Here is a 54,627-nt window from a genome sequence, read left to right on the forward strand (position 1 = left end):
CAAACCTCATGCGGGGCCCGTGCTGTGCAGGGGTCGCAGTGAGGAGATGTGAGGCTCGTCAGGCTGTTTCTAGCTTTTTGACATTTCATCTCCCTCTTCCTTTGTGTGAATGTCTCACACCGAGTGAGCTGAGATCTCTCTCTCCCTCTCTCTCTCTCTGACGATCAGACATTGGAATGGGAAAGCAGGGCTGCGGCCTTGCGCGACGGGGGCTCCCCCCTCCCCCCCCCCCCTCTTGTCTCCCTTCTGGTCTGACGATAAAAGAGCCGTATGAAAGACCTTCCTTTGGGTCCGGTGGTGGGAACCTGGAGATAAGTCGGGCGGTGGGGCATCTGCTGGGCCTTCTCCAGGGAACAGGGAGTTCTCAGACTCCTCTGATACTGCTGTACCAAGGGGAGGAAGGTTGCAGGGTGCGCGCATGCGCGTGCGCTGTTATGTGAGGCATTGTGCTCGTCTTCGTTTCTCCAACCCTGAATCAAGGCAAGTTTTTTCTCAGACAGCGCTATCCAACTTTGCTCAAGTTGTCCTCAAACAAATGCATGCTCCCAAAATATGTACCGTCAGCCGGAAAATGTCTGCCACATCCTTGAGAATCTCGCGGCGTCATAACAACAGCGAATGCCTGATGAAGGTTAGTGGAGAACACGGAACGTGCTGACCCAGCGCGGACCAGCTCGCCTCAGCCTTGACTCGCCGGCTCTCTTTCTGGGAACGGATCCGAAAAGTATAGTTGAAGAGAAATAATGTTCAGGTTAATTTCTTTCAAGTAGTATCATCAGTCGATCAAGAAAGGAAAAAACCTTGCCCTTGAATGAGATGGAAGCCGTCAGAAGCCATTAAAGACTTTTATTAACAGAAATCCACAATCTTTCGGGAGGCTACTCATTAATCCTTTCTGTTGTCTTTAAAAGATGAAAGAATGTAGATTTGGCTTCACTGTGAGAAATGAAAGATTTTTCCGGAGCTTGATTCCGCTCTGAGTTTAGTTCTCAACCTCTATTTTTCCAAGGTTGTTGTCTGTGTTAAGGGGAGGTTAATGAGCTGTCAATCAAATGACCAGGGTTTCAGTCGTGGGTAGCTTGAGGCAAGCAAAGCGTTACTGCTCCGGCGAAACATGAGCAGCGATGACAGCTGGAGCTGCCAGAAAACCACCAACAAACACGCACATTTGCCCCGCTGTAGTTCCCTTTTTCTTTTTCCTTTTTGTTCGGAGCTGCCACCGCCTGTTTAGTTTGATAGAAAATTGTATTCTCCAGCGCGTGGTTTTACGGCGGGAGGGAGCAGACGCGATGTGCATGCGCGTGTGGTTAGGTACAGCAGCTTGAGGAGGGGGTCTGTGGTCCTCTTTGTTCACCTCCTCTCTGCTGAAAACACCTTGTGTGTCCCTGACACTTTCTCTCATTATTAGATACACGGCTCCCTGCTGGGGAGGCCAGGTGTTGCTAGGGCTGTCAAACAGACACACCCAATAAAGATGCCTCACACACACACACACACACACACACACAGTGTATATACACCCACACACAGGGAGAGGACAGATGTGATTTATTTATCAGCCCATCACTGCCACACAAATGAGGTGTTAGATTGTGGTTTGGAGATGTGTTGCCTAAACTTCAGGACCCACTTTTTAGCTGATGGCTGTCGAGTCTGTGAAATATCGAGATGAGGGCACTGTAATGAATTCAATTCAATTCATTTTATTTTGTATAGCCCAAAATCGCAAATTACAAATTTGCCTCAGAGGGCTTTACAGTCTGTACACATGCAACATCCTCTGTCCCGAAACCCTCACATCGGCACAGGAAAAACTCCCCAAAATATGAAAAAAACCCTTCAATGGGGAAAAAAGGGAAGAAACCTTAGGGAGAACGTCAGAGGAGGGATCCCTCTCCCGGGATGGACAGACTGCAATGGATGTCATGTGTACAGAATCAACAATGTAAAAGATGTACAATACATTCAATTTCTCTAACTGAAATGATACAAGTAATTGCAAGTAGCAGAAGAGGTGTACGGCAGGACCACTGCAGGGACAACCTCCATCAGATCGAACCACCATCCACAGAGGCTTCTGTGGGGAGGGAGAGCAGAAAGATGTTGGTTTTTGATGACAGTAATATGAATCATATTTAAAGTAATGATGATGGCAGTAGCAGGTGTCAGCAGAGCCATGAGCCAGGAGTCAGAACCGGGGTCCGCACGAAACTATGATCCACGGAGACCTGCTAGGCGAGAAAGCACAAAAAACTCCCGGAAAGAAGCTTAATTAGTGATGTACATTAATAAAGCATGGATGATTGTGGGAGGAGAGAGTGAGAGTGAGAGAGGGGCTCGGTGTGTCCTAAGAAGTCCCCCGGCAGTCTAAGCCTAGAGCAGCTTAACTAAGGGCTGGTCCAGGCTAACCTGAGCCAGCCCTAACTATAAGCAATATCAAAGAGGAACGTTTTAAGCTTTATCTTAAATGAACTGACCGAGTCTGCCCCCCGGACTGAAAGTGGAAGCTGGTTCCACAAAAGAGGAGCTTGATAACTGAAGGCTCTGGCCCCCATCCTACTTTTTAAAACTCTAGGAACCACAAGTAGCCCAGCATCTATGGAGCGTAGATGCCTTGTAGGACAATACGGTGTAACAAGCTCTTTAAGATAAGACGGTGCCTCACCAGCAAGTGCCTTGTAGGTGAGGAGAAGTACCTTAAATTCTATTCTTGATTTAACAGGAAGCCAGTGCAGAGAAGTTAATACAGGAGTTATATGATCCCATTTCTTAGTTCTTGTTAATACACGTGCTGCAGCATTCTGAATCAGCTGGAGAGGTTTAAGCGATTTACAAGAGCAGCCTGATAACAAAGAATTACAGTAATCCAGTCTAGAAGTAACAAATGCATGAACTAGTTTTTCTGCATCACTTTGAGACAGGAAGTTCCTGATTTTTGATATATTCCGTAGATGAAAAAAGGCAGTCCTTGAAGTCTTCTTTATATGAGAGTTGAAGGACATATCCTGGTCGAAGAGAACTCCAAGATTTCTGACGGTGCTGTTGGATACCAGAGCAATTCCATCCATAGAGACTGTATCACGTGACAGCTGACTTCGAAGGCGCTCTGGGCCTATCATGATAACTTCCGTTTTTTCCGAGTTTAACATCAGGAAGTTGCAGGTCATCCAGGTTTTGATGTCTCCAAGACAGTCCTGAAGTCTAACAAGTTGGTTGGTGTCTTCTGGCTTGATCGATAGATACAGTTGAGTATCGTCTGCATAACAATGGAAGTTTATGCGGTGTTTTCTGATAACGTCGCCCAAAGGAAGCATGTACAGGGTAAATAGAATCGGTCCAAGCACAGAACCTTGTGGGACTCCGTGACCAACATTCGTGGTCCTCGATGATTCACCGTTCACAAACACAAACTGGGATCGATCCGATAAATAAGATTTAAACCAGCTGAGTGCAGTTCCTTTGATGCCAATCAAGTGTTCCAGTCTCTGCAGCAGGATACGGTGATCGATGGTGTCAAATGCAGCACTGAGGTCCAGCAATACAAGAAAAGATACAAGTCCTTGGTCCGATGCAAGTAGAAGATCATTTGTAATTTTCACCAGTGCCGTTTCTGTGCTGTGATGCATTCGAAATCCTGACTGGAAATCCTCGAACAAAGCATTGTTTTGTAGAAAGTCACATAATTGATTCGCGACAGATTTCTCCAGGATCTTAGCGAGGAAGGGAAGATTAGAGATGGGTCTGTAGTTAGCCAACACCTCTGGAGCTAGGGTAGGTTTCTTCAGAAGAGGTTTAATTACAGCTACCTTGAAGGACTGTGGTACATGTCCTGTCAACAAAGACAGATTCATAATATCCAGTAGGGATGTGCTAATTAACGGAAAAACTTCCTTAAGCAGCTTAGTTGGAATCGGATCCAGGAGACAAGTGGAAGAGTTGGATTTCAAAATTGTAGAAGTCAGTTGATCAAGGTTGATGGAAGAGAAACCATCCAAGTAGGTATCAGGGCCCACGGCTGCGTCCAAGGATCCTACATCCGCGGACGGGTTGGCTCCGGTTGGGGGTAGTAGACCATCAATTTTCTCTTTGATAGTCAGAATCTTATTATTGAAGAAGTTCATAAAGTCGTTACTACTGAGGTCCACAGGAATACACGGCTCGACAGCGCTGTGACTCTCTGTCAGTCTGGCTACAGTGCTGAAGAGAAACCTGGAGTTGTTTTTATTTTTCTCGATTAATGATGAGTAATAAGATGCTCTTGCGTTACGGAGAGCCTTCTTATATGTTTTAACGCTGTCTTGCCAAGTTAGCCTAGATCCTTCTGATTTGGTGGAACGCCATAACCGCTCAAGTTTCCGCACAGTTTGCTTTAGGTTCCGGGTTTGAGAGTTATACCAAGGCGCGAACTTCCTTCTTGTTGCCATTCTTCTTTTGAGGGGAGCAATACCGTCCAGCGCCATTCTCAAAGAGCCTGTGGCAGTATCGACAAGATGGTCGATTTGTGACGGACTGAAGTTTTCACAGGAGTCTTCTGATATCTTGAGACAGGACACTGAACTTAGAGCAGAGGGAATGGTTTCTTTAAATGAGGCTACAGCGGTGTCCGATAAACATCGACTGTAGAAACCCTTGGCAGGAGGAGGAGATTCTGGCAGTAGAAATTCAAAGGTTATCAGACAATGGTCGGACAGGAGAGGGTTCTGTGGAAAGATTGTTAAGTGTTCTATCACAATACCATACACAAGAACCAAGTCGAGGGTGTGGTTAAAACAATGAGTTGGTTTGTTTACAGTCTGACAGAAACCAATTGATTCCAGCAAAGAGAGATGAGGGCTGTATTACAGGAGAAAAAACTCTTGTTAATGCGTTTGATTGAAAATAAAACATGTTAAGCTAAACTGCCTCAAAACACTGTACAACGTTAATTACACAAGAATATAAAAGTAATATTTCATAACAGTGTTGCATTTCATCACTGTAATGCATGAATCAGCTCCAAGCTGAGTTATAAAAGTCCCTCTTTGTTAATAAAATGCATTCCACATAAACAGCTGTTCGGGGAGCCTCTCCCTATATGATTGACATGAGGCATTTGGATGAATGACAGATCTTCTGTGGATAATTGTTACAGGCAAATGCAGAAGCACGTCACATACTTGACATCTTCCTGTGAGATAAGGTGTTCAGTCCTATCTCCACAAAGTAACTGTAACAACAGTATGAAATGGTTAGAGCTTAGAGATGATCTTCTTGGAAGTGCAATGTAATTCTTAGCATAGTAGGATAGTAAGAAGAAACAAAAAGTATTATTATTATCCTTCACAAGACTGGTCCCAGGCTAAAGGAATATATACAATAATTCAGTCAGGTGTAATTCTACTGCAAAAATCGTTGTTTTTAAGACTTTAGACTTGTGGCAAGCAAACAGTGTGAACAATTTCATAAAAAGTTTAATACCAATAAAAAATTGTCTTCATGTGAGTAATTACCTGGGGAAATGTTATGCAGCTATTTATCCGCTCAGGCTTATCACAGCCGATACAGTTATTGCTGATGTTTACCCAAATCTTTCCCACAGCCGCTGCTTCACACTCAAAGCGTCCAGGTGGTGAAGAATGAGGTGGCGCTTGTGAAGCAGCCACATGGAAGGCCTTTACCACTGCGGTTACCAGTACCCTCAATCCTCAATCACAATCTGTCAGCGGGAAGCTCGATTCTTATTTCATTATTTTGGGAGTAGTGGAATAAAAAGCAGCAGCAATGAGGAGGAGCATTCCCAGCTACGCAACACATTCTACATGAACCCAGTTTTGTGTGGAAAACTACTGCATTCGATCAGATCATTGTTATTAGTGACTGACTGCTTTAAACGATGTGAGTTTGCCGGGCTGCTCCGTAACCAGAAACACCAGTCGGCCTTATGTTGTATTTCTGGCCGACTTATCTTCAAAGCCAGTGTTCACCATAATATTAAACCGCACTTGCTGTTACCACGGTAACCAGAGGGGCTGCCAAAATCAACCAGGAAGGAAATATTGAATATTAAAACAGGATCTTAAATTGAAGACAAACATGTACATTTAGGGTATGCAGATACAGTTTCAACAGAATAGAAAAAGGAGTTTTTGGAGTCCCTCGTGAAGTTATAGTTCAGTTATATTCAAGAGGAATGTGCTGCATTACCCTGACCCTGCCGGGTGCTTTTTACTGTGAAACATTGTGGATGAATTTCTAGGATATATCAATTGTGTAACAGCATTGGGAAGATTCTTTCTGTCATAATAACCAGCCTGCAGATGTGAAGGTATCTTTACTCTTGCTATTTCATCTCAGCCTTTCACAGGAAGATGAGTTCAAACGTCCACCCGGGTCCCGTGGAGAGTAAACAGCTGCACTTCCTTTACGTTGAAGTATGTCCCTCATCATCCGTATTTCAATTCAAATGTGGTTATTCACATCTTTAGCACCAATACTGAAAATATCCCTTGCTCTTTCTTAATTAAATTTAAAGACATCTCCCATCAAGGTTAGGCTCGATGGGAAAATCTTAATGTATTTAATGAATTCAAAACATGGGGAAAATCCTGGGTTTGTAATTTTAGAGATATAGTCATTATCTCTCGAATAGTGCAGCTTCATCGTGCCAAAAATACTTTTCACTTTTTACTGTTTGAACATTCACTTCACAACCTTCCTTTTTTTAAAAAGGCATAAAAAGTTTTTGAAACATGAGGTAGTCTTTGAAGGTAACATTCAAGCAGTTTCATGTCATTTACATGATAGAATAATCAATAGAATGCACATGTGGGATTGGCCATATTGTATTTGTAAAAACAAAATAAATAAGAATTAAAAGCGAACCAGATAATTCATTAAACCAGACCTGTGTGCCAGACAACTTTAATGAGTTCAGTCTTTACGCAAGATCTCGGACTCCGACGTGTTTCCCATCAGAGAGCTTTGCCTATAAATAATCCTTGCACTCATTTGCCTGCTGCCTCGCAAGCTGAAAAACCCACAGCTGCGAGGAGAAACAGTTTTTTCCCTCCCCTTTTCCGTCTTTGTTTCTTTTTAATTGACTTTTTAACAAGGCTGTGTTCAAGTTGACCAGCTACACCCCTTCATTACCGGCCACCACTCACACACGTACACACGTCTTCTGCTATTGGCTGCGACGGGAAACTCATTAAAATTGTGTGTGCGTGTAAAATGCTCCCAATTTCTGAATCAATGAGCGATGTGCAGAGGGGCATAAGTGAACAACACGTTTGTATGCATGATAATGCCGACCCCTGGGCTTCTTTCCGAGGAGGTCAAACTGCATAATGTGGTCTGACTGAGAAGAAAACACTCCTTTGGGTGGATTTGGGGCAAATTATTTTAAGCCATTGTAATAAAGTGAGGACCTGCACAAGGAACACAATTCGCAGGAATAATCTCCCAAACACTGGCTGGTTAGAAATGACGGAGTGTGGAAAGCGATAGAAAATACTCATATAAACATTGACAATTCCCATGTGAGTACCTCACAGCTTCAGTATAAAGTTGGTGATTTATCTGAATATTCAGCCTGGTTTTCTAACCAAGCACAACGCAAATGACCCACATTGAGGTTTGCACTTTATGTGTCTCGAGTCCTGGAGTTTTATAACATAAGACAAACTGGTCAAATCCACCCTCTTGGGCATATTAACTTCAACTTGTGACGTGTGAAAGTAATTGTGGATCATTAAACAGTAATTTGACAGAAAAAGTGTCCCAAAATATAGATGGACAATGAAGACTTCTCCGAGGAACGTCTTGAGATCAACCCCTTTCCGCCTGAAATTGAGCTCTAAAACAGTAATTGAATTAAAGCACTCAAAAGGTTGGCTAATGCACTTTTTATTTTCAACATTTTTATACTTATCTTTAGTTACGTCGAAAATAGATGATGCACTTGTCTTTTCGTTAGCTGTTTTGTCATAAGATTCTTGACTATATAGTTGTTTTGAAATGGACTTTATTCAATTACTGTTTTAGAGCTCAATTACAGGTGGAAAGAGGTTGGTCCATCTATCCGCCTGACTGGCCCCTGACACTTTATAAATGACACCAAAGGGGCCGGGAGCCATGAGGTCCAACGGTGGTGAGTGTGAACAACCCACAGAGCACAGACGATGGGATCTTCCCCTCTTTGTACCATCACTTTAGGACAAAGTCTTGTTTTAGGGCAGTACGTATACAGCGATGTACTAAACTCAGATATTTAGCTACACAACATTCTTTATTCACATTTTCTTTTAAAAATGGACGCCTTTTTTCGCTGTAAACACACACAGCTCAACAAGTCCCAATTATTCAAATCTCACATTTTCAATGTCTAAATCACTGTGTTTGGGAATAGTTTTCAAGAAGGGATGCGGTGAAAGGTTGTTTAGTTCCCCTTTCTCCTCTCACACTCGGTTTGGCTTATTTACCTGTTCCAGGCGCCACAAGGCGCGCGGATTAGAAACCACCCCCCGAGGGCTAAGTTGTTCACTTTACGGAGGACTTTGGGGTGACTGAGCCGATGTTATCGTCTCCCTGTGAAGTCTGTGCTTTGAACACGCTTTATCTGCACATCTCTGTACTCGCCTGCAAATGGAGCAGCACACAGGGGCTGCTTTGAAATGAATTAGCAATGGGAAGGTGCCCGAGTCGCTTGTGAAGCACACTTCATTTGTGCAACGTAAATTAATGTTCTAAAAATAAGAACCTCATCCATCCTTTGAGCTCACGGAGTGCGCTTGAAACAATGGAGTCCAGGCAGTGACGGGGGGGACGACGTTGAAAAATGAGCAGTCAAAATGTCACCTTCCCCCTCTGACGTGTCGCAGCCATGAAAACCGACGAAAGAACGTAGAAAAAGGTGCAAAGCATCGAGCGTCTGCTGGGTGTCCCGGATGAGGGCATGGAGGGTGCCAGAGCTCAGAGAGACCGTCTTACTTTTGTCCCTCTTGGCCCCTCTCTGCAATGGCTGGAAATAGCAAATGTGTGACACTTGGCTCCTGGAGGCCCAGTGCCGCTACAAGCCGGCAATGAAATGAGATGCTTTCTGCCATGTGCACTCTGACTATTGTTGTTGTCTGGCTGTAGAGGGATCGGAGCGGGGCACTCTGGGCTCCGCTGTACACCCAAAGGAGAGAAGGATTCATATTCATATCATGTGAGATGCCTTCTGGCACTGTTCCACCAGCCCTTGATTTAAACAGGGAAGAGCTGCTGGGGAGGATTAAGGCGTAAAAGAGGCTGAGGGACAGAAGTGACAGGAGCCTCAGGAGCGGACACGTAAGTCTAAACGCTGTATGAGCAAAATAAACGGGTGCTGAGTGTCTTTCTACAATGGCTTTAAAATGTGCTCATAATAACACCCTCAATGTTACTTTTATTGGAAGCTGTCCTGGATAATGTTACGACATGTAAAATATTGCCACTATGCGCTGTTGCTAGTCAGAGGTCCATATCAGAACAAATACAAACTAGACTTTTTGTCATAGCTGTGAACGAATCAAAGATGTCTTAGCTGTTTTTAGTTCTCTCAACACAGTGATGGTGTGCTTCCACGTACCATTAGTGTCGCATGCAGAATTTTGGTGATTGGATGTCTGGAGACACAGTTAACATCATGCCCACAGGCTATTACCTTCATTTTATAATAAAGAAACATATGTTTTCCAACACACCTTTTGCGCTAATGGGGATATACAGTATATATATACAGTATATATATATATTACATACATAGTCTCTATATGAGAAAATAGTCTGCATCTCTCTTGATTTATTACCACAGCAAACCTATTGGACGGGAGTCTTATTATTATTATTAAGTCTTCACTCCAGTTGTGGTCACTTTTGGCTTTTGGGGTGTGGCTACCCTGTGATTGACAGGTCGGCTCCGATGGCAGCGCTTCGGCCTGGGACTCGTCCGTTGTGGTTAGGCTCAGGGGGAGGGGAGGCGGGAGGGGTTGTTTCAGGGAAAGGGGCTATATTGACCTCAGTTGACAGAAACCTGGTGATGGTGTCCTCCTCCCTACACAACCATTATTAGGGCCACAGGCGGTGGAGAGCGAGGAGAGCAAGGATGTTCCAGATTGTTCCAGACGGCCTTCGTGCACATTCCAGTAGAAGGAACAATAAAAGACCTTTTGGAAAGGCTACCTGTGTGTACGGCCATTACTGTGACCACCGGTAACCTAAGCGTGTTGCATCCGTGTTTTCACATTACAACTTTGACCCTCTCACAGTGTGTTTACAGTTCCTGCAAGCTAATTGTATCATTGTGGTCATCGAAAAAAAATGTATTTGGTGTTCTATTTATTTGGTCTCCCCCAACTTTTGTGTGCAAAAAGAGAAGATGGTGACTTTCACAAACCATGATGTCATGGGGACTTACTCATTTTTTTATGGGGTTAATGGATCATTAATATAATTCTAGAGATGTCTTGTTACCGTTACTACGGTGTTAAGTACCGCAGGAGCTATGTGGGTCTCACAATAACAAGCTGTGGCCGTGCTAGTTTCAGCCTTATACCGTGCAGACTATTGCCCCAAAGACGGTCAAAATCTGTATCATCATGTATAAATCATGTGTATTTAGTCTGTCATCCTGACTCGTAACAAATCTCAAATAACGTGGTCCAATGTTGATTTTCTTGTTTCAAGGATTACAAAGCTCATGCTATGACATTCATAGGCAGCTCTGAAACGCTGCCTCAGCGGCTCTCTATTAACATTCTGTCTCCTGCAGAACAGCAAGAGGAGAGCTAGCATGTGGAAGATGTGCTTCCTCTCGCCGTCACTCACACACACAAACAGCTTTTACACCGAGCTCTGGATTCCAAGCCCTGATCACACCTTAGTTTTTTTTTTCTTTCATTTTTTTCTTTCTCCATTCCCTCAAAGGATCAATCAGAGGCTTTTAAAATGCAGCCGCGAATAAGAAGATGTGCCTCTATCTCCTCCCTTTGACCTGAATGCAGCAGCAGAAGCCCTCCTTCCCCTTTTGTAAGGATTGCTGTGAAAGCACATCAAACATATAACCTCTGCACCCAAAGCAATGAAAAATAAATCAACAAACAAATGAATAAGTAATCACAAAGGGAAAAAAAGAGAAACACACAACATTTAAAATACGTGTGAAAACACATTTATCGGTTTCTGAGCCTTTTGTGTTTGTGATAATCCAATGTGTATTTCGGGAAACACGGCTTCCGAGTCCCTGATCTCATTAGATTTATGTTCATTGTTCTTTTTCTGATCAAGCCAGATGTAAAAAGGCTTCAGTGGGTTGGTTTATTGTACAATATTTTTGGCTATATTGTATGCATCACTCCCCACAGGCTTCTTGCATTTGAGCTACAACCACTACGATGCTGCTGGGGGCTGTAAGCATTGAATTAAAGCTTTGTTCTTTTTATTCTGCTAAGGAGCCACCTTCTTAAGAAATAGCTTCATAGTGATGATGCCTTATCACCTGTTTACACAAGTCTGTGGAAAGGCTGTCATTCAATGGAGAACACAAAGATATTGATTATCAATTATCCTTTCAAATCTTGGCCACGGACTAAGTCATTTTTTTTAATTGTAAAGCGTTAAAAAAAATACTGAAAAAATAAGAAGACGCTAACTAATGTTATTGAAACACTGCCCTAATCACTGACCCATGATGTTTAATATTTTTGCTGAGCCATGTCAGTCAACTCCTAGTTCTGCTTCCAATTTAGACATCGAGGTCGTTAATTCACATCAAGGACACCGCCCTAATAGTCTCGTATCGTGGAAATACAGTGGCTACAGCAGTTTGCAAACAGCTTAGCAAGCAGCAAGCGTTCCTTGCGCTTTGATTCAATGCTAAGTGCTTCATCAATCACAATCCCAGACAGATCATTAGAGGAGTCTAGGATGACAAGAGCAGCCAAACATCTACAGCAGATTGCCCCAGACCACCCGTAAAAACCTTTAATTACGCCCGAGGTTGGCAGTTATCAAAGGCGTGCACTGATAAGTGACTCGCTGTAGCCGTCATTTAAAGCAACGTGTTAGTGTTGAGGGTTCAAAATGACGTGCCTTGCTTTGTAGTATGTCAGAACCAAAGCAACATGTGAGAAAAAAGAAGAGAAAAAAAGCTTGTGCTCAAAATACCACAGGTATTGAGCAAACCTTGCTGCACAACACATTGCAGTTTTTAACAAGAGAGCTCTGTTTTGGGCCTAGGGCACCAAGAGGATTCTGGTTTCCCCTCCACCCAATGGGCTTCCTGTGTCTGCGTGCGTTCTCTCCGGACGCTCCGGCTCCCTCCCACAGTCCGAAGACGTGCTCTCTGGATTGGGTTGATGTGTCTCTCTCAATGGCCCGTGTGTGTGTGAATGGTTGTTTGTCTCTGTGTGACAAATCCAAGGTGTGCCCCGTCCCTCGCCCACTGTTAGCTGGGATTGATTCCAGCCCCCGCCGCGACCATGTATGAAGGATAAGTGGCTTTGAGGATGGATGGATGTTTTGGGCCTCAGACTTGTGGCAGACTGCATAACCACATGGTTACTGCATTGAATGCACTTAAAGGGCCGGTGAGTATAATTTGGGGCAGAGAATCTATTAGCAGAAATTAAATATGATTTTCTGAATGTGCTCTCAATATTGTGTGTATTGTTATAGTTTCGTTAGCTTAGAAGAGGTTCCATATATATACATAGAGAACGAAAAATCAAACTCTGGCCCCATGGGGCCTCCTTTTTTTTGCCTTACCTGATGGCCACTCTATCTCCGACATGTGAACAGCAGAGAGTAGAACCGTGGTAACACCAGCAGCCTTCTGACCTCTGGAGCTCCTGAAGTATTAGTGTTAGTATAGTAGTGTTATTAGTGTAGTGTTACATTACTGTGACTACTTTTCACAGCCTATTCCTCAACATAGACTTGGAACGTAGGAGTTAGTATTTTAGTAGCTTTGGCAATAAACTGACTTTTCATCTAGTTTCCCCATGGAGTTGACATTTACGGTTTTGAGAGAAATTTCTCAACTCAACGCTCCATTAGATTTGGTGCTAAGTTTAATACTTGATGATAACTGCCAAACAAATGGCATTTCCATTAGTTTCGAATGCATGAAATGAAAGTTGGTAACAGTGTAGAAAGCTAAACATATCAGCATGTCAGCCTCGGTAGCACGTTGAAGTTAGCATGCAGCTCCGGCAGCACCTCTGTGGTTAAAAGGCAGCAGTACTCTCATGTTCAAGGATAATACAGACCAGAATATCCATTGTGGTGTTGATAAAGAAACAATAAAATCAAAATAATAAAATCAACTTCATTTCTGTGGTAGTATTATTTTAGCACTTTAATGTCAGCAACAAATACCATTATCCATCTTGGCTTGCGCTACATGGACAGTTTGAATACTATATATATAATACGAATGCCATACTATTGTTGCATTTGTTGCAATGATATGTCCTGTTTAATTTAGTTTAACAGGATTTGCTGTTTAAAAACCAAATCCTTAAATAACCCATTGCTGAGTGCAGTATTAGAGATCCTCAGATGCACCATGTGGTGTGATCTACCTCTGTGTCTGCAAAACAGTAAACATACTCGATCAACTTGAACACAAATGGGTAAAGGGAATTTGTTCGATGTGTACTCCGATATTGTAACCAAAACGTGCCCTTCTGTCTTTTCTGCCCACTTGATTAATGGGAACACTGTTCTGCAACAATGTAACACCATGGGAATGAATGGTAATGTTTGTGTGCGTGTATATATATATGCATATGTGTGCATATGTGTGTGTGTTATGGCAGGTGGAGCGGTTCCGCTTGTGCCGCTCTCTTCCAGATGAGTGGCCGGGTGACACATGCTGGAGCAGACAGGCATCCAAAAGGATCGGGAAGTAACTGTCCAAGGTCCCTCACCTGTGTGTGCACCGACAACAGGGGACCCTAGAAAGAACACGTCCAGACAGGCTTCCTCACACTGCTCCCTAAAGAGCTACCCTTGAGTCCAAGTGTCCCCTGGTAAGCAGAAGCAAGAAAAGGTGTCTGAGCATGATCAGCTACAAGGGATTTAACACTGCTTTTGTCATCACAAAGAACTTCAGTACGCACACATATTTTACTCTATTTATATTTTTCGAACCCCAAGTTGATAACGTATTACACTATTCATATAAATATTCAACACATTTCCATATAGACTTCGGGCTATATGCCCCCTCCCCTGTTTTGTTCTGGATATAGATCCAGCGTAGCGACTGCTGGCCCCAGGAGAGGTATAGTGCTTATTCCAGCAGACGGAGTGGGAAGATCACATGAAAAGCACATCCCAGTGGAGCTGTAGCTTTGGCTGCTGTCTAGTGCCTAATCAATGAAAGAAACATGACCTGACTCTATCTGTTGCGTACGGGATGACAAGATGTTTCTGGGAAAACTGTGTGCAAAATACGATTCAGGAAAGAGATTATACCAGGGTAAGAAGCACATTTGCACAGAAGCTGTATGATTTGTAAATGTTTTGCAGCATATGATTTAATGACTACATTTAACACCTGAGTAAATTGTGGAACAGGGCAAAATGTATAAGCAGCTGCCTGGATCTCAGTTTGCTGACTATGGAGATTTGACTGATTCAGCTGCAGGCGCAAGGCTACCTTCAATGTCCAAAGCCATTAGTGATTCCTTTTTTACTAAAGCGCCGCTCCAGGCTACCCATTTCCTTGCATTAATGTCTGCCTTCTGCCACAGCAAATCAAAGACGTATTCTAATGCCACTGCCCATCTTAGTATACTCTCTAAATAACACAGGTAAAGGGCTCCGGGGCTTTTTATTTCCAGAATGAAACGGAGAGGCCACTTTTCTGGTACATTTGATAGCAGAACGATTTATTATCAAGAACAAGAATATCAAACAAGAGAGAGCAAGAAGGAAAAAAGTTCCATAAATGTGTTTTCACAGCAATTTTGATCACTTAAACGCTTCCAGCACAGACAGAATGACTTATTAAGCTTGGAGATTCTTCCATTTAATCTTAGGCCTCTAGTTACAGTTTTTCATTCTTTTTTTTTTGTTTGCCTTATCGTGTCAATATATAACTGCTGTGCTGGAACCAGAGATCACAGCAGTAGTTATTAAGTGGCTTTTCAATGGCCCTTTCAGATGTCAGTTCTGTAAAGTGCTTTATGCCCCCTCTCGGTCTGTCCCCATCAGAGACAAGGACAGGGCTCCCTTGAGTTTGATCTGGGTTCCTCATTGCCAGCTGAAGGTGCGCTTCACCAGCCTGAAGAAGGTTCGGTTGTGTTCCTGAAGGAAGGAGCGGAGCTGCTGAAGGACGGTGCTGTTGACAGCTGGGTGCGGACGCCCCTTGGACTCATGCAGGCAGCGCTCTCGGCCATCGCTCCGGATGCAGTAGAACCCTTTGGTCTGGTTGAAGTAGAAGTTGGAGGACACTATCCTTGGGGGCAAGTTGAGGAAGCGCTCCACCTTCTGAAGCTCTGGCAACGGGTCTCGAATCAGAGCGTCCCCATCGACGATGTGCACCTGTTCGAGGGGGAAGTGGCGCAGCCAGTTGCGCATGTGGACGTCGTACAGGCTCCTCTGAATGGCCTTGTACCGGATATTCAGGGCCCCATTGCGCACGAGCAGGTTCTCGATGGCTTGCACCGGCTTGTGGTTCTCCAGCCGGTTGAAGTACACCTGGGTGTAGTCTGATATGACGCGCTCGGCCGGGTCCCGCAAGATCAGCAGCAGCTTTATGGACGAGTTCATGGCACAGATGCGTTCAGGTGCGAGGGGTGATGTGAAGTAACCTGGAGTTTTCTCCACTGTGATCTGGTGCGGGTACGAGTACGGCATCAGTTCACGGTACCACTCGAAGCCCTTGGCGTAGTTCTCATCCCAGTCAAAGAAGTGCACCTCGGTGGCCGCAGCGGCCACCTCTGGGTGAATGTCCAGCATCTCCAACAGCGCTCTTGTGCCGCCCTTGCGCACTCCAATAATGATACTGTGTGGGGCTCTCTTACTCGTTCCTGGGGGCGGAGATGAGGGTTCACCTTCAGAGAGGTTCAGTGCTAGACCAGGATCAAGATCCATGCGGTCCAGTGTCAGGCCAAATCCTGCCTGGATGAGCTCTGGTGGGGCAGCGTTTGCCTGGAGAACCAGGAGAATGGCGGATGCCAGGAAACAAGCCATGGTGACTGTAGGAGGAATGGACAGAAGACAGAAGCAAGTATAGGAGACAATGGTTTAGCCGTGGACCCGATCCGTCTTCCTGAGCTCAATAGTAACAAGAGCAGCGAGAAGTGCAGTCTTTGTCTGCCATTGGATTTGAGCCGCAGGAGGAGGAGAAATCATCTGCAGTCCACAGCACATCTGTCGGGACGAACAAAGACAGAAGAGAGAAGAAAAGGTTTTCAGATTCCGGGCTTATAAAGCAGATTGAATGTCTGTATTATACTCAAATGGCACTTTCCTCATTCCCCTGAAAAAGCAATCCAGCCATAAATACAATCCTTGTCTGTTCTAAGTGTATCAATCTCAATTCATCTTTCTTTGAATATCTTTTCATCCTCCCTCTCCCCATCGACTTATCCTCTCCTCTAACTCTATAAAGTCACTTTCAATCGGAGGTATAATTTTTCCTGCTGAAAAACATTTAGCCAGGCAGCTCGTTAGAAAAGGCGTCTGAGATATGCAAGCACGGCTGCAGGCTCGGATGCAAGGCCGGCGCTCCTTCTTCCTTTACTGGGTCAAAATCCTCACTCAAATCGATACCAACCGGAGCATCGGAATCAAGGCATTTGGAGATTTATAAAGACAAATTTATTGCAGAGAATCAGATGAGTTCTCACTGCCAGGTGACATTGATTTTCTATACGTGTCAAGAAAGATCGATACGACGGGCGGTGAAATACAGCAAATGCAAGGAGGAGGATTTAAAGCATTGAATTCGATGTATAATGCTGATGATGAGCACTTCACATCCATGGGAAGATTCTAACTAGCCGTCTTGTCTTTTCGACCTTTTTTTTCCTTTTACCATAATGCCTGCTTTATTTTGTGCCTCCCATATCATTTACAATATATTCTTCTCAAATGATTTGCCTTCATTTAAACAATGAAGTAACAGATGTAAAAATGTTCCCGCGCTGTAATGCAAGAAACCACAAGCTGAAAAGCTGAGTTTTTTTTTTTAAATGTCACAGACTTAATTAAAACAACAAAAGTCTTCAGATAAGTCGGCGAGGATAACAAGCTGAGAGAGCTGTTGCTTGCATTATGCTAGTCAAAACAACAGGGCCGGGCTATGCAAACATCGAGCTTCCACAGCAAAGGCCACAGTAAGGTGATCTCAACAAACAAATATATTCTCTGCCTGGGAACAAACACACACCCACACACACTCAGAGAAGAGTGCTCTTCTGGATGCAAACGGCAACACGTATTACTTGTCACTTATATTGTCGGCTAAACATGAGGGTTTTTTTAGGTCACTTTAACACACTGAGATGGGATCATGGCCCTGCAGGGGGCAGATCTTCCCAACCAGTGTGATGCTCAATTCCTGCACTGCTTTCTGTCGATTTTATGTAGGTACTTAAAACCAATGGGGTGGAAAATGGAAAAGGGTCAATTGACGAAGAAAAGTTGCATTTCATGGCTTTTATTGCAGCAGAGAGGCTTTTCATCTTCTTTTTGTTGCATTTTCTCTCCAATTTAGCTCATCAGAAAATGTTGTTCTGTTTTGGAAATAGCATCCTGCGACATTTCCTTCTTACTTAATCAGCAGTGAGTAGGTAAAGTAACATGCCAGTAACATTTAAGATACGTTCCAAAATAAACATCCTAAAAGAACAACATCATTTTGAATCAATCAGTTTGGTACAAAAGCCTCTTTATTGAGAAAGTGAATGAAATATGAAGAGGATCTCTGAAAAAGGAAAAAAAGGAACTGGCCTCCAGGTGAGTTATTTATTATGTCTCTCCTTGCAGAAGTACAATCACAGAAATCCCTTTAACAAGCAAAGTCTTACACATTTATACAATGTCACCATTGGCCTTTGTCTCACCTTTCAGAGTCTCTCAACCATATAAAGCCTGTGACACACGCCCCCGCTGCACACTCCCATCCCGTGGCTTGAGCGTGGCGCCGGGCGCGTGAGCCGCGCGCTCAGGAGAGCTGACCTGCCTCGCAGGGACCAGGGTTCCACAGGGAGCCACTCATGCGCTGTGACAGCCGCGCCTGCCTGTCAGCGTTTCCCTGGCAGAGAGCTGCCAAGTCCAATGCTAACAGCCAGGCTGGCAGACGAGCTTTCTGTCTCATCCAATTCCCCCCCCCCCCCCCCCCACCCCCACACCACCAACTCCTCCCACAGCTAAACACCACCTGGAGGGAGCCATTGTTTCACATTCCACTGGGCCTTATTTCTTTATTCGCCACTTGATGCGTATCTTTCCAGCTTTTCACCCAGGGACACGGCAGCTTAAGGCTGGTTCGTGGTGCTGCGTCTGCGTCTTGTGTCAACTGTCTTGTTTCAATTCGTGGTCCAAAACGGCTTGCGCGCGTCACACGTTTTACACGTCTAATGATTTGTATCAGCAGATATCGCAGCAGGTATTCTAAGGACAACAGTTGTATAACCTCATGCTTTCCATGAACTAATTAATACGACATGGATTACAGTCGACTCCCACCATCTCTTTTAGAACGGCTTGGTACGTTTTAGTATTTTGCAGTTTAAATTGAATTCGTTTTGGGAATGAAAGGGGATCAATTTGATAAAGATAGCAATGGGGTCTTGCCCTTTTTCGTCAATTAAATCAATGGTTAGTGAATTCAATTTAGATTGCGCTTTGAATTTCCAGGCGTATTAGCTCCTTGTTATGCTCGAGATGTCTCCCTGCCTTGCAGGCCGGGATCTGCTGCCAGACGCACGATGAAGAGTAAGTGGAAATGGAAATGGACCTCAACGCAGACAAAATCCCCATCGCTTACAAAAAAGAAATCAGACCTAAACCACATTCCTGCTTGAACCCGTGACACAAAGCCTCCCCAAACACGAGAGCTGCAGTTGCCCACCGTTATTAACCACTTGTCCTTCAGCAGAGCAAAAAGTGCTGCCTGCTGTCTGAGTGGACGGCGCAGTCGACCGCTTGGGCACCGGGCCGAGAGGAGGGCTCCACCGGGCTCACTACAATCAGCCCAAACCTGTACCTGTACAGAGCGAAACCATTTATACTCAGCAGGATGCCTCCCACCATTCAGTGCCGCGGTGACAGGAAGGGCACAGGGCAGCGTTATCTTCCCCTAATGGGGCGACACGTTAGTACGAAATCGTTACGACTGCAATAAAGCTTGATTACAAAGGTTGGCCATTGAACGGGTCAATTTTAACTGAGAAAGTAAAAAGTATAAGTAAGTAATATCCCTCGTGCACAAATGCAGCTACAATAGAAGACAAAATAACCTACTATTACTACAAAAACGCTATTCTGAAAAAGCACCTATACAAACCTCCCTTTCTTCTGTTTTTCCCTTTTGTGTTCTCAGTACCTCTGCCTACAAAATCTCTGTTTCACTGGCTCACAATATTGTTAGATGATCCCTTGTAAGATACAGTGACCCTTCCCAAAAAATACTATCACTCGGGACACAGTTGCACACTCAGTATCACACTGTCTTTCTTTTTTATGCACTCTCCCCTTTGCTCCTTCTTCTTTTCCAACAGGCCCTCAAAAAAACCCAAACACGTACAATGTATTACCCACCCACACACATCCAACTGTTACTGTGAAGCTGCACTCCCACATGCAGGACAGGTATTAAATTAAGGATACATTTTGGTTCACAGTGGGAATCCTGGCACAGTTTAATCATTTCTGTTACAGAAGCGAAATACTTGGCCAAGATGGAGGTGATCTTTTCTTCTCCTCTTGACCTTTACGTTGATAAGTCTCATGCAAACTCTAATCACATGTCTACTTTCCGGGCTGAGCTCCGCAATCAAACCAGTACAAGCTAGAACTCCCAACCATTCAAAACACAGGAAATCAGCATGCAATGGGTTTTAAAGGGACACCTTGAGCACCGCTGAGCATTTCAATCGTCCCACCAAGCTTGCTTGATGTGAAGGAATACTGAGTGAGATGTCCCAATCTTTTACATTGCTGCTAAATAGGTAAGAGAGAGTTGCCACTTTCAATCACGAGGCCGGTCAGTGAGTGATGCTCAGAGTTGCCCTCGGTTGCTTGTTTAACCCATTCGGTGGATTGTGATTAAAGACGTGTCAACTTTCTCCGGATAGAAAAAGCCAGAGAGAGGGAGAGATGTGTTGAAGCTGCAGGAGACTACAATTGGTGGCATTTTAGAAGACTGGCATAGCACCACCATCAACATCATATAAAATGACCATTCCTGCAACAGCTTGCACCCATATCCGTCCAAGCTACCATCACTTCATTATTTTACCCCATTTGCTGTTTTACATTACAGACTGATATCTAAATATCTAAATTATGCGCTGCAAATTGTTAATGTCTCCAAATATATTTTGAACATTTAAAAGCTGCAAAGCTTGAGGGGTCCAACAAAGCCCGTCCAGCCAGAAGACTGCATTTTGTTCTTGCCTTGAGAAACGAGAAGTAAATGATGAGGTTATTTTCAGGCAACTTTCCTACTGCACTACCAGCACATCTGTGGTTTGAAACCCAAATGACAACTAAAACCCTCTCAGAGGTCCCTGCGAAGACGGAACGCTATTCCGAAAAGGCTCTAATAAGTAAAAGAGGACAAGCATTTGGGGTTTTGTAGGAAAAACGCACCAAAAGAGTAGCCCATGAAGGGAGAGATGTATCAGACGGCATTAACTGTGCAAACGCCCTGGAAGCCGTGGCCCAGTAGCACTCTCCTGTGGGGCCACCTGGTGGAGAAGTTTCTCTAAAATGTAGCATCAATGTTATAGCATAATCATCTATTTCCAATCAATGTATCTTTTCCTCAAGATGTAAAAACTTTACAAACTTTACTGGGTGTATTTGAATAGTCGATACTCACTCATGGCAGAGGCTGCTCCACATGATCAAAACTGCTCAGTAAGTCCCTCTACATGACTTCCTTGTCGCATTGCCCAGAAATATTGAAATTCATTTTAGCAAAACGCTGAGTGAATTTATTTTAAAACAGTATATGTCTAAATCTGTGCTTCAGAAACTTTTTGGGGGAGACCCCAACAACTAAAGAAATTTGATACATTTTGGGTCCTTTCGCAGCTCATAAGACTCATTATAAATTATTATTATTGGGAGCCTGCATTAGTCCTTTGACCTTGAGAAGTCCACAGTGCCATAATTAGGACAGGTGTAATTTAACAGTGGAATAGACGGTTCAAAATGGGACCACAGCAGCATTCCAAACAAAGATGGAGAACCAACATTTCCTTAATTTGAGAGAAAAAAAGGAAAAACACTACAGCACAAATGGAGAGCAATAGTTGGCTATTTTTGGCGCAAATGAGTAACACAACGACCTAATCCACACCCACCTGTCAGCAGAAGCATTCATTACACATTCTGTAATCTGTCATTTGCTAGTACGCCCAGACGCTTGTAGCCCATGGCACTAATTACAGTATTTTATCTGTGATCTTCTATACTTAGTTAAATAGTTAAACTTTAACGGCATAGCGCTGTTTTTCAACTGTCTTTTCCCCTGCAGAAGAGCGGTTCAGTGTGAAACACGGTCTCTATCAATTACCAATCCTTCTGCCCACTGCCATCTGTGCACAAGTGGAAGATGAGCCACCCAACTTGTGGTGAAGGCTTTGCAGAAAAATACATGTTCATGCTTACAAAGACAAAAACAAAAACAAAATCCAAGCGTTCTTTTTGCCCTTTCTTTCTTGTTTCACTGTCCCTGCAGCCTTGGCTCCCTCCAGTCGAACTTTGAAACGTGTCAATGCCCTGGGATTTATTTCAAGCATCAGCTGATTCAGATTCAGACGGAGGCATTTCCACGGAGAAAAAAGCGTCCGACTTGCCCATCACCCTTGGATGAGCGTAGACATCCGATCCCAGGTGTTCGCCGTTTGGTCAGAAGCAACAAGGACCCGTGAGGAGGAATTCAATCTGAGTGCGGCCTGCGTGATTCTCATTCGGCGTGCCACTTCTGATGAAGCACCCGGGCTTTTCGCATCGCCGAGATCTCCGACCTGCAGGGGCCTCCTCATCACAGGCGCTGAGACGAAGCTAATTTCTGCTCCACCAATTTAATGCTACTGTAATTCTCGTCATGCCCGCCCCATCGAGCCTCTCCCTTGTTCTCACGATGAGCCTGATCTTCTCCATGTAAAGTAATTGCTCTGCGGTTCGACGCAGGGGGAGCCCCCGCCCCCCCCCGAAATGCTGACTTAATCAAAACAAGCGCGCCGACCTTAACCCCTTTTCTGGGGTGTAAGCCGGTGGCGCTCTCCAGTCTCCCAGGCATCCTGCAAAAAGTGCAATATGCCCATGCATTATGGAGGAATTACTTCATCAAATAAAAAGCAGGGCATCTTGTAATGAACCGTGAGGATGCTCTTAATCTTTGATGAGGCCTATCTGATGAATAGTTTAATGGGAAAGAAACTGTGTGAAGGCCTGCTGGGTGCTGACAAACACATCACAGCCACAATGAGTAACGCAAAGAAAAATGCGTAATGATTTAAGAGTTTTACGATCTTGTAGTGCAGTTTATTAAACCGCATTAATCTTGCAAAATAAACAGCACTTTGTAATACTTTGAGTGTCATCCCACCTTAGCCGAGTCTCGAATCCTACACTGTGAAATGTGAGCTCCACCGCAGAGCATGCAACACATACTAACTAAAGGTCCACGTAGTCTGTTTTACTAAGATTCCCTCATGTTTCCTCCCCGACACTTCAGCTGGTGTGTGCAGTTTCACTCCACGTGGAGCGCAGAGCCGCCAGAGTTTTTTCCTGCCATCTCAAATATGTGTTCAGCACGGCAGGACTTGAGCTCTAGTGTCTGGACCTTCTGTGATGTGCTGTTGGCTGCCAAGCGCTGAAGCGATTCAACATCGGCCTGTGGCCCGCCAGCTGATAATAATGCACTCAACTTAAAGCCGCCTCCCGCGGCGGAGAGAGTGTGTGTGCGTGCTGTGCGTGCAGCGTGGTTCGTTTGAGACGTGGCGGCCCTGGTTGTTGCAGCACACACGAGAGGGATGGCGGGGCCCGGACGGATAGCACAGTGAGCGCCAGGGAGAGGCGCCGCGATCTCGTCGGGAAGAAGTCAGCGGGCAGATATGAACTGACCCCAGGTCTTCAGAACGTGCTCAGCACCGGGTCAGCTTGGCTTGTTGGTGCACTCCGGGCGAATGACAGAGCGTCTGTAGGTGAGAAACGCAGGGCAGAAATCCGTCTGCAAGGGTCATGATGACCTTGGCCTGGAATAAGTAATTCAAGTCTTCGCCTCACGTGGCGGATCATCGATCGTAACGTGATCCGAGGGATCGGGATGAGCAGGTCGAGGCGGCTTCAGTCGCCTCTAAGCCCGTTTAATTAACTGTGTTGGGTACGTCTGTCTGTGAAAACAATCATTCCTTTTGTTCCTACCAAGGTGAGCATTTTAGTGCAAAATGATGGCGCTTATATTCCACTGCAGCTCGTGAGTGAAACACAATGACATCATGAGGACGCATTAAAGACTGTAAACGACACTGGACACTTGAAACCGGATCAGCACCTGACTGTGGACCGACTGCAAGGCGTCAGAAGGCCATCCCGTGGGCCGTAGGTACTGCTACATGCATAGAATCCATTTCAGAAGTATAATATATACAAAAGCTGCGTTTCATGTATGAATGTGCTCATGATTTCACACCAATAACAACAAACGGTTTTCCTTGGATGCAGTGACACAACGCATAACATTTGGGTTCATACTGGTAGGCAGGGTGAAATTTAAAACTCAAAGTGGCACAACACATATTTACAGCTCAGTTAGGGTTTTTTTCCTTTCATGTTATGCTACATTTTTTCCTTTGATTTATTTAGGGATGTGGTCCTCGTGAATAAGTAACTGGAGTCATAAATGACTAAATGAACTTGAAACTAGCGATCGAAACCACAGAATAAGATAAGAAAAGATAATCCTCCATTAGTTCTGCAGCGGGGAAATTAAAAGCGAGTAGTCATTTTCTTATAAACTTCTGTAAAAACATAATTTTGAGACCAGATTAGTGGCCTTTAGAAAGAATGCAGATTTGACTTTAGCAGTGGCTTCACTCTTTATGTTGCTTTGTTCAAAGGTCTTTTTTTGTCCAACCAACAGCCCGAATCAGGTTGAGTGCATCATTATAAGCAGCCCGGAGTAATTCATTAACCATTTCCTCTGAATTAAGCAGCTTAAAATCATTGGCCAATGCTCAAACTATTTCCAAGTGGTGATCAATGATTTAAGCGACGATGTGTTTCAGCTCTGCAAATATATACTATATATTCAAACTATTACTATATTCAAAAGAACTACTCTTATGTTGGGACCAGCACCTTTGAAGCAATAACGTCCTCCGTCTCTAACTTTAAGTGACCTTGATATTTAGTGTTACAGGGTAAACTAGACGAGTTTATCTCTAACAACAATCTCGGGCTCCATTTCCTGGTGGCGAGTCTCTGCCTCTCTGGCGGCGAGAGCTTCAGAGGTCCGATCAGGCGAAGACAAAGGGCAGCGGAGCTCCGTCCTGCCATTGTTTGCATTGTACTTCACTTCTTGTGTTCCGCCTGTATGGCAGACGTAGGATTTAAATCACTGGAGCATGCACAAAACTGAAATAGGGTTAAAATATAAAAAAAAAAAAAACCCTTGCATGCATTGAATGTGCATTGAATTTTCCTGACTTTAACGGAATTCAACGAACAGGAAAGAAAAAAGACAAACTGAGTTGTAGGCGAGACGCATGCTGCGAATTCAGGCTCATTTAAATATACCTGTCTGCGACTTTATGACAATATGCTCGCAAATGCAGTTCTGTAGACGTGACAGAATCAGGTTAAAAAGATAGAGGGAATAAAACATCATGTCACTTCGGAAGGGTGACTTTCATAGCAGAGCGGAGCTTCTTCTCTGCCGGTGTGAACCCGAGATGATAGAGCTCCGGTGAGGCTAATGCCGCATCATTTCATCCCCCCCGACCCCCGGAAAAAAAGAGAACAAGCACTGCTTTTAATCCTTAAAAAAGGCTGTGAATGAAACCCGAAGTCAAATCAACTTCAAGCGCAACACTAGTCTCATCAGAAGCACCAAACAACTCGTATTCGTAGGGCTTCTCCCTGTCAATTTCATCTGTGTCCTCATGTTGCGTCGTACTCCATGAATAAGTCATCAGTCTCTCCCGTTATTCCCCTTCGGCTTATTGCTCGTTCGGCTGCCTCCCAGCCACGTAAAAAACAACCAAAGTGTTTATGGGAGATAAGAGGCAAAGGAGGTCTCAGGCCCAATAACTCCTTTTATCACCCCACGTTGTGCAGCGAGGGGCCAGTTTATGGGTGGATTTGCTAAAGACGAATTCTTAATTAGAGAGGTTTGTGGACCCAGCATCAGAGGCCTAATGGGGGAATAAAAATAAGCATCCAAAAAGGATCTGTGGGATTGCTCGTTGGCCCGCTGCATTGTCCCGTCTTATAGTGATGATGCGACTAAACCAGCCCTGGTTTCTTCTTGCAGCAGTTCCAATGATAAAGAGCCTTTTAACACATGGGCTTGTTTGGTTAGGTGGGAATGTGTTTGTCTCAAAGAGAGGGAGTCTTTTGGAAAATGAATTCAGGTTATTGATTGTCTCACAAGCTTATTAATGGTGTACCCTGTCAGCGGAATTACTGCCTCGGCCATTAAGGCGGGGAGATGCTATTTCCCATCATGGTAAATGAAATAAAATAAGACTTAGAGGCTTAGGATAATAGGAAATGCATTGTTTTGTTCTGAGATTATTTGAATAGTCAACAATAGTGTTCTTAATTTTATTGCCAATAGTTTTATAAGCAACAGAACCGATTCCTCAAACCGGACTCCTCAAAGCTGAAGCAAGTCGGGGCCGAGCACACTGTACCGGAGGAACAGTTTTGGTTAAAAATGTAGCAAGCGGTACAGTTCCTGATGTCTAAGTGCACAACAGCAGAGCGTTAGTCAACAAGTGTGGTGCCCCCCCCCCCCCCCCCCCCGCCCCCCTTCCTCACTAATCAACCCTGCTGTAAAGCCAAGATTAACCATCTCTCACTTCATTTAGATGGAGGATTGTTTTGGGGTTTGCCTGATTATATCTGTCTGGAGCACACGCTATTGGTATTTAACAAAGATTAGCTTTAAATTGACGATTAACCTTTGTAATCCTGGGTGCATATTGAAAATGGCTTACTTTTCTTTACCCCGAGCCACAAAAAGAGAGGAGCCGCATTATCGCCGAGGGAAAATTGAGCCTTGCAAAGCAAATGAGGCGACGTTTTCCCGCCTGGTGCTCAGGCAAATAATGAAGATGGTTCTTCAGACTTGAGAGCCATCTCATAATGAATATGAGAAGATGAATACGAGCAGATGAATTCTTTCGCGTTTGTAGCATCTTTTAATAAAACGTTGCGTTATCCTGACAAGCAAGAGACTTATCTTGCAAGAAGGGAGAGTAGACTTGTGGGAACAAGTGGTTGACATTGTTTAGACGGCTGTATTAGGGAGCAATCACACAATAAATGAGTCATTTCTCTGTATTTAACTACGACTGGGGAGGTAAGGATTTAATTTGCTGGGCAATGAGTTGTTCCCATGCGGAGTGCTCCCTGCATTAAATCACAAGCCGATGCACCTGCATCTGCTTCTCTCTAAAATCATCAACGCATAGTTATACGGCTTCCCAAACTGCACAAACACAAGTGGGATTCTATTCAATGTGCTCTCTGAAAAAAAATGAAACACAGAGTGTAGGTATAACTACTACTACTACTACTACTACTACTACTACTACTACTAACTACTGTACATCTCCAACTTGTCATCCTTTGCAAATGGTGGGGAAGACTAAGTCTAAAAAATATTTTGAATCTTTTATTGTCATAAAATATCCATATTTAGGTGATATGAATGCTATTTATGTAGTATTGAATTTGAGGATATAGTAAAAAATGCCTGTCGAAGCTGCTTCTGAAGAATATTACATGTATTATCATTCAAGGGATTAAATCTGTCTACTTACTACTACTGTAATATATCTATTAAAAAAAGGGGAAGCACATTTGCTTACATGCTTCATACATAAGATTTACGTAAGACTTTTTTTTAATCGTGTCTTACATTGTAGCTTTTATTCTTCTATTATTTTCCCTATTTATCTCAAGCTTGTTTTTATTTTCTTTTTTCTTGGATTTGTCATGGCTGCATTGACATTTAAATAAATGTATTTAAATGTCCCTTCATGCCTCGATTTTCTGATGTTTAATGGAAATTGCTTTGAATTTCCTTGTTGCTGGAATGTGCTTTAAAAATACATTAGCCATGGAAGGACAGACAATATCAAATTCTCAGAAGCTGCAACCAGTGAACTTTTGTCATTTTTGATTGAAAATGACTTCAACGACTCACACAGTCTATTGTTTCTTTCTCATAGACTGCAATCAAAATGTTGGCTGAATATTTTTTATGCCTTTCAACTAATCAATTAATCAACTAATTGTTTCAGCACTAAATGTATTACAAGAATATGAGCTTTTGTTTATTACTCTTACTCATTAACTTTCCATGAAAGCTGTAATCCAGGATACCTGAACTAACCTCCACTACTAACCTACTGAGCTCTCACATATACTGGTGAAATGAGGATGGTGTAGTGTTCTTTATTCTTTAAAGCTTGGAAGCTACCATCAAATGCCTCTACGGCCTAATCCCCACCCCGCTCCATACCTCTGGAGCACATCCCAGCCCACAGCTTGTAATCCTGCTGCAGTTTATTAAGGGGAGTGATGTAACGTGTGTGTGATGAAAACTCATTCTGAAGGTGAGTGAGTTTTACTGGGCCGAGTCATCCTGTTAACTGGGACACACAATCGCTCTTAAAACGGACCAAAAAATCGTATCAAATATAAGGATAGGATCTAAAAAGCCCTCCCTGTGTGTCACTCAAAATGCATGCAAAAATGTCTCCAACCAGGTGCACTCAGGAGAGTGCAGATCTCAGCCAAGCGTACCTGCAAAGACCACTGCAGCAATGTGGGATTGAAGGACTGCAGCCCACCCAGAGTGCAATCATGCGTGTTGTTAGGGTGAAAACTGTTAACCTCAACAGTGTCTCCAGACACAGAGACACGCAAATGTGTTTTATTTACTGTATCAACGCTGGAGCAGAGATTTTAACAAAGCGCTAATGAATCATCTTCTTTTAATTCAAGTACATCTAGAGAAATACCTTTTCGTTTTTTTTACAATTCCAAACAGTTGGAAGCTGCATATTATTTACTGCCAAATCCCAATTGAATGAATCCCAATTAGTTGCTGTTTTTAAATTAAAATAAAGGCCAGTAAAACAGTAATCTTTTTCCTTTTACAGCCAAGTTATTACTAGTTATCAACTGGCCAAAACCCAATGTTAAAGATGCTGAACATCTGCTAGACTCGTTTTGTAGATTTGTGGAAACAACACAATTATCTATGTAATTACAGGATAAGAGTGAGAAAACAAATATGCTGCAATAAACAAATCTAAAAAAAACCTGCAGGAATCAAAATCTGTTCCAATGTCCCCAATATGTGGGAGAGATTTAAATTATGGTTTTATTAACCGATACAAGACAATAGTCAGTTAATAATACTACACTGTGACAGACAGCTCACTTACGGGGAATCATGTTTCCCCAATTAAGATCAACTCTGTTTAGCTGGCCCATAGTGAATGTCTTTTTACAGCTCAAGCTAACAATAATCTTTATTTAATCTTCAGACTTTTAAGATAATCATGTCATCAATGTACAACCATATACTACTACTGGTGGTGTTTGTAGAGTTTCAGTTCTGCATCACGCTGTATTATTTCTGTTCACTTTATGTAACTATGGATGTCTGTTAAATGACTTTATAAAAATAAGACATTAAAACAGGGGGTCATCGAGTTTGTGGAAATGAGTGGAGGGATTTGTCGCATTTTATTCTCTCTTTAGTGCAGCACCTGGGAGAGATACATTACGATATACTCTTTTTAAAGGGGATACGACGTGAAATGGGGTTATCCGGATCAAGTTTAAGGATTAAATGAGTAATGCTTGATAGAAAGTGGAAAAGGGGCCATTGCTTTATGGCCCTGATTTGGCAACGCAGGTCCTGTGAGTTTTATTTCAACACAATCCTTGTATAACATGAACTCAGTTAATGTTATCGATTACAAGTGTTAACGTAGATACAGTTGAACAGATTGTTGTGTCAGCTACCTCCCACCCACAAAATGAATAGGAAAGCAGCTGAGACCGCCAAACAGCATATTTCAAAGATCAATTCCTACTCCTGGATGAGTTGCATTAGCCTGAGATGGGAAAAGAGAGCGGCTCTCGCCCGGGCGATCTCCCTCCCACAAACCAAGATGAACAGTCTCATTCAGCACCGTGGACAGCTCCCTGCACGGCCCAGAGAGAGATAGCTGCTAAACCCTTCTGCAGCAGGCACGACTGAGACATCCTTAACACTGGTCAGATAGCCGTCTCTGGAGACCACTCTGTGCCCGGCACCTACCCGTGTGAGTGTGAGAGTGTGAAATGCTTACTTGCTGTAGAAGGCATATCTATTTGTGAAAGACCTCTTGGAACTTTTACTAATCAGATTTTCACATGAACAAAAGCTTATTTGTGTGTGAACAGTCCTCGTCTGAAGGGCACTGAGGTCAAACATTGGAGAGCAGATTCTCTGCGCTGCTTTTGTTAGGTGCGTGACCGTCCCACAATAAACCTTAATAAACGTCTGAAAAGATCCACTTTCATATTTAGACAAACCCAGATCTTTGCCTTTTAGAAGAAATGTCAAACGTTGCTTCCGGTGGATGCAAGAGCGGGAGCCAGGAGGGCCGCCCAATGCTTGACATTTTGTTCACGTGAGTATTCATCTGCTCATTTAACATAACCAGCAGTGATGTGCAAAGAGAAAGGCGAGCAGACAAAGCAGAGATGGCTCCTCGGAGTAAACCTGAATTAAGCTACTCTACCTGTGGTTCTCTTCTAAAGACTGACAAACACTTGATCTTTTTTTTAATGAAAATCCTGCAGTTGATCTGAGGTCTTTCAATATGCAGAAAATTCATAAAGTGGGCCTTTATTATCCCTGATTATCGTACAGCCTCCACGCAAATGAGAAAAGGTCTTGTTCCAGTGAACTCGTTTCATTAAAATGTCACTTAGATATTCTGCTCTCGGGCCATCACAAATGAGGAACACATTTAAATATTTCACAAACAGAAAGCAGCTGAAATCTGTTAGTTGCAAAAATTAAAAAAACATAGACTCACACGAAATAAATTCATACATATGGCGGAGCAGAGACACCCGAATGAAAACAAATCTCACACCACATGACGGGGTCACGATTCCTCCAAGAGAGAGACACCGTTAGGCTTACAAATATGACAAGACGTGGGTGTGATCTAAAAAACATATGGATGCACGACACACAGTAATGAGGGATGTGGCTGACTTGCCGCCTGCTCATGTGAGGCAGGAGGAAAACAAAGGTAATGAATAAATAACTTGGCCCCTTGTCAAGTTGGAATGATGAATCTACTTCCTCACGCCCGACTCTGACGGCTGCGTCAGGCTTTCTTGAACCTCTTGATGAAAAAAGGGCCCATGAAATGTGTTCACTGGAAGGTGTCGCCCCCCCCCACGCCCCCCCGCTGTCTCCTTTCACACCCGCTCCTCCCACCCTGTCCCTATTATTTCGAACGGCGGTAAATTAAGCAGAGTGGAGCCTGTTGTGGGATTCAGTCATCTGATTCTGCCTTCCTCTAATAAGGCTTTCCCAAGGGATGACTTCCGACTCTTTTGATGATGAAGACGCAGCTCCCGAGGTTGGCTGCTCCAACGCTGCTGCTTTTTAATACGGTGTCGTCGGTGCGCACGGTGGGGATCGGCTCACGGAAACGTGGCACGCGGCATACGGGGGCCGAGGCGGCTCGTTTGCACCGCCGAGCGCTGCCTGCCGCACACTCGTGAATTATGGAATTCGGCACAAATATGCAAATGTGGACATTAGCCTGGTTATTCCCCTGTACTGTAAGTTACAGTGACCAATCTATTATGTATGAACCAAGGATGGGAGTGAAGAGGTCCTGGCAGCTTCGTGGCCCCTCTCTGAAGCATGAATCGCAGGAGGTGGGGAAGGGGGGGGAGGGGGGCTGCAAAATGCCAACATCTCCAAAGACATGGGAGAATTAGAGCTTGCTCCCATGCTCGATTGCCAAGCTACTTAAAACAACAATGGCTTCAACAGGATTTTGAGGCCCGGGAGATACGTCGGGGAATAAGCATGAGGTTGTCGCTAATCCTCCAATTTCCCCCCACAAGGCAGATAAAGCGGGTGGGTTCAGAAAGCGGTCTGCAGGGGAGGATGAGAGGAGATCCAGTCAGCTCCACAGCCTGAGTATGGCATTACCATCATAATGCAGGATGAGTGATTGTACCCAGGGTGACCTAATCACAGCACTGTAAATATCCAAAATCAAAAAGCCAGCAGAGGTGAGAAATCGGCTCGGCTTGGAACGCACGCGCTCATCCTGCTCGGGCCGAGCCACCGCCAGCTCGGATCAAAGTCAGCCATCGCACGCATGACAGCTGACTGCTTCTATTTAACAAGGTTCGCCCGGAAATGATGATACCTTGTTCTGGTACACATAGTCACTATGGTAACGGGAGAAACCCAGTCTTTCAAACTGTTCCTCAATCAGCAGCACTGCTCGACTGTAACAGGAGAACATTTGCTAAAGGTGAACTGGAGAAACTTGCGTTGTAAGGTGTACATACTGTAATGATATTGCTGCATAATCACTTTTAGAAACAAATATCTGGACATTGGACAAAATTCCCAGAATAGTTGGAAACTTTGCATGGGTATTAATGGGAAAATGACATTTTGGAGTTAGATCAACTATATTTACCATGTCATACATGACGAAACAACATTTTGTCATAAGCAGACATATATGCAAATATTTGTATATTTCTGTGCTAATTTCTGAAACTCCCGAGCTTATCTTTCATTGATTTATTTTTTTTGGCGCCGATTGTTTGCCGCTCTTCAACCTTACATAACGTACTAGAGAAGTTAAGATACAACTTTGTTCAGCTATTACAACACAAAGCGAGAAGCAGGATTTGGCGAGCGGATGAATATTTATTGGCTTTTGGCAAATGTCTCCTCGCAAAATGCTCAGCGGGCCAGCAGCGGCGGAGAGACGCCTTTGGAGCCAGCACATTTTCACATCTACATTTTTAGATTAAAGGTTTATTTTTCTTTAAACGGATTGGCAAATACTTGTTGTTGAGTTGATGGCGACAAGTTGGAAATTTCTACATATCGGCCAACCCCAGTGGGAAGAGTAAGGTGAAGTATCATTGTCCGTTTAAAACCTTTGGGAAGACTCATGGAGTCGTTAAGTTTGTGTCTCACTTCCAAAGTGTAAGCGGGCAACATCACACAACTTCACACAATTTTAACACCTGCGGTCGTTGGCAGCGCCACAAACACTCAAAGCTGCATCCTTCTCACGTCAATCAAAGCAACAACGCTAGTTGGCATCGGCTTATTTATGAAACTCTGAATATGATAAACAACCAGACTTTCGACAGTCTGCAATGATCTGTAGTTGGTTAACTGCCAGTGTTTAATTACTGCGATATTACAAACTACGGGTTAGGGCCCATTCACACAGATATGGCATCAATCAGATTACAGCACCAACCAAAAACCAGCAACCCCAGGATACATAAATATGATGGAGGCTATCACTGTACGACACAGATCGGCCTTTTTTCTTTTCAGTTATAGTAATTTGGACCACATAAGCATTTTATTCAAAACAAACAAAGATATTTACTCTTCTTGGCAGAACTACATTTTAATTTTAGTTGGAATTGACTCGAGAAAGGAAGGCGTTGAGATAGCAATGATCGCTTTTTTACAGCAGAGAGCCTCCGCTCTTTTATCTCTAAGGGACAATAAACCAACCCACAACCACAAGGAAAAGTCAATTTGTTGACATTCATTTGCATTTTGATAAATAGTCCTGCATTCTTCAGCTATTAGCTGCTATTTTGTGATTCAAAAACATAACCTCACCAAGTCCATTCTCTCCACGAGCTTCCTCTGGCTTATCATCGGCAAAGCTTACGGAAAAAGAAAACACACTTTTGTCTTGTTGTTCTTCTCCTCCCACCCCCTCTTTTCACAAGTGGAGCCAGTTGGATGAACTCCCTCCAACAAAACATATTAACAGCAGGAAATTTTACCCCCCACTCCTCTGCACCTCGTCTGCCTCCTTCCTTCCTTCCTTCCTTCCTTCCTTCCTTCCTTCCTTCCTTCCTTCCTTCCTTCCTTCCTTCCTTCCCCCATGAAACCCTCCTGACATCGGGCTGTAACATCCACTGCCCGGGTTCATTTGTCTGGTCATAAATCGCCGACACACCTTGGGCCTTTCTTTGTGTACGTAGTAATCACAACACCTCGCCGGATCACCGTCGTCTTTACACCCGGCCTCACAAACACTTTGAGGACGTCCCCCGTCCAGCCGCCTGCCTCGTGCGCAGCTTCGCCGTCGCTCACACATTTGGTTCCAGGACAGGGGACAATGAACCAAACATCCGTCCCGGTTCAGCTACCCACGAACAGCGGACCGATTCATGGTGACTGTTGGAGGATGAAAATAACGAGAGAACCCGCTTTCATGTTGACCCTTTGTTGTCTCTTAGGCTGTCGCCTACTTTTCTGAGCAATTTCACTGTCAGTTGCCTTTCGGTTACATTCATTATTTTGCCAAACAAGACACACTCTTAATTGGACAAATAATCTGAGCTTAATAATTTGTTTCACACAGACCTTTCATTTTGAAGACATTTGATATCTAGTAAATTATGACTTTCCGTGTTTGACCCCAGTAAAAGTGGTACAGTACCACATACCCAAAATGTACATCACTGCTCTTGTGACTAAAGACTGCAAAAAGATGGATCCTTTTTTAAATACCGGCTAATTAAAGCCCACTTTGAAAGATGGGACGAGGCTAATGCTGAGAAACGGCGTGTTTCATTTGAATTTCATCAGAGAACCTCAACACCCAAGGGGGAAGAATCTTCAGTCGGATGTGGGTGGAGGGTTTGGGCAACTGCGTTTAGGGGGGGTTCGGATGATCCCCAAAGCCACACATCAAAATCCACTATGTAAGGTATCTTCATGCACACACATCTGACACACAGCGGTGTTACATTAGCTCTTTCCTCAGCTTGCTTTATGACACTGAATCGATCGAAGGGACCATGCGGCATCAGCTCTCTGCGAGCTTTGGGTAAGGTTTGGTGACTGGTAATTACAAACACGGGCCAGAGACACATTTCTCCTACGTATTTGTTCAGTGCTTTGTAGACGTGCTGCAGCTAGAGGCAGCAGCTCACACAAGCCAACACCCACATGCTCATAATTAAAGGTGAGTTGCATGGCCTGTGGATATTTGCATGCTGTGACATTGGTGCTAGAATTTAACCAGACAGGTCTGACAGCAGATACAGGCGGTGTGAAGCTGAGGGGGGCATCACATCGTCAAGACCATACATTTGCCCAACAGCAGGGATGTGGAAATTACCATTCGCTGTGTTTGTCTGCCCTCTGACTTATTTATCAAGAAACAGCGTGGCACCTTTTGCTTACCAGTCTCCAGGTGGAACTTGTGTCTGTTGTCGCTTGGATGTTGTTTGAATCTAATTTAAACGCACAAACTTATTCTATTCCTGACCGAACTTTTAATCCATGTGAAGTTGATTTTGCATGGCAAAGGATCTAGTGAAGATGACTCTCTCAGGAGCTTATAAAGCTGTAATTCAATTCAATTCTTCGGAATGGAGGATTTGAATTGGCTGAATCAATGGTCTATTGCTGAGGATCTAAATGTGATCTGCAGGGAAAAAACAAGTTCAGCATATTGTACAATTCCTGAGACTGCTCGCTGCGAGGCGACACTGGCTTTATCTGCGATAGTCCATCAATTCAAAAGCAGAAAACACCCTTTTGTCAAGACGCACGAGGGGGAATCAAGTGTTGCGTGGACGCGCGTGGGAGCAGCTGCGTGTTTCACACAAAGTGTGAGAAAGAAAATGTGGTTACCTCGCACGGGGGGGTTCGGTGAGGGTCTCGTTGCGCCTCTTGGGTCCGGGTTGATCTCAGGAGGAGCGCAGGAGGAGCAGGAGGAGGAGGATGGTGCCGATGCTGCCGAACCACGGAGCGCACATTTGCGCACTGCCGCTCCAAATAGAGGAAAAGCGTCCTTCTCTCCTCTCGGCCACTTTCATAACTGAGTCATTTGAGCGGAGACACAACGAGGGGCGGGTGGAATGAGAGAGAGAGAGAGAGGGGGGGGGGGCGGAAGGAGGGGGGTGTTGGGGCGATGACCGAGTCCTCGTTTATTCAAAGCGCGCAGCTCCACTCCCGCCTCCGCCTTGCGCAGACGTGCCGGTGGAGAAGCGCGAGCCGCTGCTTTGCGTAGCAGACAGGGCGGACCGGGGCAAGGTGCGCCTCCCGGGCCGGACATGGACACGGTAGTCTCTAAGCGATCCTCTACTTCTGTTTGTCTTCCAACTGCAGATATGTGTGGCCATGGTGTGACGATTCAAACGTAGAGGAGACACAGAAGCTGAAGCGGCCTCATCGGGGTTTTCCACGGTTCGGCCCGACGTGTGAAGCAGTGAAGTCTGCTTACAGAGGACTTTCACCCAGGGTGTCCGTGTCCCATGTTGATAACATTTAACACTGACTTATTTCAAGTTACGTATCAGGGATAGTTTGCCGCCTACATCATTTAGCAAAAGCACACATACATCATACTGAAATGGACAGGTTCTGGACACAAGATGGTCGGCTAAAGCGTCATAGTTTGAAGCATGGTGATGCTGACCAAGCTGGCGAGTGTTTTACCATGTGCTGCTGACTTGACTCGGGAATTGAATTACATTTGATTAAAAATATGCCAAATGTGTGATCCAATGCTTTTGGGCCTTGAAACACCTTTGCAGTTCCATCACCTTTCCAAGTGGCAAAAAACGACGACAAATGTCGTCCATGAAAGAGCACCTGAGTGTTTCCATTTCATAACACGCTATAAGTGTTACGTTTAACTTGGTTGGGACCCGGCGACTCCAACAGCAACAGCCTGTGATCAGAAAATGCCTCATCACTGGAGGACGGTGGTGACCGAGGAAAAGATTGTATTGACTTGGTCTGAAACCATCTGCATATTATTACCATAATATCCTCCACTTATTTATTCGGGTTTTCCTTAAAAGTGTTAGTAATCTGTAATTACTATACCGGTTTTGAACAGGAACGCGTGTAATATTGTACAAATATGTAAAGCAGTGGATTATAAACAGGGATTGGGATAAGAGCGTTACTGACATCTGCATGTTTTGCTTGTCTCAGAAATGAATCATTCTTTCCTGCACTCAATAAACAGTGAACTTTAAACTGCAGCTTTGTTTCTAAATTTAAGCGTACTCATTAGCATAAGCATACTACAAAACATCTGCTTGAGTCTGCACTATACGACTTATAACCTCTGTGAAAAAGAATACGCTCCGTTACAAAGAAAGGGACAGATGAGGGCAACATGTGATTTCAACATCCCCATTCATAATGTGTGTGTGTGTGTGTGTGTGTGTGTGTCTGATGTTTACGACAGGACACCGCCTCATAATCCAAGCTGTCGTATCCGGACGGCTAAAAAGAGCCGAATAGAGGGCAAGAGAAGGGAGCATTTATATTTCAGCAGCTCTGGCCGTCTTCGGAGAGTGGGGGAAAGACAGAGGTCACATTTGACTGCTTAAAAAATGTATGGCGATTGTACGGAAAAGATGGCTGCTGCATGTAGAAATGAATGGTCGGAAACGGGCACACTGAAGAAGCCCAGTCAGCATCAGTGAAGCTCAAATCGCAAGCCGAGTGCTATGAAACACAAGCGGAGCTTTAATTGAGCACACGGGAGCCCCTTTAAATGACAGGGTAACACTATCGGGAGTGCAAACTAAAATTCTGCCTTTCTTCATAAATGCTCTGCAATATGAAAATGTTGGGAAATGGGGATTCTAGGACTCCAAGGGTTTTCGTCCCTAGTTTGAGGACTACCAGGGTGAGATGGAAAGGTTTCAGCCTGTACTTTAAAGTGTGCAGCTGTATTTGAAGCCGGCAGGACAACATGAGCCGAGAGGTCTGCAGCTCAATATCAACCTTCATTCTGACTCAATGACGTTTTCATGGATAAAGGCAATATTTGATCACATCTTCACTACCGTTAGCCTTTCAGGTTCCAACATTTAATATGCAGTTCAAATCACTATTTATTAAAAGATAGTTCACCACTTTCATACTCCTCTCACAGCCGGCTTGTTCGTATTATTTTCAGTTCATTTTGTGAATGGATCATTTGAGACACTGACCCTTGCTCGCTTAGCTCTGACAAAGCCAACTCTTTTTCATGTCCTTTCACTGTTCCCTTTTTGTCACTGCTGAGCGTTGTGTAATCTGCTTCCACGACACCACGTGCAACAAGAGAACTGTTGGGATGCGTCCCGTCCTGGCCCGACTCCCGCTGATGAAACTTTCATTGAGCAGATGAAGCGCAGCGTGCTTTCATAATTCTCCAGTGTGTTGCGTCAGCTTGTACTGATATTGTTCTATCAAAACCAGCAAAGAAGGTATTTGATGCCTTGATGGCTGTGCGATCCTCTTCTGGTGGTGGATGATCCTTACTGAGTTGTGTGGAACTTCCGAATGAATGCATAATAGAAACACGGGTACCTTTTCCTTTCCACAGAGGCCTTTTATCGGCCCTTAAAGTAAGTGCAGGTGGTGTTTTTTTGGCGTCACACGGCAAAAATTCTATAGTAACCAGTTTGCATATTGGGATTTGAGTTGTACCCAGCAGTCTGCAGAAACAACAATAAGCCATTCATCGAAGGAGTCGTATCCAAAGGTGATTCTGATGCTCAAATCTTTGAGGACTACGACCCCATTTTTTGTCAAACTTGCAAATTCCTTTGAGATGGTATATTGTGTTTTTGCAATATATACATAAATACAAAGATGGGATAAAAATGTATTAGTGTTAGTAATTAAGCCTTTTGTTCACTGACGGCGCTGCGGCTTCACCGATATTGACATGTGTTTCATTGTGTTTATCGTCAGACTTAATTTCAGACTCTTTTAGAGAAGTCTTTCTTCCTTTTCTGAGTTGATTTGCAGAGGAGGCAGTTTTCGTTTTCTCAAACGATATGCATTGACAGAACAGCGAGTAGGAATTTATCTGTCATTACAACGGTGCTGAGGTGACTGAAGAATGACCAACTTTTTGTTGGCAAGAAATGCCAAAATGCGGCTCGGTTGCTGAACTACCGAATGCAGATATTTCAACAGCAATGGTTGTAAGTGTGTGTAATTGTGGGAGGCATCAACTGTTACTGCAAGGACTCCAGCACCCTCGTCGCTTCTCCATGTGCAGTGTTTACAAGTGAAGTCCTTGGAGAAGTGTGAGTTTAACACTGAGAGCCTTGCCAAGCTTTTTGCCACTTTGGCAGACGCTTCATGTTTATTTAAGCGTTTGGAAATCAGAGAAAGCCTTTACAATATTTGCCATTATAGCGCATGTTGAGCACAGTCGCAAAGGTTATATTTACTATGCTATATTATCCACAAAAACTACAAATGTTTTTTGTTGCAATTTTGCATCTGTTTTTATGTCATGAGTCATGAAGGTGTGTCGCCAATGACGCAAAGGGAAAGTCTCATGTACTATAACTGTACAGATCTTAGCTGCTCCTCTTTGGCAAATTACGCAACTGTGTATGGTTATTGGTTCACCTTGTAAAGTGAATGAAACTTTGAAATAAAATCACCATTTACAGTACATTCTGAGTTCTGGCCACAAAACAAGGAGGGTGAATATGGTTTTATGTCTTCACCAACCCTGAGTCTAATATCTGACTGTTAGTGCTGAATAAGTACTGTATATACTGCACGTAACTCGTTTGCTGCTATGTAGGTGGTTTACACTGGGATTAGCTTTGGTTCATTTTTTTTTTCATCCTCAAAGAAACAAAACAATGAGCTTAAAAAGCCATCACTGCATAGAGCGGGTAGGAACTTTGGCGTTGGGAAATAACTTGTTGGTCGATGCGAGTGATCCCTTTCCCATGAAGATATGACAAAAGAAGATTAGACGAGATAAAAGAATATTGTGTGCTGGAATCTGTATTGAGTGGAGTGATTTTCCATCTGTTAGCACCCATTTCCATTTCATGTAATCTTCCACCACTACAATGTGCTCCATGTTCAGTCCTCTCTAGCGACTCCCAGCTCTGGTGGGACTTCACCAGGAAGGAAGGCTGCTTGGTTCCGACTCTGATTTTCTGTGAGAAGAAAAATAAACACTCGGGGTCCTTCATTTTGATGGCTCTCTGCTACTTGTTGGGTCTGTGGGGTATAAGAGGAGTCTATCACCATGGGGACGGACAGCGGAGGCCACGCAGTCCCTGGCCTGCCAATAACATGCATGATGTCTGTGAAGGTCGGGATCAAGAGCTGCGACCTCCAGCTCGTTGACCCCCTACAGAGACGGCTCTCATTATACTGTAAGTCGTACATCAGAAGACGAGAGAGAATATTTTTGGAAATGCATTCAGCTACATGAGAATATAATAATGCCTTGTATGAAGCCACTGCTAACCAACAAGGTGGTTAGTTTGCCATGAAAACGGCAAAGGTTCTGCACATAATCCTCAGTGAAACTCTTTGGTGTCCGTCCGTATTGAATCAACGAGGTGAAATAATGACTTAAGTTAAGAGGTACTGGTAGGTGTCCTTTATCAACCTTAGTGTCCCCGTTTCCTGTCTTGAATGCTAAGCTAAGCTAACTTTATGTTTATTTTACAGACGAGAGAGTGGTGTCAATCTTTTCATATCGGCAAGAAAGCCAGTCCTTTTCATTTATTTCTTACAAGCTCTAAATGTGCTTTTGTTTCTTTAGTAAACACTTGTTCCTGAATAATTTCCCATTAAACACAAAAAAGTATTTACAACCTGTGGTTTCACCTCTGTGTCCAACTCTGAATCTGAGCCTCAGCCGAGCTAATTTGGAGCAGGTGATGTGGGGAAATGTATAATTGTGCTTTTGTTCACACATTCACAGCTGACAATGTACCACCTGCCACTGTGTGAAGCGTGCTCTGATTATATGCCGCCTGTACTTGCCATGTGGTTTTCGCACAGCATTTGTGTCACAGATTACTTCTACTTCCATAAAAATTCAGACAAGCTTTGCGAATACGCTCATTGGAGATGCAGAACATAATCTCCTCTAACGGGAACATATTTAAACTCTAGAGAATAAACCTGCATTACTTCACATTCAAGTATCTTTATACATTACTATTCATTGCACTGTAAAAGGTAAAAAGTTGGTTTCCCTCCCTCTGGCCCGGTGCCGCTGGGAGAGCGGACCTCGGGGCAGGTTTCGGGCCTCACTCACATGAACTTTAACCTGAGCCTCAAAAACCTTCCAGCTGCAAAATCCGATGAGCACACATCTGTCATGACTGGCTGGTTCTCACAATGCCTGTGAAGCTTCTCCACATGAGCGCAAAAGCTTTTTTTTTTTTTTTTTTTCGACACACACTCTAAAGCAGCTGAGATTCACTGCCTCCCTGTTTCCAACAACTAAATTGCAATTCTGACTAAGAACAATTTTGCCTGCTGCTTGATTGAAATTGTATGTTTGCGCACGTCCTTGAACTTCCCACCTCGACAAAAGCATTTTGCAACATGAAAGCTGGATCAGGAAAATTGTAAAGAGAAAAGGTTTCATTTCTCTGAATAGTAGACGCTTATAATAGAAAGTCTGAGCGTGGCGTAAAACAAGCACGTTTAATGGAGGAGTGGCTCCGGTCGATTACACTGGATGCAGCGCTCTGCCTCCATACATGACCAGTATCCAAAATGGTTGTCCCTGTTAGTCACGAAAGGGAAATAGGCTCAAGGCAAAGAAATATAGATGTTAACATTTAAGAATCTCTTACTTCATTTTTCAGGCTAATGTTAGGAATTCAAGCAGAAAAGCAAGCCTAACGGTAGAAATTATAATATGTGCGATAGTGATAGAATTATACCTTGTCTGATATTATATTATCATATAAGAATAGAATGTTTTTATTATGAAGTACGTCATTCAATATTGTACACGTAGCATCTATTTTACTCTGTCCACCCTGGGACGAGGGTCTCAACTCTGACGTCCTTCCTAGGGCGTCTTCCTCAGTATGATGAAGGGGTTTTTGTGAAAGGGGAGTTTTGTCTGTTTAGAATGTTTTGCTACATGATTATGCAATATATGTAATGATTAGAGTGTATTAGCTATTAGATGATAACGATGATAAATGATATAATGCATGCCATATCATGTTTACTTGAAGAAGCTTCAGGCCAAAGGTTTATTCACTGAATGTGTTGTGGTAGTGATCATTGGTGACAGAGAGAGATTTCAGGTTTGGTCCCAAAATGGAGACCGAGAGGTACGGCACGGTGACTTTTGTGAAACTCCACTTTACCCCCCCCCCCCCCCCCCCCCGCCATCTAGCTCCATCACCCCGGAAAAAAAGAGACTCCATCAGCAGTTGAAAGGCCTGACGGGTGCGATGTAGGCCCGCGGTGAGACAAATCCGACAGGACTACACCAAACGTCTCCCTGCTGACTTATTAACATCCTGAAAAGTAGGTCAATCAAAAGAGAAGGGGAGAAGCGTGTTTAAAAAAACATATGTCGGAAACAGAAAAACCAAAGTTACACAGAACTGAAGAAAAACATATGCTCGTATTTTAGTAGTACTACTTATCCCAAGATAAAACAATTCATTAAATATTTACTAACGGAACATCCAGAAGCCTAATACTGGGTAGAATTTAAGTCAAAGGATTTTGGCAAAGAAAACAAGTTATATAAGAATTTCAGTAACATCTTCAAATAAGTGATCTGTGCTCATTAGAACCACTTCTTCTCTGCTTTCCCACAAGAACAGTTCCTTACATGCATTTTGAAAATGAGAAGATTCATTCCTTGCAATGCCAACAATATTTTATTTTGTGTTACCCGTTGTTGTTGTTAAGCACTCACTAGATCAGGATACACATTCATGCTTAAATCTGTTTCATCACATTTAAATGGATATCGCTGCAATCGGGGAAACAAAGGTAAATTACAAATAAGACTGTAACATATGCAAAGTAAGAGTCCATTCTGAAATATGTGATATGTTTGCAGTGTAAGACAAATATCAGTATCAGATAGGTTTTTGATAGATAGAAAGCTGGTGTGACCTCTATGCTTTAATAATGGTGACGATGATCGGCGTTCCTGCAGATTAGAAAGGACACAAATGGTAGGAAGTTGGATGCAGAGCTATAGTGAAACATTTATTTTCTTTTTCTAATGCATGGAATGGGAATCAAAATGACATCGGTCTACCAAATATTTATAGCATGATGTAAAATATATGTGTGTTTTTCCGTGGTTTACATAGCCCGTAAAAACTTTATGTAGAGGACCTAAATATTTAATGGGATGTAAAGGCTTTTTCTCTGGATTTGCTGTTTGCATATTTAAAGGCGTTTGAGGCTCTACTGTGTTGATGGCCCACAAAGGGTTCAATAAAATGGTGATAATTGGAAAGTACGGTCTTCCAGCAAATACATTTATCACTCTTTTCATTGGGATTATAATTCACTCGGGTCCATCATTTAAAAAAACACAACGCAAAGCGCACAATGCAAAGGCACACACGTCTGATGGATTTGTGTAATAATGTGCATTCAGCATCCTAATGATTCTGGCTGCTGGATAGTGGGGGAAATGTCTTTGTGTTAGTAGTGCTAATGCAGATTTTTTTCTTTCTTCTTGTTGTATTGAAATTGTAATATTGGTTATGCTGGCGGAGTCCTTCTGTAACCACGACTGGACCCGGTGGCTTTGTCACATGTTGAGCTCTGCCTTCATCCTTGGAAATAAAAGCAGCAGAAAAAGGTAGGGTAACACTTTATAAGTGGAACATTTATTTTTTTTCTCACTACATCTTTGCCTTTTCTCTGTCGGATCTTTGAAGATATTTGTATCCTCAGGCAAAGCAAAAGTACTGAGCTGAGAGGTTTTCATTCGCTGTGAGATTTTTTTTAGTTTTTTTTATTGTTTTTGCTCAACTTAACAAAAAATGCAGAGTCGCATATTTTAGACACGTTGATGGCGGCTGAGCCTCAGGGACTTCCAGCATGTCTGTGTGGAGTGCACTTGTCAGAGGCTTCAGGTTCATGGAGAGATCTGAATGACAATGTATGAACAACATAGAGAAGCTGCAATCTACAAGCAAGATGAAAGGTTTACAAATCGTCATAGACACTTAAGCTGATAAGAATACCTTTCAATTTGCAAGTATTAAGTCGTAGAGGAAAAACTCAACCTCATGTTGGCTCCAGAGGGAAACTAACGTTGAATGATTATACAAAGGTTTGCTTAAGCTAAGATATTACACTGTATAAGTGGCACATGGCACATGGTTCACACATCCACTGGCTGCAGAGTTTATTCATACTAACCTTCAGAAAACAATGGCAAAGCTACAGGAGCAAGTTTTTCTACCCTGAGGATGTGTATTTGTCAAGATAAAATGGAACCCCTGTGAGTGTTTTGATGGGTGAATTGCCTATAAAAGTCACCTATAAAAGTCATCTATAAAAGTCCAATAAAACATGGAGATACCAGGCTAAAACACATCTACCTGATAGCCCATTTTGGACAGTAAGCATAGAACTACTCTAGAAGAGGCTTTTTTGTATGGTACTTTTTCAAACCGTTTGATCCAATTGGATAAAAAGTCAGTAATTTAAGGCAATTATGATTAATATGCTGGATGCTTGGTTGTTATTTTGCTGTGGTTTTGGCAAGGTTTGTCTAAGAGAAATTATACTTATTCCATTTATAAGCATCTTCCGCTTTGTCTCGGCTAGCGATTTGCTGTCTGGTTTTCTTTGTTAGATTCTAGCTACTTTGTTCATGATGACCATACAATATTGGCTCTGTTCTGGCTCGGATTTGGACCACAAATGGTCCTGCTCAGGTACAACAGGTCTCAAGTTTCTTGCCCAAGGACACATGCATGTGTACTAGCGGAGCCACAGATCGAACTGTCGATCCTCTGGTTACCCGTCTCTACTTCTGAGACTGTCTGGTGATGTGAATAGAACATTGTCAAACTCATGATGGTGTTGGAGGAAAAATTATCATCCATACAAGCGACAAACCAACCCTGTCTCCTCCCAAAGGTAAGTTTCAGTACAACTTCACATTACAAGGGAAAGGTCTTTGGCCCCCCTTCTCTACCGGATTATTGGTGCAGTGTTGAGCCGGTTGAGGGAGGTGTGCAGGCTGAAAGGGGCTCAGAGAACATCACGGGCTGGAGATGAGCATGAAGAAAAGGTCAAATTAAAGTGGAGGAAGACCTGGTGTTGAAACAAGGAAATTGTGGTATTCAAAACCAGAACCACTAACATTGATGTGGTGTCATATAATGGTGAGTTAATTTGCTTTGAATCGGTTCAATCTTACTGCATAGCCTAATATACTGTGCGTAGATCCAGTCAGAACCACTTGTGAAAACGAATTGGCACCAGAACCGAAGCCATTGTCCCTCAGATCCTCATCTCTCACCAGTTTTGGGGCCTGAAGTCACTGACCCCCCTTACAGGAAAGATGGCTTAAGCCTAGTTTATGCTTCTGCATTTTCAGAGAGAGCAAGGACACACACACGCAAGAGCCTTCTCCTCCTTTCCGGAGTCTCACATTTCCGGTTTCATAGCATAATAGCGGCATTATTAAAAGGAAGCTTTTTTACGAGAGAATGGATTACATGGAAGAGCTTCTTCTACAAAAACCATGAACCATGAATTGAAACGAGTCCGTCAACACAAGACGCAGACGTAGAACCAAAGGCAGATGCAACTTTGTCGCTTAAGTGGGTCTTAAACACATGTCACATTTTTGGTTTTTGGAATTCATCACACTGCACGATTACAACTTAAACAGCAAGATAACTGAACAAAACCACTCAAAATGATCTTTTTGGTCGAGTTTTGGTTACATGTCATCTCACCGGAGAGGGTTAAAAAAAAATCCAGTTCATCTTGAGTTTAGAGCTACAGATGATCGGCTCTCTGTCATAATTAACTTCATCCTGTGTTGATTCCACTTAGGATTCCATTTCTTCATGCAATCTAAACCCTTCTCAAGGGGTTTGATCAGCTATATCACCTCTCCCTACAAAACACAGAAGTTTTCTTGAAAGAGCATTGAGATTATCTGCATGAAAGAGCCTTCACACTAAATTCTAAACCTACTTGGTGTGACGGCTCTTTTTGATCAAGGGTGAGTGTTGGGATGAAAATCCCCGTGTGTCGGTACGGGGATGGTTCTTGGATTGACTTCTGGAGGTACTGTGCACTTCATTAGAACATATTTGTTGAAAATGTCTGCTTGATAAACCCAGAGATATACGGTCTTCCAGCTCCTCTTCTACCAACCGAGCATGGATCGATTACTTAACAAGTCCAATACTGCACCGACTGAGGGGCTCAACTGTAAAGACACAAACAACTGCACGAGCAGTAAAAGGGAACAAAGGATGTAGAAAAAGGCTATAAAGAGAAAAAGGACAGTTAATGGGATGAACAAAACAAGCACGAGACACAAAATGATTGAAGGACACCAAATTACTACAAAACGAGAAATGCAAAAAGGAAAGAGGTGGCAAGGTTTTGTGTCTTTTTGTTTCTTTTAGTCTGGGCCTCTTCCTCCTAAGCAGGAGGAGTGCGATGTCTGTTCGCCAGGGCCATCATTTTCATAATCCATCAATGCAAATTGAGTTTCGGAGTAAGCATCACTGGATGAAGCAATATATTTCTTCCTATTCTAATCGATTTGCATACTTAATTAAAGTGTCAATGCCATGGTTGGCGTCTTATTTTTTAATGTATTTTCTAAACGTGAACAGGTCACCTGCACACCGTGTAAAACAATACCAGTAGCCAAGGTCTGAAACAAGGTCTAAAAGCCAAATGGATAATCCCCAGGATTTAATTAAGAACTCCTATGAAGCCATATAGCTCCATCCGTGTTGTTTATTTCCAGTTCTGTGACATCTGTAGGGCCTGATGGGTCCACAAGTACCCAACAGTTCACTGGTTCTACAATGCTGCTGTAGACTGCAAAGAGCCAAACATGATTACACTAAAGCCACGATAACAATTCATTTCACTGACTTTTACATAAAGTTTCAGGGTAAGTCAAGTTTAAAGGGGACTTGACTCGTGTCGTTCATTTGTGCCTCCTGAGAAACCGATTGTCAAGTAGAGCTCATTTGCTACAAAACCGACTTCCACTGATTCTAAATCAATTATTATCCATGTCTGTTTTGCCGCTCATTTATCCGTATGCTACTTCTTGTGAGGGAATGCAATTCCATAACAAGCTCATATGCAGCAATTTTCTCACTTCAATCCCCATTAAAACATATTTATAAACTGGATTGAAGTTGGCATTGAAATCTCAAGGAAACTTAATCAATGAGAAGTTAATGTATGAATATAACTTTTCTCAGTATATAAACTCATTAACGGACGGGGAACTTCAAAGAACAGCAGAAATAGGGCCGGCTAGAGCTGTCATTCATTTTAAGCCATACAAATTCTTTGATTAAAACACTGTGTGGGTTGCCTCAAGAAGAATTAGGCATTTCACTCATTTTGTTCATGTAAGAATGACGACGTAATCAAACCCTCATCTCCTGACCTCTTTGGACCCTCCTCTTGGTGTGATCTACAGATAAACCACCTAAAAACAGAATGAAGCACCATCCAAGCATTGAACGTGGCATTAAATGAGAATGTCTTTCACCGCGATTTGTTTTTTCAAATGTTTTTATGTGCTGCCCTCTTGGCAAGAACTCGGCTGCAAAATATATATTTTTCAAAGGAGTCCTCGCCAAGATTTAAAGATCCAAATGGGATTATGCTGACTAAATAAAAGTTAAATACACTTTGTGGAGACATTTTGAATCCTGCAGGGGGAATGGCGGACTGAAATTAAAGAATATAGAAATCTATAAATAAATACCCACTGCGACTTTATTGTAAGTCGCTTTGGATGAAGTCGTCATGTAATGTAATGTAATGTAATGTCGTGTTTAAAAATAATGGTAAATACGGTTGAAAAGTGAATGTTTTCCAAGGCTCTTTTAAACTAAATGCAGCATCAAGCAATGTGATGTTCTTCATGCAAACAACCAGTTGAGATGAAATGAGCACGTACCAATGGCTCCTGGGGCTGTATGTGGGGGGGGTCCAAAGTACACCTGCGTGGAGCAGCTAGGTTGTGAACTCTCCGTGACACCAGCGCGTGAAGGCACCTCGGCATCCATCCCTGAATAATGTGTGAGCTGCCAGCTGAAGTGGGCTAAATGGCCTCCGAGCCCTTCGGAGATGCACTTTGCTCCGCAGCCTCAACTGGTCCACAACTCATGCATCTGGTGCCGCCATGATGAGTGAAACCAGCATGTGTGTGCATGCCACTCTTAACATAAGTGGAATGACGTGTTGTGGGACTTTATATTCTAGCACCTAAGACCTAAGAGCAAGGTGTTCAATAACGCGTGCTCCATTCCCTTGAAAGAGACACCCAGTCATCTCCGGTCAACCAACGATCCACCTCTCTTCCCATTTATGGATCAGCTGCTAGTTGGATATGTCAGCTGCCCCCACCTCACAACGTGTGCTTTCAACCAGACTGCGCCCCTTTACAGTAGATGATGCTTGCGTGGGTTCAACAATCACCCACCCCCCCAACCCCCCAAAAAACAGTAATGGAGAGCTATGTTTATCATATACACTGTTCTCCAGCTGATGATATATTTATGCCCCTCTTACCTGCTTCATCTTACCATATTAGTTGGTGATTTCTTTTGGAAGTCTCCACACATTTTGTCAGATAAGCATAACATCTAATAAAACGCTGACTGATGCACCATAGATGTATTTGAGAAACGTCATAACCCACAGGGGGGTGGTTTTATATAGAAATCAAAGAAAAGTGTTGACAGGCAAGGTAGTGGAGGTTAGAAAGGGGGAAGGTGTATCTCCTGGACCCTAGATAAAGTTAAAGAATCTCTAGTTTTACACCCAACTCCAGCTTGAAGCATGACATTAGAGTCACACAATTTTTTTTATTTTTTTGTGCTGTAATGCGATCCACATAATTTGGAGGATTTCATTTCGCATATTGAAATGTGCATTTCAGAGTTTGTGTTCGGCACCGTTGTCAACTAGACACATTCCGGTCCATTGGTAGATAAAGTGATTTATTGATGTTATTGCAAAATTCCCTTCAGGCCAATAATGAAGTATTGCCCTGTTATTATTAATATCCGCATTGCAAGGGAATTGTGTGCAAAATAAATAAAAGGAGAAATTACTGTTGCAAAAGAGTGGTTATCAGAAGACTTAGGAGTCCTGCGGGATACAACTCCATGAGTATAAACACAGGCAGTTTCTTCTCTCTACTGAGTATACACAAGACGTAAAAGGCTGGCGCATTAATGCTTTGTGAAATGTAGCACATTTATTGCAAGGCCCATCTCCGCTGAGATTACTGATGCATGCCTAATCAAGTAGAAACAATGGGGATATCAATTAGAAGAGAAGGCTCCCCCACCTGTCAGGGAGCCGATCAGCCTGGGCCATCTGCAGGCTTAAAGCAGTCACACACATACATCCTCCAATGAGCCAAAGCTTAGTGGCAAATGTTGGATTCACACCCCATTTAGCCCAATATTATCATACAATTATTTTACAATAAACACTTCTACAAGCCGGAATTGCACTTGAGGCCAGCAGTCTATGGTTTTTCCACTTTACTACTTCAAAATAGTTTTCCATTATATTCTCATTGATATTTTTTTGTAAAAATGAGAAACAGTTACTCCAATTCCACTTAATCTTGAGTCATTTTGGGTAACTATTCCAGCTTTATTTAACGAAAATGTATTCTCTAAAAGCATGTATGTGTAGGGGTACACCCAGAGTGTGGACATATTTCTTTATATACAGCCCCTGCTACTTTGCTACCAACTTCCCGGCCAATCATTGACCGGGAAGTTGGTGTGCAGGCGAACGGAGAGAGCGGAGGAGGCGGGACGAGGGTGAGACGGAGAATGACGAGGAGGATGGCAGCGCCCGGAGAGCATTTGACAGGTGGAGGCTTTTGATAGAACTGATCAGTGCAGGCCATAATCATACGTAGTTTGCATCCGCGGGGGGCTGGGTCTCTATGATTTTTTTCACCGTGACTTCATCTAGTTTTGGAAGTTGGATGTATACCATGTCAATTTTCTCACTGATGGCTTCGGAAGGTCAGCTATTACATTTTCTGTGTTTCTTGATGCTGGTTCCTCTTTCCGGTCTTTCTCAAGGCTGAGTTCAGCGTTCCATTTATCTTTACCAAAGACACCTATACGGGAGCCTGTATGTCCCCATAGGCGGAGGTAGCAGTCCAACCCTGCTGTAATGAACATTTTGCAACTGCGGTCACACTGTACACTCACCACAGCTGTAGGGTGACATGGCCAGGAGCCCAACCTGTCGTGGGGGCACTGACCGACGCCATCCATGTTGAATCTCAAATGGCTCTTCCGTTGCCTGTGTCTTAAAACCAAATGTTTTGATATCCCAATGACTAATATTTCCAGCGCTGTCAGCAATGTATTGACTCCGATGTCGGCCGTCATAGTGGTAATGACAGCACCTTCCTCATCCACTGCTCTGAACTTTGCGAGCAGACCTCCCTTGACGTTAACAGACCAGGCATATATGTAGCCATCTGCAGCAGACAACAGTGTTGCTGTGTCAGCTTTGACAGCGTGTTCTGTGTGTGTGTGTGTGTGTGTGTGTGTGTGGGTGGGTGCCACAAAGGCCACAGAGTTGCCACAGAGGCCACAGCCCCCCCCCACATGAGCGCAGGCATCCCCCCTCCTGGACCCCCGCAACCCCGCCTGTCCACTGTCCGATGTTACTTTACCAGTGGCAATTAGAGGCTACTTTATTTGAACTAAGCAAATTTCATATTTCGCAGACCCCCCCCTCGCCAACGTTGAATGCTTCACCGCGGACAGTCAGCCGCCTCGCCTCTACAGCCCTTGATGTGACCATTGACCTTTATTGTACACAATGACCTTTACAATATGGGTATTTTTGAATGATGTAATTGCATGTTTTCCTGCATTCAGTTAAGTGCAAGAGTGTTAAGCTCTACTGCTGTTAATGTCACACTCGGGCTGGGGCATGCTGCAGTGAGGACTCAGGCGCAGAGTTTCTTCCATCTAAAGTGCTCTTTATTTTCAAACCAATAACGTGCTCCAACAACGAGGGACATATAGACAATGACGCGACAGGGGACAACAGGCACACAGGGCTTAAATACACAAGGGAGGTGCAGGTGATTGGACACAGGTGGAGACAATCACGCAATCACAAGACAAGGCAGGAAGTGAAGTTAACCCAGGACCACAAGAGACATGAAACTTCAAACTAAAACAGGAAGCGAAGCCAAACCGTGACAGTTAAGCTTACTGCATCTATGGCTGTATGTTGCTAACAACATTAACACGTAGTGGATTAAGAGTACGTTGTTACGGGGAATTTATCTGTTGTGTTCTGGTTAATGAGCCCCCTTCAGTTAGAATAACTCCCCATTGAGAAGGACGGGTGTGTCTCTTTTAATGCATGGTGATGAACCAGGGGAAATGTTTCAGTGTGAAATAATTGTTCTAAATCCTACATTAAATATAATATAATGGTTATATATAATGGTTGGTTTGACCAGCTACATGTAGCAGTAGCTGGATGTAGCAGTTTTCCCCAAAGGCAGGAATAGCCAAGAAGGAACCAGGGTCTAGCAGCCATTTGGTGCCCCAGGACTCGGTTATAGCAGCTAACATGACACACTGAAGGCTTTGTCATTCCCACCCGGACAGCGATTCTGGTGTTGGGTCCTGTACACAACTTCTAAAGCAGACAGAAACTACCACAAGGGCATTGAATACTTTGCCAGGTGGTAAAATTATGTTTTTTTTACATTCATATGAGGACTCGATGAAGAGCATCACAAAGGGAATGACTCTCGACTGTCCTTGCATCCTTAATTGTTCTTTGGTTAAATGCGTTTGAACTAGATGGATATGAGCATTGAGACTGAGAGTGTTGGGTCAGATTTTCACTGTGGTTGAACCTCTTTTGTAGCACAGAAGAATCTCTCACACAACTTGATCGTGAGAGATCTGGATTGACTCAATACACTTACTTCAGTATTGTGGGGGGGATTTCATTTGATAGCAGCAGAAAGAGGAGTCTGAATGTAAATCAAATGTCCCAGAGGCGGGAATCGCACCATGGCTGTGGTAGTCAGATGAAAATGTTAAGAGCCAGCTATCAGGGCATCCGGTACTGTACTGATGTATGTATTATTCAGAATAAAAGATACGGCACTATCAATGAGACTGGTGCCGTGTCAGATGGGTGGTTAGAAGGCTTCAGGCGTCAGATTATCACAGTCAAAATGACAAGGTGAGTGTGTGAAGTGTTGGCTAACGACAGAAAGCTGTCTGGCTGTTTTACTGACCTCTGCATACAATATGCTTTATAACGCCAGGGCGTTTATTATAATCCTCACTTTGGTTTGCATTTTGGTCCACCATTATCACGTTTTTTTTTAATTTTCAGTTTGAAGGGCTCCCATTAAAAATGAATGGCCCTCTGATCCAGTGAACAGAAGGCTGGGATTGGGATTGTTTCCCTGATGGAGACGGGCTGAATAAGGCCTTAACGTGTTTGAGTTAAGTATATTCTCTCTCTCTCTCTCTCTCTTTTAGCTGCTTCTAGGAATGAGCACGCTTGGCAAACCCTCTGTGGTTATCACGTATTGAAAATGTAGTTGCTTGGTGAAGACATTTTAAAATGACTAACAATAGCGTGTCTGCACGTGACAAGCCAGTAGTACCCCAAAGAGAAACAAGAGAGTTACCAGCAATGCTGCAAACAATTGACAAAGCAAGTTGCCTTAACATTTGAGACTTAAACGCTTGATGCCTTGATTTAGCAATACTTCAATCCTATTTCCATTTTGATTAATCTTGCCGTTATACAGTGTAATATAATTTCTGTGTATTGGCTCAGTGCACACAGTTTAGGTTTACCTCCTGTTTTATTTTGTAGTTTCATGCCTCTCGTGTCCCTGGGTCGACTTCACTTCCTGCCTTGTCTTGTCATCCCCTGTGATTGTCTGTGTCCATGATTGTTTTCATTGCTTTTAAGCCCTGCGGGTCTTGTGCCCCTTGTTGCGTCATTAGATGTTTGCATGTCTGCATTTTGCCCCCCACCCCTTGGCATTTTTTAAGTTTTGAAGTGGACTATTTTTCTTGTTGAGAGCTTGCGTTTGGGTCCTTCCTTCCTTCCTCTGCCCATCCCGTTCCTGACGACGAGGAAGCCAAATGAACATATGCACCAGCGTATTCACGTGGTTAGTGTTCCTGCTTCTCCTCTTTGCTGCTGAGCGATTCTTCTTCATCGTGGCTGGTTCTAGTTTAGTCGTTGCATGGGACTGACCTTCCTGAATGTTCCTTCCTGCTCTGTGCTCCCTCAGGTTTGATTACTGTACAGTAAAAAACAAACACTGAACTGCAAAAAGGCCAGCAGGATGAACACAATAACTCCCTCCACGAACTCAATGGAAAACTTTGCGCAGGAATCACATGCTCTCATGACTTGTATTTGTGCCCTTAACTTGTGCGAATGCAGGAGCCAGAGTTCCACATGGCCTCTCATCGGACACGATGGCACTCCGCCACATTGTTGAACACAGTCTTGATTAGTTTCACGGAAACGCCCGGGGGTATAGCCGCCGATGATAGCTTTCACATCCGGGTTAGGGCACAGTTACGTTACATCACATGGAGGTGGAGCCGCATTCCAAACATGCATCCGAATGTGCTCTTCTTTTATTTGCGTCTCTGCTGTCAAGCGTGGCTCTTTTTGCTCATTCCTCTCTTGTCTCTGACCAGTATGAGGACAAGGAGGTGTACCACACTTTGCGGGTCGGGCAGCATTGTGGCTGTGTGTGTGTATCGCTCTCTTGATTTCAGCTTTTAGCTTCCAGCATTCCAACGCCTTTTCAGCAGGATATGCATTTTATGTCACATTACTATTACCGATAACATGAACTCATGGTGGGCGATGGTGATATCTACGTCGCAGGGTAATACAGCACAGGAGGCTGCTAGCGGGCGAGCCACCTGAGATGGCACACACACGGCACACACACGGCACACACAGCGGCCGAAGCCTTAATAATAGATAACTGCAGGCTGTAATAAAACGTGAGTCATGGTCATTTTCCCACTGTACAGAACGGGGAGACCGAATCAGCTGAACCAGGCTAAAATACCTTTCTATTATAAAGTTATGCACAATGGGCATTAACTCGCTTTGGGAGCCAGCCTTAGTGGCCATTTTGGGAACTGGGGTTAATGGCGCGTGTGCCTTGTGTTTTTTTCACTGCGCTCTTCTCACTGGTTTGAAGCAGGCTGGCGAGGTTGGATATGTACTTCTTTGCACAAACTGAGATTCTGACAAATTTGATTATTGACAACCAGAGCTTTTTAATTTGTGTAATTAATGTATAATATTGTTTAACTGGATTGTTGAGGCATGGTTCTCCACCACAGGCAGTCCTATGTATGGTTGTTATGATGCAGAGTGAAAATTAAACATCAATCCCTCTTGGAAACAGCCTCTATTCTAACAGTGTTATATACAGTATATATACTCTCCATGAACATGTGCCTTCTAAATGTTGGCGCACAGACAAGCTTATGAACACACATACTGTATAATGTCAATGACATGCTTTTATAAGGTTTTTCTCTGTAGCTGTGAATAATTCATATATTTTGAAGTCAGTAGAGTGCCTAACGAGGCTGATGGGCTGAGGATACCGCTGTTCTGCGATGTTTTTGTGCACGTGCATGTGCATGTGTGTATGTGTTGTGAGAGGATGTGGTCCAAAAGATCACAGGGCGAACGGCTGCATGCAAAAGACATCTTTTAAATCTGAGGTTGTGTATTTTTCCTCCTGTTAGAAGGGCAAAAATCAGTATGATGTGGAAAACCTCTGCGATAAATACACACCATTTCAGTCGCAGAGGAAATAGCTCTCG

At 43.5% G+C, this 54,627-nt stretch overlaps 1 protein-coding gene across 1 annotated transcript; it reads right to left on the reverse strand.

Annotated features, from left to right (window-relative positions):
* Positions 1–14,876: 14,876 nt before the first annotated feature.
* hs3st1l1 (heparan sulfate (glucosamine) 3-O-sulfotransferase 1-like1) lies at positions 14,877–35,609 on the reverse strand. Its single transcript, XM_037466333.2, has 2 exons — positions 35,390–35,609; positions 14,877–16,383 (listed from the first exon to the last, which is right to left on the reverse strand). The coding sequence occupies exon 2, from the start codon at positions 16,201–16,203 to the stop codon at positions 15,262–15,264; it is 942 nt and encodes a 313-aa protein (XP_037322230.2). The 5' UTR covers positions 16,204–16,383; positions 35,390–35,609; the 3' UTR covers positions 14,877–15,261.
* Between the last annotated feature and the right edge of the window lie 19,018 nt (positions 35,610–54,627).

This window comes from Pungitius pungitius, chromosome 13, assembly GCF_949316345.1.
Source record: "Pungitius pungitius chromosome 13, fPunPun2.1, whole genome shotgun sequence".
NCBI classification, from domain to species: domain Eukaryota; kingdom Metazoa; phylum Chordata; class Actinopteri; order Perciformes; family Gasterosteidae; genus Pungitius; species Pungitius pungitius.

What these genes read in the sequence shown, in the direction of transcription:
- hs3st1l1 (XM_037466333.2), bottom strand. Translation starts at nt 16,203, where the DNA reads ATGGCTTGTTTCCTGGCATCCGCCATTCTCCTGGTTCTCCAGGCAAAC.